At 46.4% G+C, this 71,698-nt stretch overlaps 1 protein-coding gene across 1 annotated transcript; it reads right to left on the minus strand.

Annotated features, from left to right (window-relative positions):
- Positions 1-6,666: 6,666 nt before the first annotated feature.
- On the minus strand, positions 6,667-31,835 carry TNFSF8 (TNF superfamily member 8). Its single transcript, XM_081151018.1, has 4 exons — positions 31,375-31,835; positions 21,486-21,528; positions 9,865-9,936; positions 6,667-8,434 (listed from the first exon to the last, which is right to left on the minus strand). Exons 1-4 carry the CDS (start codon positions 31,567-31,569, stop codon positions 8,040-8,042), a joined length of 705 nt encoding a protein of 234 aa, XP_081007144.1. The 5' UTR covers positions 31,570-31,835; the 3' UTR covers positions 6,667-8,039.
- Positions 31,836-71,698: the final 39,863 nt, after the last annotated feature.

A 71,698-nucleotide genomic window follows, 5' to 3' on the forward strand; every position in this document is an offset into this window, starting at 1 on the left:
CTACAGATTTCCTGAGTGTTGACTGAGTGCCCGACTCTGATCGGGGTGCTGGGGTGCAGAGGCACAGCCTCGCCTCCTGGGTGCTCCAATCTAAGTGGGGAAAAGACACGAAGACACCAAGGAGACAGGAAGGGACCCCCAGCACTCCATCTCCCGATATCAATCGGCTTCACCAGGCCGGTTTTCCCCAAGCATGAGTGCATCCCCTGCGGGCTGGCCTCACATACACCTTCGTTGGCCCAGTGGCTGGTTTTTCTGGAAGCAGGTGCAAGTCGGATTCTGTGAGACTGCAGGAGCTTCATTCCTCTCAGATCTGCCGTCGACTGCTTTCCTGCTCTTTCCTCCACAGTCAGACTCCTTTGAGGATACTGACTATCATGAAAACACCACAAGTTCATACACTTTTCCTATGTTTGTTTTCCCCACAGCTTTGTGACAGGTTATTCTTCTCGTTTTATAGCTGTGGAAATGTAAGTTTAGAAGATGTCTGTGGCTCATCAAGATCCCAATGTTAGTGACTGCCTGAGCTGGGATTCAAACTCAAGTTTCTAAGCTGTCCTTTCCCACCTGCCACCCCCAGACTTGTCTCCTCTATTTCCGTGGCCATAGGGAAAGTACATGACCCACTGGATTGCATCCCAAGCTTTCAACATATTGGCCAGAACCTTGTTCCAGATCTTGCCCAAGATTCTTGAGGGAGAGAGCTACACCAAAAGCAATTAAAAAACCCCTCAGTGATGATGACTACATGATGACTTAAGGATGCTCTCGGTAGTGTCTGGACCCTCTCAACTCCATAAGCAGCCGGAGAGGAGGGGAACCTGTCTCTGAAGTCTAGGGAAACACGATGGATTCAGTGCAGTCTTCTCTGCTTTGCAAGGAAAGTCATCTAAACCAGTATCCCTCAAAATGAAATGGTGTAGAATTGCCAGGAGGGCTGAGGAAACCACCAGGTTGAGCTTTCACAGGGTGTAGGTGTCTGTGAGTCTCTTGCGGATCTTATTAAAACGGAGGTTCTGTTTTAATAGGTCTATGTGGGTGTGAGATTCTGGGCTGCTGGTCCAGGACACGATTTGGATAGCAAGGATTTAAACCACTGACTCTCATACTTAGCCAAAAGTTTGGGAGTTTTCAGTAATCCCAATGCCTGGCTTCTAGCCCCAGAAATTCTAGCTTAATTGGCCCAAGGATTGAAAGACGCCTTCAGTTGATTGTGAGTCACTAAAGTTCGATTTAAGCTCTCTCAGGTAAATATTCCCACTTACAAAATGAATAGAATAGTATTGAGCTGTCTCACAGAGGTAGGAATGAAGATGAATTATATAGAGGACATACTACACCTGGCTCAGAAGGGGTTCGGTAAACTAAGTGGGCGTTTGTCTTTTTTCCTTCCAAATTTTCAGCTAGCAGCAGTGGGTTTTGCTTTCTGAAAATTTTGCCTTTTTAAAATCAGTATTCTTACTCTCCTGAGTGCTAAAACAAACCTTTTGAAGGAAAAAGATGGCTTTCAATGTCCATTTCCATATTTTTGTAAAGAGTTTTTACTTCTTTTCTGGGGGGGACTTATTTGCCTTTGAGGAGTTTGGGTGCTGGAGAGAAGCCACCGCGAGAACCGGGGGTGAGCAGCACAGTGATGCACTTACGGATGGAGGGAGGCAGAGGGGATTAGGTGAGGCCAGGGAGTCGGGGGGGCTGCTCTGAGATCAGAACGATGACAGGAGTTACCCAGGCAAAAATGAGTAAAATGTTTATTCCAGCCAGAAGGAAGAGCATCTGCAGACAGCTGGGGGCCAGGCTGAGCACAGAGAGTTTGAGGAATTGGGAGAAGTTCCATGTGATCTGAGCACAGAGCACCGGAGATGAGAGGTGGCGTGAAGCTAGAGCGAAAGGCAGGGTGTAGACGGAGAGGGAGCCGGCGTAGAGACCGAGGCTTCAGGGGGGCTCATTGCAGTGACTGGAGCATGGATGCTGGAAGGCGGATTTCACAAACCAGGGTTGAATCCCAGCGCTGCCAGCCACCCACTGGCTGTGTGGTGTTGGCCGAGCTACTCAGTGTCTCGGCCTTAAGGTCATTGTCTGCTGAGTGCAGATAACGTCTGCCTCACTGGGTTGTTTTGAGGAGTGAGTACATGAAAAGCTGGATAAATGATCATTACTCTCAAGCCCAAGAGCAAGGGCGAGTTGTTATTGCTGTTTGGAGATGGGATTTGTGAGGAGAAAGCCAGGGCGGGAAAGGATGTGAGTTGGGAGGTGATGAGAGTAAGTTCCAGGGAGATGATGGTGGCTGGGACTGGAGAACTGGATGAACTGGGCGGATGTGGCTTGGATGGGAAATAGGAAAGAAGGGTTGTGGGAAACAACGTAGGCTCTGAGATTTAGAACATAGGAATGGTGAAGAGTTTGGGGTGTCATGAGGTCACTTTTGTATATGCTGAGATTGGGTCTATCAGGGATCAGTTGCAGAAAACAGGAAGTCTAGCAGGAAAGCATTTATCACAGGGTATTAAACGGCTTACGGAATTTTTGAGAGGGCTTAGGAAACGGAATCCAGCTTGAGCTTTCAGGAGCAACCCCTAACCCCTCTCCTAGGGACAGGACTGCTCAGGTAGCTGCTCTCTCTCCAGTAATCTTGCAGCCAGGAAGCTGCCCCGTCAGGAGCCACAACACTGCTGTTTTGAACAGGAAACCACAACAATCAGGAAGCTGCCACTGGGGCCAGTTCTAGAACCAATGGAAATCTGCAGCAGACCATGTCTGCAGAATGGATGCTCCTCTCCTTATGCCCAGACTCACTACACCTACCAAGCTAGTATCTGAACACAGGGACCTCTGCAAAAGCAGCTGCAGGGAAACCAAAGGCCTCCAGAGCTGGGCTTGCGGCAGAAGGGACATGCATTGCAAAATTGTGTCCATCTCAGACGAGGCTGTTCTAGAGCCCAAGCTGTAAGAGAATTAAGGAAAGTATATCTTTAGTTTTCCAACTTCTGGAGCAGGGAAGGTCACACTCGAAAGGTATTTTGCAAATTGTGAGTTGTGACTCCTGAAAGCATTGTAAAATCATTTCAGAAGGTCAAAATAAAATGTTTTTTTCTTAGTCACTAATAGTAGAGGCAACTATTACTTAATGTAAAGAAACTCTTGTCTTAGGTGTGTGTGTGTGTGTGTGTGTGTGTATACACGTATCCTTGTTTACAAAGTAGAACATTTCTCCCTCTGGGTCATGGTAAACAAAACCCTCAGAAGTCTCTGTCCTGGACGTTGGGTGCTGATCTTCCATAGCCAGGGCTCAGAGACAACAAATGGGTAGAGCCCGGAGTCTGCTGAATATGTAGGGTTGGGTTTTAGGAGAAAATCAAAGCTGGATATCTAGATTATGCAGTCCCTGGCAGGAAGATGCCATTTGAAGCCATGGGAGGTGAGCCACCCAAGGGTAGAGTGTGGGGTGTCAAGAGAAAGAGGTCTGGAACAGACCCCAGGGAGTGCAGACATTTCATCTGGGGCAGGAATTTTCTCCTGGGTTGTGCTTGCTCTTGCATGCTGGCATTTTTCACATACCCCCCAGAAAGAGAGCTGGATCCAGGGAAGCCCCTGAGCGCGTTGGGAAGTGTGCCCCAAACACACACTAACGAGGGCTGACTGTGCAGCAGCCTGGCAGAGCCATGGCACACAGCCTGCTGGATCAGAAACCAGCCCCCGGCATGGGGCTGGCGCCACCCTGGCACTCATGATGCGTGTGGAAGGGGTGCGCAGAGCAGACGAGTTCTTGGGAAAGGTGGAAAGAGCTCTGCAGCTTCCAAAGTTCCAACTCGTGGCTGTGACCACAGAGGGGGCTAATCTACTAGCCAAGGTTGACTCAGTAGCTCTGGGCTACTACAGCAGCCCTCTTAGCCACCGTTCCACTTTTCGTGCTTTCACTTACCACAGTTAGCTGTGGTCTGAAAATATTAAATGGAAAGTTCCAGACATAAACAATTTGTAAGGGTTAAATTGTAGGCTGTTTCGAGGAGCGTGATAAAATCTCGAGCCGTCCAGCTGTCCCACTGGGATGTGACTCATCCCTATGCCCTTGATGGCCACACTCCACTCACCCCGGGCCTATAGCTATAGTGATTATCAGATCTATTGTGGCTGTATTGCCGTGCTTGTGGTCAAGTCACCCTAAGTTTACTTCACAGTGGCCCCAAGTCAGTTATACCAAAGAGAAGCTATGAAGTGCTTTTTTTTTTTTTTTTTTAAGTGAAAAGGTATGTACATATAGGAAAAACAATATATACAGGGTTTGGTACTCCGCAGTTTCAGGCATTTACAGGAGGTCTTGGAACGTACTCCTTCTGAATAAAGGAGGAACTACTGTATTTATAATTGCTAAAGAGTGTTTTTGTTGCATAGAAAAATGTCAAAAGGGGGTGGGAGATGCCCTACCAGGCGTGGCTCAGTGATTGAGCTTTGACCCAGGAACCAAGAGGTCACGGTTCAATTCCAGGTCTGGGCACAGGCCCTGGTTGCCGGCTCCATCCCCAGTAGGGGGCGTGCAGGAGGCAGCCGATTGACGATATTTCTCTCTCATTGATGTTTTTATTTTTCTATCCCTCTCCCTTCCTCTCTCTCTAAAAATTAATTAAAAATATATTTTTTTAAAAAGGGGGGTTTGTGGGAGCTGTACAGGAAGATGTTCTTATTGCGGCAAAATCAGGAGGTAAACTAAATGTGCAGCCATAGAACAATGGGCAGACTGTGGCAGGGTTAGCCAATGAGTACTAGTAGATAGCAGTTAAGTGAATGTGCCAGGTCTACATGGATCAGTCTGCATAGATCTCAAAACCTTAATGTTACATGAAAAATTCAAGTCAAAATGTTCTATAAAGTATGATACTGTTTATTGAAATTTTAAAACCCACACCAAAGTCTACTGTCTATCCTGATGGGCGAACAGGCATAAATTTATGTAAGTGAAGGAGACACGTGAACTTCGGGGAACGATTATTCTCTGGGGAGGGTGTAAGGACATGAATGGAGGAGTGAGACTTCAGCTCTATATGGATTATTTTATTTTTTAAAAGAAGCAGAGACATATATCAACATATTAATAGTTCTTAAATAAGCTGGTGAGACATGGGAGAAATATTATTTTCTGTTCTTTTTATAATTAAAAATAAATACAAGTGAATATAAATTTTGTAATGTCCAGAGCAAGAATCAGGCTCCTTCCCTTAACCCGATTAAGCAGATGACCTTTAAACAATTACTAGGGAAAGCACACATGCATACATACTCTATGTATATATAACACACATGTGTGTATAGTGCACACACATGCACACATGTATATATACACATGTATCTACACATGTATATACACATATACATACACACATATATATAACTTCAAATTAAAACAAGCTTTTCATTTTTTTTATTGGAAAAAATACTGGCCTTGCATATTTCTTCAGTTTCCAAGAGATAGAACTTTTATACTGTGGGACGCTAACCTTTTTCTGAGATTGACCACATATTGAACCTATAGACCATCTGTGTCTCATGTTAGAATGGTCGTCCCGCCCTGGGGTGGGGTCAAGGCAGAGCAGAGGGCAGCCCCGAGCCCTGAATCCTGGGGGCTGCTCCCACGCAGGCCTCGAGCTGTGACCTGGTGGGAGGCTGCGGAACGGGACCGGTGGAGCCCGCGGGAGTAATGGAGCCAGAAGTCAGGAGGCGGGACTCGCACCCGGCTCCGCTGCTAATCCTGTGTAAGGGCTTCACAAGTCCCTGCCTAGCACTGGGCTTCCATTCAAACGCTGGCTCTGCTGATCTCTCAGGATCTTTCCTGAGATGACACAGGCCACTTACCCTCCCAGCTCAGGGGCTTTTCCGTGGGTCAGAATAACCAGTGGTATGAATTTTCCCAAGGGCGGGAGTACAGTTAGTCTACATTGACTGGTTCCTTTGCATCAACTCACCCTCCTCTACACGTTCTACAAGTACACTGTGTGTGTGTGTGCGTGTGTGTGTGTGTGTGCCTGTGTGTGTTAGGGGGCAGAAGGAAGAGCAGTTGAGATTTTACCAGAGGCATATGTGTTAGGTAGCCTGAGTTCCCCGTTACAAAAGTAATTTATTTTCCTTGCAAAGATGGTGTCATCTGCTCGTTATATTCCCAGGGGCTGGTGACCCCTCAGGGAGTAACACAATTTAGTTTTGCACTTCCTAAGTCGTCCACTCCCTACACATCTATCGGGTGAGTTACTAAAGATGATTCTTCTACGCTTTCGTCTTGCTACAACGTTCCCTAGGTCTTCAGCTGTTGGCTTTCCAAGTATTGCTTGAGGGAGACTGACCTTGGGAACCACTCACAATGTCAAAGTCAGGCACCTCTGCTCAGAGGATGGTTGGCGAAAAGTGAAAATGGAATCTTTTTGGAGCTGGAATAGGAAAGGGTAAAAAATGTGCTTCATTTACAGGTACCTTTTCAAGAATGCATGGATGAGTTGGTTTAAGGCAAGGTTCATTTGTCCTGCAGAATTAGTACAACTCAAATGCCAGAGGCTTCCCTGATTCTCTAGCTCTGGTCATCAGAACCGGCCTATGTTTTTACCACATACCAGCTTGTCTTGCCGAGTTCAACACCTCTTCCCACGCCCCCTGGTCCAAAAGAATCTACTCACAGAAAGCGTTTAAGAGAAATGTAGACTTTACTGAATATTTTGTTGACCTAGGAGGCATCAACAGAGCATGCTGCTCAGCAAATGACTTAAAATTTTCCTTTAGTCATTTCTGTTCTCCCAAGTCCATCTCACCCATACCACCAGAGCTGATTTTTTTCTTCTTTTACATTTTTTCTAATCTTTCTCTGACAAACTTTCCTGAATTACTACTCCTTTCTTTTCTCTCCTTTTCTTGAGAAAAATACAAATTTTGCTCCATTTTTTTTGCACAGCAGTTAAGGGTCCCTTTTCTTTCTGAAGCATAACCTCAGGGATTACACTTCAAGTCTGATGGTCCTTTCAAACACTAAGATGCTCCTTCAAAGATGATGGACGTATGTAAGGGGAGATGTAGCTGGAGCAATCTCCTGGCTACTCAAATCAGGAGATTTGGTTGCCATTGTTCAGAAGGCCTTTTCACCATCTTCAGGATCATCACTGTCCATCAACAACTTTGTGGGGCCTTAAAAACCTCCATAGAAATTGTCTTCTGAGAGGTGCTTGAAGTAGGGAGCAGGATGAGATCACATGGGGGATGGCAGCAGCTGTGTCCTGACCAAATGATCGCATCCCCTTGACCACTGCGCAATGACGTGAGAGTCCCCTGAACATACTGTTCTCTCCTGATAGGAAACAGAAACCATCTGTCCTTGAGTCACTGTCCATCTTAACTGGATTGCAGTCAAGCCTGGTCAGATGGTTGTCCAAGTATCCACAAAGCCTCTTAGATTCGGGGTGGTCAGTTTGGCAATCCTTTCTTTTACCCATTTTAGGTCCTACAAGTCACATCATTTGGCAACGTGCCCTGGACCTTGTCTCCTAATTCTGACTCTGCTGTGGTGATATGGAGCCAGATGCTGCTAGTACCATTGGTTTTATACTGGCGGGGAGGGGGCTTCCCTCTGGTTGGGGGCTTCCAGAACACTGTCTGGAATCTTAGTTCACAGGTCTGTGATGAGAGAGGCTGGTCTTCTGCGATGGAGGACGCTTTGGAGAGATTCAGACCCAGCCCCTTCATTTTTCAGATGTGGATCCTGAGTTCCAAGGAGGGGGAAGGAATAGCTCCAGGTCATACAGTGAGTTAGAGGATGGGGCATAAATCCATCCTTTCTGATTCCCATGCAGGGCTCTGTCCACCGCACCACATTGCTTTCTTACCTTCTATCTGAAAGATACTTCATTCAAAACTCTCTTTTGAACCCTGGAGCTGTATCTTTCCAAGAGACAGAAGGAGAATCATACTATTTAATACCTTTTGCAGTTTCAGTCTTGGTCTAAAGTTTCCTTTTGGCCCAAGTGTTTGGATGGATGAAGTGCTGTATGGTAGAAGCCAGGAGAAAGGGTTCAGTCTGAACTACTGTATAAGAAGACAGACAACACGTTCTCAAGGGGAAAGGTGTTTGTATCCACATACTGGAATTTCTCCACCTCGACCGAGATGGTGGTGTTGACCTGGAGGTGCTCCAGCAGGAACTGAGAGAGATTCTGGTATATGTTTTTGGTTTGCACTCCAGACTCACACACTGTCACCAGTGTCTGCTTTTTGACATCTTTGTTGATGAGAAGTTTCAACTTTAGGTCGACAGAATGTTCCGGGCATTTCACGAGAAATTGCAGTTGGCAGATAATGACGTACCAACCTGGGAACTGGATCACCAGATTCCCATCCTGATATCTGAGTCCTTGGACAATGCCGTCTTTGTTCCAAGACAACTTGGTCTTGTTTATGTGCTTTGACACTGGAAAGAGAAGGAGAAATAAAACACAATTATTGGGCAGATTGCAGGTGCAGACTGGAAAATTGCAAGTCTTTGTTCAAGGTTCCCCACTGAAGACCCATATCTTCTACACTATTGTGTGCTGTTCTAACCATCCAGAACGTCTTCTGTGCTACTCTTCCAGGTGCTGCTTAATATTCTAGGTACAAACTGCCTCTCTTCTGTTTCCCTAATGTTCAAAGCTGAGGAGAGACCACACAAGGTGTTGGACCTTTACCTCCTATAGAATTGTTTCCCACTTAATTATGATACTATTTTATCATTATAATTATTATCTTTGCCTTTTCAGACTATAAGCTCCTGGACTGTATTCCCCATAAATTCTGGATTATTGTCATTTTTTCAATCCATCAATGAATGTTTGATCAATAGGAGAGCTACTCTGGTAGGCATTGCACAAAATATCAGAATCAGGACATTCATTTTTGTTCACTTAGTAGCCAATTTAGGCATCAAGATGTCCAGGAGAATCTCAGTCTGTTCACATTCACATTAAGATACATCATTCAACCATTCATTGTCTAAATTTTTAAATGTCTTCCTCACTTTGGAAGGGCAGCCAAAGAACTGTGAGGACCCTTCACGTGCACATTAAAGGGCTCTTCCCAGCTGGGATGTATAGGAAAGCAGAGCATTAGCAGATCCTCAGAAGCCAGATCTCTCTGAGCCCTAACAAGTAAACATCAGCCCTGATTGGTCAGGATGCCTTTCAGAGCTGGGCACCTGGTGTGTTAGTTTTAATTGCTCCTGTGCCTTTCCTTTAAAGCTCATTGCAATTCAGTTGAAGAGTGCCAACTAATCTAACTGCAAAACTGAACTAAAATGAGCAGAAGGGCTATTCAGAGAATCGTGGCCATGTCTCATCCTTCCTGGTGTAAGGATGCTCTCATGACTTCATTTACAAGAGGCCTCTTACTTTGCTGCAATATGTAAATAGGCCCTGTGCCTATCTGCTCATTAAGTTGTCAATCTGAGGACAGAGCAGTTTTGTGGTCCCCTTGGAAATAACTTGATAGAGACAGAGCTTAAGAGCCTGCTTGCCTTGTATGAGGAAACGCACTATGCACTGAGTCTGCAGCTTGTAGGTGGCAGAATCAAGAGAGGTGGTGGGGATGGGACACAGATGCCTTCAGGGGCCAGGTAGGCATGGGAAAGAGTGAATGGGGCTGACAGAAAGAGGAGCCTTGTATTTTAGGGTAACTCTCTTTTCTTTTTCCCCTAAGGCATTTTAATTGAATATTTAAAAAATAGCTTGCAGGCTAAACAGAACACATCTGCAGGTCATATTTGCCATTGGCCGCTACTGGTGACCTCTGGCTTAGAAGTTTCAGAAAGGCCTCAGGAAGTGGCTGGCCCTCAGGTGGTCGGGGTCCCTGGGTTTGTTTACTGACCTTGGAGGTAGGCCCATGACTTCTTGAACGGAGCCCTTTGCAGGATACATAAGATGTCCTCTGAGCAGTTCCCTAAAAATGAGAGCACAGGTTAACTGTCTTTCTCTGCTCGGGGAACTGGAGACACCAGACCTCCTTTTGTGACCCTTTGCTGGAGACAGTTACCATTCTGTTTCCATTTGGTGCAAAAGGAAATCCGTGTAGTTCTCATTTTACCATCAGGTACCTTAGTATTTTAAAGAATTGATTGCTTCCACCTGGGCTTTTACAAAAGCCTGTGGAAGTTGGGGGATGAAAACATATATGCCCTTGGCTCCCGTATGTACCAGCTGCCATTCCTGTCCTATTACCTGTTTCACCTCACTTACTGTTTGAAGCAGCTCCATGAGAGAGGTATTATTAAGTCCCTTTGATAGATAGAAGAAGCCTGGGGACCAGACAGATGATGTACATTGTCCCATGTCCCTCAGCCAGGCAGGGGTAGGACAAGAATATTGACTGTAACTGTTGCTGCCCTTCCTTTGAGAGTGCACCAGACAGTGGACTATGTACTTGTGCGTATTTCAGCTAATTTAACTCTCAGAATGACTCTGCAAAGTTAACTCTGCGCCTAGACGTGGTCAGTGGGACAAGGTCAAGCAGGTTGGCGGGAATGCTGGTATATGATGCCAGAGGCCAGGTTTCCTCCTCGAGGCTGTTTTGCTAGATGGGAGATAAGCAGGTCCTTGTGCTTGATTTTAAGAGGATCAAAGAGATCTAAGCAGGGAGCCTGCTCTTGGGAGCGCCCTTGGTGGGGGAAAAAGACAATGTTTATGTCATTATGGCATCTAAGATATAAAATATTTTAAATATTTTCACTGGTGATGGTGGTTTAGCTCCTTCTTATTATAACTATTTTGTGTGCAAAGGACCAAGTTATACATTTCCCACAGTGCCTCATGAATTCAGCTTATTCTGGGCAAATTCCTTTTTCCTTTGGGCCTTGGTTTCCCTGGCTGTAAAACTGGCAGATCTATGACCTGATACCGACATCAACACCTTTTGGATGATGTCACCATAAGTGACTATTCATTTCATCCGTCAGACACTGGGCAGCCATAGGTGGATCCAGCTGAAGCCGCTTCACCTGTGACTTTGCTTGCCAGGTCTCGGAGCAGTACCTGGGCTCACGATCTTCCCACGGCCCTCTCCTCCCAGGCCTGAGAAAACCCCTCCCGGTCTTCACAGCACTAGGAAAGGCTGACTGTTGAGTGGAGAGTTCCCGCTGCTGCCTGAATGAGCTCGCTGCTAGGGGCACCTTCAGCAGGAGCAGCGGGCAACCCCCATCCTTGCCTGCCCGCGCCCCTTAAAGAGGCTCTGCTGCAAAGGTCTCTGGTGACGAGGGCTGGCAGGCCAGCTGCCATGCTTCTGATCCCACCTCTCACTCAGGCTCCCACGAGCGTTCTTGCCCTGCCTGTTTCGGCCCACAGCCCACACTTTTGGGGTGCGCAGAATCAGAACTAAAACACTGAGGGCTGCCTCCTGCCGAATGCGCTGTGACGGCTGCTGAGGCCTCCCTGGCCCTGCCTCCTGTTTGTGGGGTGTGGAGCATGAAGCCAGGAGGAGTCATGGAGAGGCACGTTTGGCTGCATCTCTTCCCTGCTTGACCCCCTTTCCGACTCTAGTGTGCCTGCGGGCTCAGGGCCAAGCTCCTGCCCACGGCCTGCGTGCTCCCTGGGGTGGCATCCCGCGCCTCCTGTCCTAATGAATAACAATAGCTAATACATATTGAGTGACGGCTATTTTCCAGATACTTTACTAAGCACGTTACGTGCATTATGTTACTTAGTCTTCACAATCACCCCCCAAAAATGTATTACAATGCTTTCTATTTTGTGCACAGGACATCGAGGTTTTGTAGGGCTGGCTGACTTGTCTGCACTCACACAGCCAGCCCGTGGCGAGCGGAGCGTCCAAGCCAGGCCGGCCCACTCTAATGCCTGAGCGGGCTGCTCACTGCTCTACTGGGTTTTGGGGCTTCTTGGGTCCCCAAACACACCATGTTGATTTGCCATTCTGCTGGGAACCCCCCTTCCCTGGGCAAGCGAGGACCCATCAAAAGCACAGCCTGGAGTCATCTCCTCCCCAGACCTTCTCTGGCCCTTCCCTCCTCTTGCCCAGTTTCCCCCTTTAGCCGGAGAGAGGCTCTGTTTGTGCACCTCACTGCCCGGCCCGGAGGATGCCCCGCAAGTGTTTGTCGAACTGAACCATCCGGCCCATCTCTCCTCGCCCTGTGAATGCCAGGCGGGCTCCTGAGGCCTGGGCAAGGCCCTGGGGGCTCGGCTTGCCCTTGCCTCTGGCTGAGATCACGCCAGGCTCCTTGCCCGCTGGCCTGCAGGTCGCTTAGGTGGAACGGGCGGGCGGGGCTCGTGGCCAGCTTATGGCACCAAGGGCCAGCTTATGGCACCAAGGACGGGCTCCGGGCTCCGCTCGCAGGCCAGGGGGCCCTCGCCGCGCCGCCTCAGGTGAGACCTGTAAGCAGATGACTAAGAGGATAAGCCTGGGCTTGCCTCGCGCACACACACACACACACACACACACGCGCGCTTCTGTTCTTTCCACTTTGGTCTTGCGTGTTTGATGGGTAGACCTCAGCCGTAATTCTGAGAAACCGAAGGATGGAAAACAAAACTTATTTTGAAGCATTTGCATTTCCTGATGTCAAATGGCATGGCGTATTTTAATTGTTCATATAGAATCTTTTAGATGGTTTCAAGTGAAGGGAAACACACGGGCAACCCCCTTTAAGGATGACATTGCTAAGGAAAGGGAGCAGGGACCTGGATACTGGAGGCGTTGAATGAATGGGGTGGTTGAACCCGGAGGGCAGCCCATAGGAGGCCTCTGCCACCTGACGAGCTGTCAGCAGGAAGATGGCACCGCCTGCTCTGGGGGCCCAAACGCTAAGGCTCCAAGTGCATGTTTAAGGAGATAACACAGTCAGCTGAGGGCTAACGCCGCTCTCATCCCATTTCTCAGGTGAGGCAACGGGAAGGCCTGCACTAAGGACACACAAGCCACACTGGTAGTCACAGAACTGGTGCCCCAAATATCTGACCTGTCAGTGCTGTTCAGAGAGGCGTTGGGCGGCTTTGAGGGTCACGGGGCTCTTGCAAAGAGCTAGGTGAACGTTTTATGCGGCTCATGTCTCTTCACCCTGGGAACCCATGATCTGACTTTCTTTTTTGGGTATGAAGACAGGAAGGCGTGACTTATAAAGAGCTAGTGCTACGTGCAGCTGGAATCCTGTAATGTCCCTGGAATTCGAATGCTGGGAATATTGGGAAGCAAAACACTCCCTGTTTCATTAACTTCCTAGATGAACATAGTGTCTCGGGTGGGGATTGGTTGAAGAGCTGAAGACTTGCATGGGGAAAACGAAAACGTTCCGTAAGTCATGGCTGAGTTGATGGTCTGGGAGTTACAGTCTAGGACTTTCCCCTCTCTGGACTCTTGTGTCCCTTGGTAGATGAAGAGCAGTGTGGACTTGAGGATTTAGAAAGGCTCTTCTAGCCTGTTCTAGCAGGCTGTCGGCTCAGCTGTACACTGCCAGGCCTGCTACAGGGGGAAAGCTAGTCCCAGCTCCAGCTGTCTGCCTTTGTGGGCTTGTTGCTCTACCCCAGCTAGGAGACTGTCCTCATATATTCAGTTTCCCGGACACCTGCCATGGCAGAACAGGACATTTGAGCTCTGGGGGTAATCAAAGTTATAGAGAGCCTGGTTCCATAAGGATTTGCATGGTTCATAGGAATAGAAGTTCCCTAAGAAGTCACCTGGTCAGGCTTGGTAACCATATAATACATGTGCTCCCCAATGTTACCCCTATGGCATACTTGTCCTAAGTCATTTAGTGAATTAGAGACAGGGGCAGGACCAGGGTCCAGGGCTCCCTACTCCTTCTGTGGGGCATTCCATCTCTCAGACAACTCACATACTCTGTGAATTCTTCTGAGGACCAAGGCTTTCTAAGGGGGAGGATTTGTAAGCTGTTTTCCCAAGCTTTGGACTCCTCTGGAAGGGTCATGAACCTTTCTTAGGCTTTTTTTTGGAAGCCCTAAGAGAAATATGTGCCAATGAAACCCTCTTGGCCAATTGCACAGAAGAGAGATGTTGCTTAAGGTGGTTGAAAGGATCATGTTCTAGAAGGCAGATGAGTGACAACCTGAAGACTGGACCCCACCTTGAGATCTCATAATGTTAGGCCTAAAAGGGCCATTACATGCCAAGTTAACCACGATCCTAGTTCTATGAGTGGGGAAACTGAACCCCAAGGGGCTGAAGGTATGGCCCAAGACCCCACAGTAACTTAGTAGCAGAGCTGGGTTCAGAGCACTCCTACTCCAAAGCTCTGCACCTGTTTTGGGGTCTTCCCTTGGAGATGATAGGGTTAAATGTAGGAAGATGTGGGTTTGCAGCCACCATAAACACTGGTCTGAAAACAAGACAGCTGGAAGTGCTAGGAAAACAACCCTCTGGGCTCCCTTTTATGGGAGAATGCCAGAAGGTAACCAGGCCCCTGTGCTGAACCCTGCCAAGTCATCAGCCAGGGCAATCAGGCTTACAGTCAGATGCAACCATGCCCAAGGCGGCAAAACAAACCACACCAACCACTGCAGCCAGATGGTATGTGGTCTGAGTGCCAGGCACCTTCCAGGTTGATATCAGGACAAGACAGACACAACGCATCTCAAAACCAGCACCGGGGCTCTCGTCAAGGCTTTTAGCTTCAGACCTGTCACTTCCTCTTACTGACCCTCAGTTACTGCATCTGTAAAGTGGATATAACACCCGACCCAAATGTATGGATGGAGTCACGATGCAATGAGATTACAGAGGCCAAGTGGAGCACGGGACTCAGAGGAGACAGCCAGCAAATGGGGTTCCCTCCTCCCTGACTCCTCCTTTCCTGGTTATTACAGTGGCACAGCCTAAAGATACCGCTAAGCAGAGCCATCTGGCTGATGAAATGCTCATTGAAACAAAGCTCCTGGCATTACCTGATGGATCAGTTTCTCAGTTACAGATATAAGTGTCCAAGGCCATCTGACACTTCTGGGAAAGTGTGCAGAATCCTCCTTCCATCTGTCGAAAGTGTCTTAATCCTCTTGGAAGGAGAGGAATTATTCTAATGACTGCATCTACCTGGTCCCGGCTTCTTCTTTCATCCACCTGGCAGGCTATCCAGGAAAGTCCCAACAGTGACATCTAGGGGGGACTCTCCAAGATCGGTAGAATTTGGAATCAAAGTGAATCCTTAACCTAAGGGTCATCTGAACTGGCTTTAACTTAGCCGTTTTCTTGATGTCCCCAGGCCAACTAGTGACGGAGAAACTCCAGGGTGGGTGACCCTGGATTTACAAACAGCAGCCTGGGGGAACACCCACCCTGGCGCGCTCAGAGTTAAGCACGTAGAAAGTGACCAGTAGTACAAATTGGGATGAAGTTGGAACACATTCAGTCCCTTGAAGGTGCCTGAGAATATTGGGGTCTTTTCAATCCTGACCTGCTGCAGTATGTAAGATAAACCTACTTGTCCTATAGGTATTTCCTTGGAATTCGCTTATACTAAATGCAGGTTGAATGAATATTATTGGGGGGCATTTAAGAAGCACCTTTAGAGTCTGTAATGTAAAAGGTGAAACAAATCTGGAGTCCTGTGTGAAATCTGCTATCGCTGTAAATACCTTTTTGAAAACCCTTTGCCGGCTTACTCTAGACCCAGAAGTGTGCCCTCTCGCTTAGGATGCTAGGCGTGGCGTCAAGCTGCTTGGGTTCCAGTTCCTCCTCTGCCACTTACTAGTCACTCAGCCTCTTTGAATTCTCCTAAAAGTGAGAATCACAATAATCTTTATTGAAGGGTTGCTGGGAGGGTTAAATGAGATAATGCATAACAGTGAGCCTTTATCCGTCACCCAGAATACACTAAATAACGGTAGGCTCCCAGGGCTTGCACCGCTGGGCTTGTAGAAATTTGAGCCACCATGTGGCGTCGGGGGTCTTGGGTGAAAGGAGCAATGAAGCCAGTTGGAGCAAGAGCCTGTCTTCCCTCTCTCTGCCCTCTCCCTTCCTCACCACTCCTTTCTTTCCTTTTTTCTTCCCCAAAGTGGTTGAAAGGTGAAGATTTCCTCTGTACTTAGAGATTTATGATTTGTATGTGCTAAATTCCAGTATACGCCTTAATGTTTCTCAGCCATCAGAATATTTTTTTCCATTTTCCCCGCCTCTTCTCTTCTCTTGCCCTCCTCCCATCTCCTCCCCTCTCTCCTCTTGGGGGCCGGGGGTGGGGATTTGGTACAGATTCTTTAGCACTCTGGATGGCTTCCCCAGGACCCTAATTCCTTATTTTGAATGGCCCACTTTCTGTTTTCTTTCTTCTGGAGAGATTCCTGATTCCTGTTAGCGCTGCCTTAAGAAAAAGGCAGTGAGTATAAGAGAGGGTTGGGAGTGAGTGTGCTTAAAGTAAATGGGGAAGCAAATAGGTTCTCGGAGGCCTGTGACTATCTGAAAAGAAATTTACCCCCTAAGCAGAGGTACCCCCTCTTGCTATGGAAAAAGAAAAAGAATAAGAAAAAGGCAACGATATCTGGTGGGCTGGGCTAGATCCAGCTCAAGCTAGCTGATGGGAGCGAGCTCTCTGCCTGCTATTTGCAGTCTTTCTAGGGAAGGGGGCTGTCGCTTCTCTACCTGCCTCTTCTGCTGCCAGGGCAGGTCCTGGTGGGGCTGTGACCACGTGGATCGCAGCCATGTGACACCAGGGATAGCTGGAGATTGGTGAGTAGCCAGCCCCAGTGGTTTAGTTTCATTGCAATGGGCCGCTGTTAGTGTGTTTTTTTTGGGGGGTGGTGGTGAGTTCACTAGGTACCATTAGAGAGCCAACTTTACTTGATCTCTCGAATGCCCACAGTTTCTTTTTAGCAAGGGGAGTGGAGAGGATGGTAGCCTGCCAAGCCATGCAACATTTATAAATTGTTAGAACAGTCAAAGGGTCAAAGATCTTAAGATATTTGCTTGATTCTTGGAAGTTATACTCCAAGCAGAGCCCATGCCAGGGTCAGGCTGTCTGGCTTGCCCCCATCACTCCTGCTCTTTTAGAAAACAGGAAATTCCAGTCCCTGCGAGGGAAAGTGAGTTGCTTCAAGTCCCAGGACTGGAATGTAGGTACATGTTCCAAAGTCCAGCCCAGTTCTCTGCCTTTCGTACCTTGTCCTCAGCTGGAGATGGAATTCAGGTGAGTATGGGGATGCAAGGAAGGGGTTGTCTGGACCCACACGTGGTGCATCTACTCTCCTCATTGCCTCCAGGAACCTCCAGATATTAGGGGCACATGGCACTCACAGAAAAGACAAACCTCTTCTAACTGGCAGGCGGTGGGAGGGAAGAGATCACCCCAGGTTCCATGACAACTCAGCTGCAAAGCTAGGGCTTAAATTCGGCCTCTAGGTCTCCCATTTATGCTCCCTACCGCTCCACCTCTCATGCAAACCCACATGTGTGGTCACCCTAACAGCCCTGTTGGAGCTCAGTAACAGAGAACATGCTCCAGCGACTAGAACACAGACAGCTGCCGAGCAGGTGCTGGGGAAGTAGGGAGTGGTGGGGGGAATCCCAGCCTCAGGGAGCTGGGGGGCACTGGAAGGAAGCACAGTCGTGTGTTACTAAGCACTTGGTGGCCCAGCCCTGGTTAAGCAAAAGGGTTCCAGGGTTTTGAGGTCAGCCTGGGTTTTGAGGTCTTGCCCCAGTCCTTGCTGGCTGTGCAATCTTAGGCAAGACAGTAAACCTCTCTGTGCATCAGTCTCCATGCCTATATAGAGATAACAATGATCCCCGGGGCTTGTTGTGAAGAGTGTGGGTGAGTCAGGGAGCCTCCTGCCCAGTGCATAGTATACCGATGTCTGTTCTTTTCACTCTGACAGACGCTTATTTATATGAAGTGAGGCAATGAAAAAACCAAACATGATTGAAAACTTGTCTACCAAATTTCTCAAGTGCCTGGAAGAACTGTCATTTGGTGGGTGGGATATTGGGAAGGCCTGGGAGTGAGACCAAGGTGACAAAAATCTCCCTGCAAAATAAAGTCGGTAGAATTTAGATTCCTGCAGAATTCATGAAGAGAAGTCGTGTGCATGTGTGTGAGGGGTGGACATGTGGAGTAGAAGGACATAAGAACAGGTAGGAAGGAGGGTGGGTCAGTATGCTCTCCCTGGCCCACAGTCCCGGCTGAGCCCCAGGAGTGGTTCACTGAGTCTTAAGCACAGCGGAACCACTGCGAGGTGGCTGCTGGTGACCAGTGTCCTGGCCGGGAATAGGAAGCTTTAGTCTTGGGACTGAGAAATCCTTTCCCTGCAGAAGGGCTTGGTTTTCCTTGGTTTCCCTGTAGCTAGTTGTCATGCTGTGCTTAGTTGCTTTAGTGTTCATACATGACTATGCATCCCGGGCTCTGGGCTGCTGAGGCTTCCTGCTGATGGGGGACAGTTGCCATCAGCTGGCGGCACAGGGCTCCCTGGAAAGTGTCTGGCTTCTGCCCTTGTCCACTCCAGTGACCAGCCACATGCTGCCTCTGGAGCACCCTCCTAGGAGTTCCTGGGAGTGGGTTCCTCTCTGCTCCGAATATCTTCCAATGGCTTTTCAGAAGGGACAATTGACTGCTTGTGCCTATTTAAGGTGGGCTGCAGATTGCCTCAAGGTCACTGTTAGACTTTTTCTTATATATTTACATATTAAACAATAGAATTATCATAAAGAGTCGAAGCTCAAAGGACTTTCCAGTTCATTGAGTACATTGCCTTTCCGTTACCGACGAGGCCTGGAGAGGGAAGACTCGCCCAGAGAAACAGCCTGGAGAGAAGGTCAGTTCTGGGGACCGAGTCTTCCTCAGAGGTAACATGCTTCCACCTCACCCTCCTACCACGCCTGCAGCTCGCCAAGTGAAGGGACCAGTAGGCTTGCTCTGAAAGCAGGAGAATGCCAGGGACCACACGCAGCGGGTCACGGAAATTTACAGCTGACACACAGCATGCAGGGAAACAGAGGGGAGCCTTGGGTTTTGCTCCCTGCTCTGCCGGGGACCGGTTTCAAGAAAGACCTTATGACCTGTCAAGCCTAAAATATTTACTATCTGGCCCTTTATGCGAAAAAATCTGCTGGCAGCTCCTTGGATGCCCTTAGGCAAGTCACCTTGATTGCATGGGCCTCAGCTCCTCATCTGCAAAATGGTACCATTAATTCCCAGGTTGGTTGCTCACTCACTAGAGAAGGCTAAGATCTTCCCAAGGGAGGTACTGGACACTCTTTACCCAAAGTTTCATGGGCTTCGTGGGGATTATCATTAGCATTTTTATCCGGTCTCAGAAACATTACATTGTAAACTGAGGTTGGCTTTGGATTAGTTTGTGTTCTGATAATTCAAAGTGATGGCTAAGATACGAAGAGAGCTAGCTGGGAAGGGATCTAGTCCATGGCACCCACAATGTTGGATTTCATGGATCGATGAAATTTACCCCCAAATGAAAATTCAGTGACCCACACAGAGTGGGCAGCTTTTGATTTAGCCTATTGGGACCATTAAAACAAAATGAAAAAGCTTGGCCCAAAAGTAAACCAACTTAGTGTCCATCCATATCAGCTTCATGATGTAAAAGGAAGAGCATTTTAACATTTTAGGGGAAGACATTCTTTCAGACCACAGGAGCGCCTCTTGATGAAAAATAGTTGGCTGCGGGAAAAGACGTGATCTTATCTTTGTCACCGGGCTCTCATTCCTGTTAAAGATCTCCACCCCTCTCAAAAACGAAAAGTTCTGGTCTTCCTTGGAAAATCTGAGTGGATGTGGTGGTGGAATGGCGAGCGTGGGAAAGCGGAAAGGGCTTTTGCTCTGAGCCGCTGGCTTTTTGCAAAAAAGGCTCATGAGAACGTGTTACATGTTCTGATTTCAAAACCTATACCGTTCCAATCATAGGGGCTGGCGGACTGTGGGTCAAAGCCAGTCACCACCCATTCGGTAAATCAAGATTTATCACCCCACAGCTCTGCCTGCTCATCCTCAGAGTCCATGGCTGCATCTGCACCACAACAGCAGAGCTGACTAGTTGCAAGAGAGACCTTGCAACTTATGAAGCCTCAAATATTTACCATCTGGTCCTTTATGGGAAAATTCACTCACTTCATTACACCATGATTCTTTTTGCTTTTTAATGTGCCTGTCTACAGAGGCATTATGGGAATCGAGGCCACATGCCAAGTAATTAGAGCCAAGGTTAAGATATTGTTAACGTTCCTGGTCGGTGTGGCTCAGTTGGTTGGAGCATAGTCCTGTGCGCTGAAGGGTCACAGGTGCGATTTTCAGTCAGGGCACATGCACAAGTTGTGGGTTCGATCCCGGTCGGGGTGTATATGGGAGGCAACTGATCGATGTTTCTATCTCATATCGATGTTTCTCACTCTCTTTCTCCCTCTCCCTTCCTCTTTCTCTCTAAAGTCAATAAAAATATATCCTCAGGTGAGGGTTAAAAAAAGATATTGCTGACGAAGTTATATTAATCTACCCTGAAAGGCCGAGAATGCTTGCCTGTTTGGGGCCTTCTGCCCCTACTTTCTAAGTCTCTGAGTGACAGAGAGCAGCAGAGACAGGGTTAAGGGAACTCCAAGTATGATGCTGTTGGTGTGAGAAATTGTGTTCAGACACTTATGGCCTCCTCTGGCCCCAAGGATGCTCTGGTGCCTCTTCCTGGTGCCTATGATGGCCCATCTTCCTCTTTCTTTCTGCACTGAGCTGTCTGGTTATCCAGCTATGCTTGTTACGTAGGTTCCAAAGGTTACAGAACTGGGATGGGTTAATGTTCTTGGGTGACAAGAACCCTGGATTAGAGATGAGGACATCTGGGTCCTAGGTTTGGCCCCATATGACCCCTTGGACACAGCACTTCACTGGGTTGTATTTCTCCTTGGTGCAACAAAAAGATTAATCAGATGATCTCAAAGGTTTTCACCTTCAGTGTGAACCTCACTGCTTACCAGCCCTCTGGAGCTAGTAGAGATGATGCATTAATTAGTGACTTTGACGAGAGGAAATATGGGGGGGAGGGGGAGGAAGTCTGTTTTCAGAAGTCCTCAACTGCATTATGCATTTTGGCTACTATTAGTTATTTCATGATTACTACGTATTGGTCACCATGCCAAGCAATTTATGGATGAGATCTGATTGGCTTCTTGAATCCCTTTGTGAGGTAGTATTATTATTCCCATTTCGCAGATAAGGAACTGAGGGTCCCAGGTGGGACGCAGAGCCAAGATTCACACCTGCATTTGTCTCACTTTAGATTTCAAGCCCTTAATGCAACACTGCTTCGCGTTCCTGTCCATGTCCATGGGACAGCCTATGCCAGAGGTAGAATTTTCATTAGCAGGAGTGGAGGGATGGATGGTGGCAGACTTGTGGGGATGGGTGAGCAGATCAGAGCCCCGAGCAGCCCCCCCACCCCCCCCACTTTTCTGTTGGGCGCTGCCCTGATGTTCCTGGTTGTTGATTGACTATAACGCCATGTGGATGATTCACTGCACGTTTGCTCCTAACCCCAAGGTCTTACCTCCTTTGAGGGGGAATTTTCCTGGGGGGGTTGGAATGGAGTCCTAGAAGAGAAGAAAGAAAAAAACAGTGTGAAGGTGATATTCCATGGCGATAACTCACCTTTTTATTTTTGCTTTAGATTGTCTTCAAAGTACTGTGCAATTTAGAATTCACATTCCACCTGACTCTTAAATGTTAAAAGACATATCCACTGACTTAGTTATAATGAACCTGCTCATGCATTTTTGTTCAACAACATGCCTATCAGAAAAGCAATTCAATTACTCTCCACATTTCACAGGTGAGGAACTGGGGGCTGAGAGAGATAAAATTAAAAGTTTATGGCAGCTCAGGGACCAGGATCTATAACTCAACTCCCAGTCCAGTGCTTTTCTTTTTTTCCATCTCCACAGGTGTTATTCCCCCCCCACCCCCCCTTCGATCAACACAAGAACAATCGAGTAGAGTACATAAATACATGTGGGGTTTTTTCCATCTTTGATTCATCAAACAGTAAAAGTAGGTTGTAAACATACCTGGGAAGGTACATTTATTTATATCCCTCCTGTGGTTGGAAATTCTGAATTAATTGAATGTTTACATGTCAAGCATCGTGAGGACACCATAGATAATTAAACTGAGTCCCTGCCCTCTGGATTTATTCTAAGTTTAAAATTGAATCTAATATCCTAATATTTATAAACATATAACATAAATAAATGCAAATATATTATATATGTATATATTCACTGTATATTTTATATTATTTATTCTATACTAAACATAAATATATACGTCAATATTGATACAGATAAGTAAGAGGTTGATAGAAACAGACTGTCCTCTGGAGGGGGGGCCCCCTGGCTGGGGGAAGGCAGGGGCTGAAAGGGAGGGCATGTCGAGGAGCACTGAGCAAGGAGGCAAAGGGGCGGATGGGCACATCTCAGAACTTCTTCAGAGACTGATTTCCCCACACCTCATCTCCCTCTCCTTCTCCCCACCTCAGCCATGGAGACACCCTTCAGGTGTCCTGCTGAGAGGAATGAAATGTCTTACTCATCTTTTGACCTGTCCAGGTTGGGATCTCTGTGGTTCATTGGATTGAAATATTAATAAAGACCTAGAGAGGTGTGAGCACTTACATAGATGAAAACACCTTCATCTAAACAAGAAGTTGACAGCTGCCCATATCTTATTTTCTTAGTGTTTGGCACAAAAACCCAGGGCCATCTGGAGTTCCCCTTTTATTCTACCATTCCCCCAGGGACTCTGTCTTTTGCCTTCCCCTGAGCATTCTTTTCATGCTAAATGGGTCTCTTCTCCAACCCAAGTCGGTGGGAATGAGTCTGGGAAGTCTCCCGAAGGCAAAGCCCTAGCCCAGCACGGATCTGGAGATGGCAGAAGTCAGTATGAACTTTTGGGCTTCAGCTTTTCAGGGGAAAGAAAGTGAACTTGGCTTGGAGGGTCCTTCTCTCTTTGCCCTAATAGTCTATGATTTTATTGCTTTTGCAGAAAGCTCTTAACCTCAGTAACAATGCTGTTCACTTGTGGTCTCTCAATTATTCTTGCAGTTCATAGGAAACCCAGACATCACAAAATTCCCCTGCGTTGCCTTCTGTGAGACAGTAAATGGCATCTGAAAATTTAATTGGCGCCTCATTTACTGCCGAGCACGACCATCGATTAATGTGGTGTTCAAATGTACAAAGAAAATCGTAGATGTTCAGGTGTGGTACCAAGATCACTGAACTGGCAGGCCCTGAGAGAGGGTGCCATGGCGGCCAGGCCAGGGGAGCCGCCCCAGGGCCCTGGCCGCTGGGAGCTCCCAGGGATCGTTGGTGCAGCACCTATTGAATCACCTCCTGGTGCATTCCAGGCCCCAAGGTAGTCATTGGAGAAATCCTGCGGATTCGACGGCTTAGCTATTAAAGCAGATATTGAAACTATACAAATAAATATGTCATTAGAATTTTAAGTTGTGGCAAGAACTAAAAAGGAAAAGAGTCTGACTGTTTCAGGATTGTACAGAAGTCCCCTCTTATCCAAGGGGGATACATCCCAAGCCTCCCGGTGGATGCCCGAAACCATGGATAATACTGAATCCTAAATGTACTATGTTTCTCCTGTACTTGAACAGCTTTTCACTTAAACCATAGCCACATTGCCAGCATCACTCCCTGTGGCTTTGGAGCCATTGTGAAGTGAAATAGGGGGACTTGAACACAAGCACTGCACCGAGATGCGATAACGTGGTCGTTGACCTGATCGCTCGGATGGTGACTAAATGACTAATAGGTGGGGAGTGATAGATCGTGGAGATGCTGGACAAGGGATGATTCACATCCTGGGCATGATGGAGGGGAATGAGTAGGATGTATTGAGATTTTTTATCGTTCCGCTGAGAATTGTTTATCTCTGGAATTTTCCATTAAATATTTTCGGATCACAGTTGACCATGGATCACTAAAACCACAGATAAGGAGGGAGACGGCTGTACCTCCCAGGCAGTGGTTAAAATGCAAATCCTGACTCGGCAGGTTTGGGTGGGGCCTGGGATCTGTATTTCCGACGAGCTCCCAAGTGATGCGGATGCTGCTGGCCCACGGAACACATTTTGGGCAGCAAGGTGGTAAGAAGCAATGCCTGGGAAGAGGATCTCATTTATGTGGTCAGGGGAGGCCTCAGTCTGCAATTCAAGAGCTTTCTAGTTTCCTATCTTTAGACAGGAGATGTCAAAAAAAAGCATATTTGTACAGAAGAGTCTCATGGCTTAAACCTTTACCCGGGCCTCAGGGCATCCCACACAGGAGTATAACTATTCCTGTTTTGAAGAGCTCTTGGACAAAGTCTCCTAGTTCTCCTAGCTGCCCATGGTAGGCAAGGTCAGAGAATCAGAACCAGAGGGGGACGTAGGCATCTTTCAGTCCATCAAGCTAATTTTACACAAGAGGAAACTGAGACACTCATGAGTCAGTGGCAGATCTGAACTGAAGTTCTCTGGTGCTCTTTCCCCTTCCCAGGAGTAGTGGGTAGCTTTAGAAGCCAATGATAGGAAAGCTCATTCTTCCCTCATCTCCCCTCCCATTTGGAGATAAAAAACAAGGCATAAAGGAATGATCACTTATAAAATTTGCTGATGACTGCAGGTATCCTGGGCACTGTGCTAAGTGCTCTCCCTCAGTTTCTCTTTGGTAGGTGCCTCCCAGTCCTAGAATTCTCTCCCCCATCTTGCCTGGGGATCTGGGTCTTGGCCAGGAAAATGTGAACCATCCTGCTCAGTGACTTGGCTTTGAGGTGAAAAGTACATAGGCTCGACAGACAGAAGTCAGTGACCCTCCCAGACTGTCATCCTCAGCTCCTTTGGGTAGCTCAGGAAACATCATCTCCATGGTTACCAAACAGCTACACTTCCCTCAGGGTGCCTCTTTTGGTTCAGACTCTGGGTGTCTGATGGGTGTCTCCAACAATGTTTCTGTGCATGGAGGGGAGGAACTGTGACATTTAACCTGCTTGTCCAAGCAAAAATCACCCAATCCCAATCATCTTCTCTGCCTAGGACTCTGTTTTCTCATTTCCTTTAATCATTGTGATTCCAGGGCGAATCATCCTTCCCTCCACTGGGTTGCTGAAGACATAGCAAGCTGTTATATATATAAGTGTTAGTGCGTGCTTGAAAATGGTACCTATTTTGGCTAGTCTCTTGATCCTAGTGATGTGCTTAATTTGCCACAATACCTTGAAAGGCTCTTTCCTCTCACAGGGCCATGCTGTGCAGGCGTAATCAGTTCTCAAATTTGCTTTGACCGAAGGTGATTGAAATGGCCAAAGGGGATTCCATGTGCTCCTCCTTGCTGGCCCCGTGCTGTCTTGTAAGGTGGGCCACAGAGCTCTTTGCCGGGAATGCCTCTCTTATTTTCAAGTTAACATGATTAAGCACTTAATCCTCTGGGGCTAAATGCTTTACGTGCATTATTTTATTTGGTCTTTACCCCAAGAGTTAGTGACTAACCAAGACTTAGAGAAGGGACTTAATGATTACAAAAGGTCCCACAGATAGTGAATAGCTGGGAAAGGATTCAAACTCAGGCGTGTTGGCTTGGACGGCACGCCACGTTACCTTTCTAGGATAGGAGCATTCAGCTGAGGCAGAAAATTCTCCTGACAGTCTATGAGAAAGTGGATGGAGGTCGTAGAAAATCCCCAGGAGAAAGATGATTTTTTGGGGCAGCCTTCATCTTGATATGGTTAGTGAAAGCAGGAATTGGACTAGAGCGGCTCAAAGCAGGGGTCTTGTTGAAATGCCAGTTCTGATTCAGCAGGTCTGAGGTGGGTTCTCAGGTTTTGCATTTCTAATGAGCTTCCAGTGAGGTCAGTGCTGCCGAGCCTCTGACCACACTTTGAAGAGCAAAGGCTTAAAGACATCACTCAACAGGCAGTTAGGACACCTGAGGTCTTCTTTCCCCAAGGAATGGGGAATGGCTATAGGAGGCTGAGTGCAGAGCTAGGCTCAAATATGGGTTTAGGAGAACTTCTTCCTGGTCTGCTGATGAGGGTGGCATCCTATCCTCTCCCCTTCCTCCATCAATGCTGCTTGTCACCTAGGTCTGCTTCCCGCTGCTCCCCTGTGCAGCCTGGACTGACCGCCGTTCTGGCTCTGCCATTACTCTCCTCGCGCCTGGTCTTGCCTTCCTCTGGAACATACCTCTGCTCACTCTTTCCTCACCTGGAGTGCCCTGTCTCAATTCTATCTGCCACCATCCTTCCCATGGAGAGCTCTTCTCCAGTGAAGAATGCCAGCTGTTAAATGTGGAAGAAATGATAGAATTAGGCAACCATTTTTCTTCTATGCTCAGTGTCATAGCTGATTCAGGGGAGGGTCATCAAGGAGTGCCAAAACCTGAGTAAAGGATATTCACATGTCTTCTATTATCTCATAGATTACTTATTAATAAGAAAGAAAAAAAGTGTTTTGCAAAAGAAATAGCCAGTGGTTACTACCTTAATCAAGTGACTGAACGTCATCACCAGTCATTGGACAACCTGACATATGTTTCTATCCATGCTCCCATAAGAAGTATTTATAAGATTACCTATGCACTATAATTGCCAAAAATGTTTCATCGCATATAATGAGTAAACACTAAGTCAAATCCAAAAGGTGAGCTATTCTGCAACTAAACTAGCTTAGACCCATCAAAAAGGTCAATGTCATGAAAACAAACAACCTAGGGCAGAGAACATGGTTAGATCGTTGCTTCCCAGACGTCACTGTGCATAGATCACCCGGGGACCTTGTTAAAATGCAGACTTTGATTCAGTAGGTCTAGAATGGGGCCTGAGATTCTGCATTTCTAATAAGCTTCCAGGGCCACCCTTTAAACAGCAACGTTCTAGGTTAACAGACATAACCAAATTGGGTGTGTGACCTGTGAATGGATTCTGGATCCCCAAACCAAACCAGGCCTGTAGAAGATATCTTTGGACAAGTGGGAAAGTTAAAATATGGACTCCATGTTATTATTAGATGATATTGCTGAACTAACAGTAGTTCTCTTGGCTATGATAATGTCCTTGCATTATGATAAATCACTTTTAGGAGATGGGGTGGAAATACATGTAGGTGAAAGGTCACACTGTCTGCAACTTACTTTCCTATACATAGAGAGAGCACAAATACGGCAAAATATTAACACAACAAATTTAAGTTATATGAGTAGCTACCATTCTAGTTCACCATAGGTTTGGACATTTTCAAAATAAAACTTTGGGCCTAAGATACGTGATCCTTCTAACCCTTGGAGGAGGCTCAGCTTGCATTCCAGCTCTTCTGTAAACCCTTCCCTCGCTCTAAGCAGAAATTGTCTTCCTCTCCCGTGGCCTATGGCATTCTGTGCCATTCTGCCCGAAACTCAAGCCCTTGAATATTTGGGCTTCATCTCCCCAAACTGTTTTCTGAATTCCCAGAAAACAGAAGTCCTGCCCTGTTCACTTGGTCCTTGTGTCATGGCCCAGCACAGGGTTTGACCCTGAGATTGTCAGAGGATTTTTTTGACTGATAAATTGAGTGCACTGAAGAAAGTAACTTGGGTAGAGGGAAGCCTTACAGGGCATCTCAACTCACCTCTTTATGTTATTTGAACTTAAAAGTAAACCAGAAAAACGAGATCACCACCCCACTCACTGCCCTTAAACAGGCACTCAGCTCCACTCTTGCTAATGATACACTATTTTAAAAGGGAATTTTTTTTTTGCTTACAAAGAAAGGAGGCAGCTGCTTTCTCCGTTTTCTATAAAGGGTCTTCTTGCAAACCTAGTGATCCTGAGCTTTTTGCTTTGCTCTAACCTTTTTGAAGGTAAATGGACCTCTCCAGGGACTGGATCAGCCCAGCCTCCAGGTTTATGACAGATATGTCCCTGAGGCTGAAGAACTCAGAGTCCCTCGACAGGCCAACACTTCTAGGGTCAACCTCTCAGCCCACCTCCTTGTCTAACTAACTCAGTCTCTAGAGGAGATAGGAGAACTTTTATTAATTTTGCTTTTGTTTTGCTGTCTAAATTGTGTGCAATTTCATCCTGACAGACCTGTGTGCACTATGTTGTGCTAACGCAATAATAAATCACTTTTCTTTGCTCCCATGTTGAGGTGAAGAGGTGTCTCTTTGTTGGTGGTACTTTTACTTCCTCAAGAGCGTGTTGGTACAATCTCTTTGGAAGCTGATTGACAACATACACTGAAGTGAAAAATACACAGTCTATTCCCACCACTAGGAATTGATCCCCCAGATATACTCGCAGTTGTGAACACCGAGCACCATTCTAGGCACAGATAAAATAAGTTATGAAGCAGTCAGACAACAGAATACTATGCGACTCCTCGAAAGAATAGGTGGGTTTCCATGAATTGGCATGGAAGGATCTCCAAGCCATGCGGTCAAGTCAATCAAGTAAGGGGTAAAATTATGAATTTACTATAATCGCATGTATATACTATATATTTGTAGCTATGCAGATTTTTGGAAGGACAGGGAAGAATCTATTAATGGTCTATTAATGGTGTTTATCTCAGGAAAGAGAGATTGGTGGTTGGGTGGGGAGGGTGCAAGAGATTTTTACTTTTTTTTCTTTTCCCTTGTTTCTTGCTTACTTCTCTTAAATAATTTGAATATAATATTTTATAATAAGTATACTGGTTTAAATATAAACAAAACAAAGTACAACCACGCAGACTTAGAGGCATTACTAGACTACTGTTCCACAAGCAACACGAAAGCAGGATTTCTGTTGGCTTTTTCAAGACTGTATATTTCCCCATTGCTCCAAACAGTGTCCTGTACACAGTAGGTGCTCAGTAAAAATGTGTAATTAGAACCTAAGTGCCTGCTTTTTCTTGCCCAAGGAGTTTGACCTTGGAGTTATTTGATCTTCAGAGCAAATCTCAAGGCAATCTGCGGGTTTTCCTACATGCCTCGCATCTTCTCTTCTCCATCCCTTCGCTCGTGTGGTTCTGTTGGCCAGGAGTGCCCTCTCCTTTGCTCCCCCTTCTCCACCTGTTTGAAATTATACGCATCTCTCAAGCCAACCTGAAACTTCAATCTCCAGTGAAGTTTTTTTAAACCTGCCCAGGAAAATGTTCTGTCTCCTTAACTTGGGGTCTCATGGTAGCCCTAGGTACCTACTTTCTGTCACTTAATATATATTATGACTTATCTTATTTTAATTTTGTTTGTACATGTGCCTTTTTATCTACAACTGAGACTTCTTATGCCGGTAAAACCATTCTCATGATTCTCCACTCCTGCCCCCTTCTAGCCTCACAGAGTGCTATGTGGCCATCAACCCATCTCATTTTTAATAATTGGGATGTGAGTTTAAGTTCCTCGGGTATCTTCCATTGACTTTTTTTTCTTTCTTTTAACCAGAAATCCTGTTAGAATCTATTTGTCTAAGTTATACCTGTCCTAAAGCCAGCCTGCATCTCCTCTTCCTGCAGCAAGCCTTCCCCGATAGCTTGAGCTCAAGGGGATTACCCTTCTTATGTCTTATAACAGCTAATATCTGAACAATTTATTGGAAATGACATGTGGGCATAACACTTAATATCACAATGCTTTTAAGTGAGTAACTGATATTTCCCAGACTAAGAAATCACAGCATACCAAACCATACAATCACATCGTGAAATGAATCTTTTCATAGCCAAACATGAGGGCTCTATCAAAGAAAGGGTGCTCGAGAAGATAAAGCTCCCAGAGGAGACTGAGAACAATGCTCCTCAGCGCTCCTGTTCTCGTATTGGGAAAGGGAATGTTTTCTCATGAAACAATCAGCCGCTGACTCTACCGCTTTCTCAGGATGACTTGTTGAAGCCTTGACCTTTCCTGTTCCTCATTTCCCGTGTTGACAAAGACGAGGCAGATCCACGCCAGGTCCTTTATGAACGGAATCAATTCGACTAAAACTGGGGTTTGGATAAGAACTGTTCTCCATTCTGGAGCTCACTCTAGCTTTCTATGTCACCATCAGCACCCCCACCACACCATCATCATCACCTTCATCATCATCTCTCTCTCTCTCTCTCAATTTATTTTCTTTGGCAATGGCTATAAAATGATACACCTCTGGTTTACAGCAAATTAAAATGACAGAAATTATAGAGCCTCTACCAAAAAAAGTGCCCTCGAATGCTTTCAAGAGTATTATTTTTAGTAGCTGTAGATAAGGCCATTCAATGACGAGTTTCATAAATTCTGCTACCGAAATCAAATACTAGCAATTCAGTTTCCTTTCACTTTTATGGAGGTATGAGACCCAAAGCTTCATTTAAATTTCAAAGCTTGAGGACGCTTGAGAAAAGATACCAAAGCCTTTTCAAGCCTGGTTCCTTTTAGCAACCGGCAAGTTATGGAGCATCCAGCCTAAGAGGACTGAAGGGAAACCAAGGCAGGTTCCGCCGGGTTGAAATACCAGGACAAATGGGAACCGTGAAGGAATCAACAGACACGCTCGCCCTTGGGCAGGGCGGGGAGAGGGGACAGTTGTTAAACTATCGAAATTAACAAAAACTTTGCTTACAAAATCATCAACAATATCTACTTTCAGTACACTGCTTTTTAAAATACACCCTGGTGGATTCTCTGTAAACATCAATTTCTTAAAATAGGACAAAGCTTCCTCCTTGGGCTCTTCTGTTTTTGCAACCGAACTCACCTTTGCTTCAAACTGTCACTCTCCCGCGGCTGACTGTGCCGTGTCCCCATCGCTGTGCGTGGTGCTGGCATCCTGAGCCGTCCCAGAGGGAACAGGCCATCTGCCTCTGTGCTCTGTTTCTTGTGACCCCCTTGGGAGGAAGCTTTCCTTGTGTCTCGTGGGCTTTAATGCCGAAACTCTCTTCTCCTTTGCCTGCTTCCCTTACAGCCCTTGGCCTCGGAAACTTGGTTCCCTGTTTACACAGAGCCCTTGCAATGCGCAAGGACTCGGCAATCTCAGGAGCGTTTGGCCTGAGGCTGTAGACCCCGGGCATCTGGCCTGGAGACCTTGAAGATGTGCTAGTAAGTCGTGCAAATAACACCACCGGTCTCCTTAGGTTTCCTTGTCGCTCCCCTCCTCGACCGGAGCCTCTGGCTCCGCGGGTTTAAATCTTACTTTCTCAAAGCTGACAGCTCTCCTGCCCTCTTTTGGCTCATGGGGGTCTGGAAAGTTTTGAGACCATGGCTCAACACACTTTTCTCTCTAAAAGCCAAAATATTTCAGAGGGTTAAGTTCCTGTTTCTTTCCTCCCTTCCTCTGCATGACATACGGACTTTCTTTTTTTAACCTCTCTGCTAATTTATTAGTCTGCTCCCAAGGCTCTCTCCTTGGGGAAAACGGACCGTAAATCAGAAAGGAAAGGCGCGGAGAAGTCCACTTACCGTCTTCTGCACCACCAGCACCATAATGGTCGCCACAGCAAAGACGAGACACAGAGCCAGCGTGGCCGTGGTGAAGTAGAAGTGACTGCGGCTGGTGGTTCCCAAGTGGCTGGCGACGGAGCCCGCTGGCTCGTGCATGGCTGTGTCGCGAGAAGGGGCCACTCGGCTGAGTGCCTGCCGCAGCCCGGGGCCCATTCTTATATAGCCTTCCCCGCATCACACCTTATCGCTCCTCATCTGATTCGGTTCTGGGCCCATCTCGGTTCCAAGAAGGATTCTCCCCTGCATCCTGGATCATGTGACTTGGAAAAAAACCTTCACCGGCTGCCTCTCGAAGAAACTCTTCTCTGGGGGCGTGAGGCGAAAGGCGGCGGCACGGGTGGGGGAGAGGCTCATTTTTCGTCGCCAGGGATTGATTTGAGTGCAGAGAAACTGTAGCGACTCAGAAGGTGGCTGATGTCAGAGGGCGAGTAGGAAAATGATGGTTTCCCTGTTCTGGGGGGGGCGGTGTGTGTGAGCCCAGAGTTACTTCTGTTTCGTTTAGACTCAGCCACAAGACGCCTTCCTGCTCGAGAGGCGGCACAGTCTCTTCAGGGAGGCCTGCTGATAAGACCTGCTCAGAAAATGCCTCTTTGCAGGGCCTCGGGCCGGGTTCAGCCTCACAGTATCGGCCCTGCTGAAAACTGGATACGCTGCCGGATATCCAGGAAGGAAGAGCCCACGAATGTGGCGATTGAGCCAAAGGACAAGCTCATGGCCGCATAGCATTTGGGGACAGGTGCAAAGAGATTGTTTGTGAGCAGAAAGATCTGGAAACACTGATCTTTGGACAGAAATTTGGGCAGTGTATTGGGATCTGTCGAAGTGGCAGATAAGCCTGGGCTCGTCATGAAACTCAGAAAAAGGGGAAGGAATGGGCCCTGAGGGTGGGGGTGGGGAAGTGGTCTGGTGCCCAGCGTGGGGGGGTGTGCACGTGTTGCATGGGGGTGGTTGCCTGCGTGGTGTGCATTTGTGATGTGCAGTGTATGTTGTGTGCACGTGGATGTGTTGTGTATTGTGTGTGGGGGGTGTGTGTGTGACTATTACACTTGAACCTCTGCTGTCTCAGGCACAGTGCGAGGAGCTTTATTTATGGCCTCACTCTGCCCTCAGCTCCGCCTTCCGAGGCAGGTAATATCTCTTTTGTCCAGATGGGAAAACTGAGAATCAGAATGAAAACTGTCTCAAGCAAAGTTGCAAATGTTGATCAATGAGGTAACCTGGGTGGTAGCTATGCCTGGCTAGTCCCCAAGCCCGTGCTAAGTCATCCAACTGTCACTGCACCTGAAGGCTGGGAGCCTGAGGTTGGCTCTCAGCCCTGCCCCTTACTTAGCTTGAGTCCTTGGGCAAGTCCTCGTGGCCCTGCCTCTCCTCAGCTGCACTGAGAGCCACCGTGAAGATGCAACGGGATGGCAATGAAGAGTGCTCGAGAGTGGGAATAGACTTGGCCGTGGTGTTGGGCCGTTCCGGTTAAGCATCCGACGTGGTCCCCTGGGCCCAGTCTGGAATGTAGATAGATGAATTCAGTAGACAAATTCTCTGGGGGACAGATCTGGCCACATCTGAGCTTACTATTGCTCTCCATGTCAAAACACATTTAAGCTGCGAATCACTGCAGAGCTGGTGACTCTGGCTGTAGCTCTGAAAACTTCCTCTGGAAGCACCCAGTTCTTTGTTGCACCCCTCCCTTTTCTGCTCCCTTTTTGGCTGTAGCGTATCTCTGAGTGCGAGCAGGAACCCCAGATCTGCCTAAGGAAATGTCCTGTGTCCCAAGCCAAGCTTGGATTATTACCACTACCGCTTCTGCTGGGATCCCAAACCGCTGAGCGTCACCCGAGTTAGGTCAGACTCTGGGAACTGGTCTGGATATTTCTTCCTGGCGAATCTATAAAATCACAGATTCTGGATAGGGAAGAGCCGTCAAGAAGCAAGGTGTTTTCTTGGGCTAAACAGAGCGGTAGGTTTCATACCTATTTTATACTCAAGAAAGCTGAGGCCACTTAATCCTAACTTAGGGTTTTATCCCCCCAGTTTTTTTATAAAAAATATGTTTTTAGTGATTTCAGAGAAAAGAAGGGAGAGAGAGAGAGAGAGAGAGAGAGAGAGAAACATCAATGAGGAGAGAGTCATGGGCTGCCTCCTGCACACCCCCTGCTGGGGGTCGAGCCCCCAACTCGGGCATGTGCCCTGACCAGGAATCGAACCTCGATCTCCTGGATTCTAGGTTGATGCTCGACCACTGAGCCAAGCCGGCCGGGCTATGCCCCCAGTTTTATTGAGAAATAATTGATATACACCACTGAATAAGTTTAAGGTGTAGAGCACAATGGTTTTTTGTTTTATTTTTTTATGGTGAATTAATTCCCACAACAGGTTCAGCTACCCCCTGGGCTCGGTTTAGGGAGAAGTCGGCACACGCTCACTCCGCCTGGTAGCTGGGGTGCGGATGAAGCGAGCCAGTGTTTTTCTCTTTCTCTTTTGCGTGTGTACCTGGCTGATTTGGGGAGAAGGCTGTGTCCTGTGCTGGGCAGTGAGTGGGTAGCAGGGGGCTCAGTAATCTGCCCAGAGCTGCTGAGAAAAGCCTGCTCCCTCGGCCTCTCTCTTCTGTCTCTTTGATGAAAGTGGAAAACTTCTGGTTGTTGAATGGAAGCTGTGGGTGTTGAAAAATAAAAGAACTTTGCTTGAAGTGCAGGTCTTCCTGAAGGCCGTGGGGCTGAGAAGGGCAGTGGAAAAAAATGTTTGTCTTACAGTTACCCGTTTTGCATACAGTACAGTGTCCTGGGAGGGAAGGCTGACAAGGGGGAAAATCAACCTTTGTGTTTACTCAGAACCTCTGAGCAGTTGAGATTTTCAGATCAGTGGCTTCTCCGGCAGCTGGCGGGGCTGATTTCACTTGTCTCCCTGTGCTATCCCTCCACTCACGCACCTTCACCTTTGTGGGTTCCCTGACTCCTGCCCCAGGGGCCTAAACTCTCTGCTGCCAAGCTGTTCCGGCAGCCAGCCCAGTCCACCTGGGGGCCCCATCCGTTGTGCGAACCTGCTTCTCTCTGCTTTCTATTCGGCCACCCGACGTACCAATGGAAAGAGCCTTTACAAAATTTCCTGTCGAGCGATTCTCAAATCCCTCCTGGAAGTGAACGTGTGCAGGGAGTGACAATTGTAGCAAAGCAGGGCTTCTCTGGCAGAGGCGGACGGGGCAAGGGGAAGGGCCGAGCCCAGCCTGCTCATTTTACCCTTTAATGGCCTGGGGGTCTGTCCACGAAGGAACGACACTTGGAAACTTGTGATTTAGCTCAAACCCTTCATTGCTCAAATTGGGAAACTGAGACCAAAAAAATGGAAATGCCTTGTGGGAGTTCACATGGGGGAAGATACAAGCTTAGAAGTCCCCTGTGCTCAGTCTCATCCCTTCTCTGCTAACATTCCAGGAACACCCATGTTTCTTTCCAGGTTCTCCTCGCGCTTCCACTGTGTCAGGTCCCTCCCGTCCCTCCAGGCCCCACCAGCCTGCCTCACCTCCTCCAGGAGGTGTCCAGGTCTCTCAGGTCCACCAACACCTGGTCTCCAGAACCCGGTCTCAATGCCACCTAACATTGCATCTGATGATCTACTAATTGCCTGGACGTATGACTGTCAAATGTGTGAACACATATGGACTTTGCCTTCCCCATGAGACTGAGAGTCCCTGAGGGCAGCCCGCACTCTCCCAGCCTCCTGATTCCTTGCATCATACCCTGCACTGCTTGGTGCTAGGCCTCGGGTTGTGACCAACCCTCAGTCGATACTTGTGTTGACTTTGTGTTTATGGAAAGAGAAAGTTCTGGAAGGTAATGGCCTATTTGCCTCTTACTTCTGAGCTGTCCCCCACTTCCCTGCTCTCCAGATGGCTCACCTGCCCCATGAGAGTGACCACCAGCCTCTTTTTAGCCTATAATTAGTAGTGAGGGGCAGCTGCAGCACCTGAGACTCAGTGGGCAATGCTCTCACCGCTGAGCCACTCTGGCCAGGCAAAAAGAACTAATTTCTTATCCCTCCAAGAAGGAACCCCATTTTCAAAGAGAGGACCCAGCTCGGGAACTGCCCCTCCCCCTCCTCCACCGGCGCTTCTCCATAGAGGGGACTGTGACATCTCTAGCATGTAGACTAGTGGCTCCCAAAGGGTGTTTCCTGGACCAGAAGTAGCAGAACTTGGTGGCACTGCAAATTCTTGGGTTCCACCCTAGACTTACTGAATCAAAACTTAGGCTGGGGTCCAGCATTCTGTGCTTTAACAAGCACCCCAGGGAGCTGTGATTCCTGAAACTATTCAGAAGTCACTAGTTTAAGGAAATGACCTGTTTATTCCAGAATGAACCTCCGTGGGATTATCTGGTCCAGACCGTGGCCTTTGGACAGGCTGAACGCTTACCCCCATTTTATAGATGAGACGACTGATGCACAGAGAAGTTATTGTCCAGGGTCATGCAGCTGGGGAACGATGGCATGAAGACTCATTTTTCTGCCCCTTGATTGGACCCTCTTTCCAACATCAAATATGGCTATTGCTTATGCAGATAAAGATATATTTGTAACATGTACTGAAAATTCTCTTGCAGTGATCACTGTCTGTGGTAGAAAGATGTATTTAAAAACTATTGGCATATGTGAGAGAACGACAAACTCCCAGGGTATTTTTCAGCAATAAAACACTGCTTACTGAGGAGGGAGGGTCCTGTCCCATTAGCTGGAGGGTCCTCTGTTTTGCTGGGGCTTCCTTGAATAGATTGGACATCGCAGTTGGCCAGAGAGACACTCACCGAGAGGATGCAGCGAGGACAGACACAGCGGGGGAAGATTTAGAGCAGGTCAGCAAACTCCGGTCACAGGCCAGATCCGGCCTTATACTATTTTTACAAATACAAATGTATTGTAACGCAGTCATGTCCCTTCCCTTAGGCATTATCCGTGGCTGAGTTTGCGCTATAAGAGCGGTGTCTCGTGCTTGTGTCAGGGCCCTCGTGGCCCACAAGGTCTAAAATATTACTATTTAGCCCTTTACTGAAAAAGCTTGCCGACCCCTGGTTTAAGGTATTAAAATAAACTCAAGGCAGGATAACCAAAGAAGGGATGTGGAGACTAGAAGAGAAATGTGTTTCCCCAGAGTCCCCTACAAAATCTTCACTGATGTTTACATGGCTAACACATGCCCTCCTGGGAGAAGGTTCTCTTTTGGGATTCGCCAGCTGTAGAGGAGCTAGATGTCCTGACTGGTGCACAACAAACTAGACTACTAGAGGGGACACAGGAGCTGGGAGAGAGGCATGACATATGCACATATATACGTGAATTATATACATATACATACATACACACACACTTACATATGTATGTTATTACTGCCAACTTAAAAAAATGTTTTGAGGCGACTTAAACACACAGATTTTTACGAACTAAATCCCTAAGACAAAGCCAAAAGTAGGAGCCAGTATGTAAAGACAGAGAGAAAGTGAAGGTTTAAGAAACCCTGGCTGATGACAGTTTCAGCAGCTGAGCACAACACGTATACCGCCGAGCTTCCTGGTAACCAAGGCGAGGAAGAAAACACACCGGGTCGCATGACTCTCTTTGATGGTGAAAAGCAGATGAGTTCAAAAGGAGAAAAGGACCCTTTGCTTGTTGTGCAGGTGCTTTGCAATATACCTATTCTGAAATGGCAGGTGACGGCAATCTACGAATTTAAAGCATGCCCCTGAAATGAATGAGGCTGAGAGCTAATCTTAAGGATTGGAAATACTGAAGTTATTTAAAAAAAAAAAAGTAGTTTTAGGATTTTCAATGATCCAGAACTAATGATAAACAAATACTAGGGGAGTGGGAGATTCAAGAACAGAAATAGCCCGTCACTTTCCTGACTTCTATGGGCTTCGGGCAGAACGGAAGAACCAGAGAACTCATAAGTTAGATGGTCTCTAAGAACCCCGCTGCCTTTCAAAGAAGAGAGACGAGTCTGTACTTTCTGCAAAGCTAAGGTGAGGTCTTTCTGTATCAATAATTGATAAGGGAAGAGACAGGATGATGTGTTTTATGGTACACTGTCCATCGGGCAGTTGAGAGCTTACTGTGAACACAACAGATATCATTCCTGCCTTTACGAAGCTTATAATTAGGTAAGTGAGATGGACAATTAAATAAGTAATGATAACAGGGCACGACTGACACTAACAAACAGAAGATCCAGGGCGTTGCGTGTGCACAGTGGGGAAACTCAAGCTGATCTATCATTGTCCAGGGGGATTCCTTGAGGCAAATCCTTTGACCGGCTTAATGAGTAAAAATCCCCCTGAACACTACGAGGTAGTTTCACTCCTTTCCTTCTCCACTTTAAAATCTTTCAGGATCTCCCCTTGCCTGTGGAACCCGGTCATGTGTCCTTGCAGGTCCTGGCCTTCCTCAGCTGCTTTTTCAGCCTCTGATCCCACCCAAGCCCACCTCCCCTCCAGGCTCACTGTTTATTCCGACCCCCTTCCTTCCCTGCTCTTCCCCTCCCTGGCTGTTCTGTTTTGTGCAGACAGCATGTTCGCCACATCAAATGCCCTTCCTCACGGCGCTTGCTCTGATCACTCAAAGCTTTTTAAAACAAAGTTGCTGTTCAAATATTGTCTCCTCTCTGAGCTTCTACCCTAACTTTCAGTAATAAGCGTTCTCTCTCTTTTCTCTGTAGGGTACCATAGCATACTTCTATCTCCAGTCAATCATGATGACAGTGATGATAATTATTTTATGATCACAGCCATCGTCGACCTTTAGTGAGCTCATATTGTGGGCCAAGCACCTTACATTTGTAATTTCACTTACTTTTTGCAATGATCCCCCGAGTGCTATTAATCCCATTTGGTAGGGATGGAGACTGAGGCTTGGAGCTGCCACATAGCTTTTCCAAGGCCTTACCATTATGCGTCGATGGAGCTGGCATTCTGACACAGGGCTGCCCGACCTACAGAGCCAATTGCTGTATTCTAGGTGGCTACCTAGGATTCTGTCTCCCCAGCTACACTGCAGGCACCTTGAGAACACAGCATGTCCCTTGAGTAAGTCCCTAGCAGGTATCCACACCTAGCACGCTCCCAGTAAATGTTTAAACTGCATGTCTACCTAATAATTTTATTTAAGTACATATATTGGGGAAACAGCATTTATTTAAAGACCTTTAATTTTTTTTTTCCCCCATAAATGAGGTCTAAGCATGAGCCTGTCCCAGAAAAGAGATCCCAGGTCTGCCCTCCCCTCCCCCGCCTCTTTCCTTTTGCAGCCTTTCAACCTCCAAATTCCCGTCTCTCTCCCTACTCCAGCCCTTGCCTCTAAGTATATGGGCACACATGCCTTGAAACAGAGGCAGACAGAAGCTGTGACACATAGATGTCTAAGGAAATAGGTGTCTTCTGAGAATGGTGCCTGAAACATAATAGATGGGCAAAGCATTAGATACGCAAATGTTATATGAGAGGGAGAGGGAGAACATCTAGTGGCTCATTTCTCCGGTTCCCCTGGTTTTTGGGCTGTGCTGAGAGCAGAGGTTGACACTAAGCGATGTCCTAAAGTGTTGTTTCCTGATTTTAGCAAAACCAGGAAGTGACCTTTTCTTTTCTCTTTAAAGTGGGCTAACTTTTTTTTTCCAGTTTCTGTGAAATTTGAAGCTCGATGGGTCTTGGTTTTGAAGTAAAACTCAAGCTGCCCCTTGAATGAATGATTTCAAATGAAACCAGTGCTTTTGCTGTGCGATGCTCCAGGTCGTCAGCCGTGAAGGGGCAAGGACGGGAGGAAACATGTGAACCACGGGACGCACCCCTTCATTTTGCGTGGTTGTGATTTTTACTGGGAAAGAGAGCAAAAAAAAGTCCCAGCCTGACTTGGCTTTTTTAACATCGAACTTTCAGCTGTGCAAAGAAAGGGGTGATTAACAGGCCGAGACGGGAGTGTGGGTCTGCAGAGGGGATAATCCAGGAGGGGAAGCACAGAAGGTGCTGAGAAATGGGGAAAATGTACAGAAGAGCATCTCTCTGGGAAATTTGTCCTCAGCGAAGCTGCAGCGGCCCCCCTTATTCACAGGGATACAGTCCAAGATCCCCAGCTGATGCTTGGAACTGTAGATAGTGCCAAACCCCACAGATTGTTTTTCCCCTGTGCATTCATACCTGCGATAAAGTTTAGCACAGGAAGAGATAAACAAGCACAACTCATAATAAACTAGAACAATTATAATAATATAGTGTAATAAAAGGTATGCAACTGTGGTCTCTCCCTGTCTCTCAAAATATCTGTTGTACTGTTACTCACCCTTCTTGGGATGACGTGAGATGATACGGTGCCTACGTGATGAGATGAAGTGAGGTGAATGACATAGGCACTGTGACGGGCACTAGGCTACTACTGGCTTCTGAGCGTATGTCAGGTCAGAAGGAAGGTCATCTGCTTTGGGTGACCCTGGGACACCAAGCCGTGGCGATGTCGAGGGTGAGATGTCAGGAATCGGTGATGCTGATGGGTGGAGAAATTTGATTTAATTTTCAGACCATGTTTGGCCACAGGTCATTGAAAGCGCGGAAAGCGAAACCGTGGATGAGGCAGGGGAAACTGCTGTATAGAAGAGCGTGGATGTTTGGAGAAGTGTTCCGAGAAGTGACCTGGAAATACAGACCCGAGTTCACGCCCTCTCCCCCTTCCTTCTGCTCAGAACGGACACTATTGAGCACTCGCAGTGAGATGGGCGTTTCTAGCCTTTGCGGGGGGGTCTGCTTATTCGCCTCCATCTCAGTTGTTTTCGGTGGTAATATGACAAATGTCGTTTTCACTTTTAAGGTGGTTAGAAGATCGGTATTGTGTTTAAAACTCCATATCTCCTCGTCCACAGTGGGCACTTGGTTTACATTTGCTGAAAGGATCTGGGCCTTTTGTTGACTTGAAGTGTGAGACACTAATTTGCTAACTAAACCACTGGGTATATATCCAGGCAATGAAATTCTTCCGTCACTGCTGATCAAGTCGCCAAAGGCGTTCATCCCTCCTTCCCTCCCTCCCTCCTCCCCTTTTAAGCTCTTTCCTTCCTTTTCTCACTTGTCCATGTTCCCTTCGTGGTCCTACTAATCTCTTCTGCTCACCCAGCTGCAATTTTACAAGTATATTTTTCTTGGTTTTGTTATAAATTTTTGTCCCAGACAGTTTGTAATGAGCATGTATTGCTTTTAGTAAAGAAGATACTAGAAACAACCCATAATCCTTACTGCAACTAAAATCTTTAGTGAACATAAATTATACTCTATTTTCATATTATTATTCATATATATTTTCATAATTTATTATACATATATTATACTCTATTTTCTTTTTTTAAAAAAATATATGTAGTTTCCTACAGGAAAATTTATTATTTCCTTGCTTGACACCATGTACTATCTTTCACTACCTCTTTCCAGGGAATGTGGGATGTATAAGAAATAAAATTCAATTTCTGCCTCTGAAACCAGCCCACGGAGTGGTTGACCTAGCCCTGTGTGCCCTTTTCTGTTTGCTCTGAATGTCGCTCTCTGGGGCAGTCCCTTCTGTCCTTCACATCAGAAAATGTTAACGGAGACGGCGAGTGGCTGGACACTTTGAAAACCCCGCATGGGAACTGAGAGAGAATAGGCGTCAGTCCAGGGGCTCATCTGCAGTCTGGCTGAACCTCAGGAGCTGACCCCCTGCCCTGAGCTGGGAGCCAGGCCCGCTGGGCGCGGTGCTCCTGGCGGTGAGCTCCCCCCGGGGTCCTGACGCTGGTTTCTGGGTGCGTGGCCCTTGGAGGCCCCGGGCTGCACAGCACTGACCTGGCTCTCCTGGACGTTTGGGGCAAGGGAACCCCAGCTTTGAGGCCACCGGGCTTTGCCTTTCTTTCTTCTTTCTCTTACTTTGATGTGATGGAGCTTGATGAGAGTTTTGGGGGAGATGAAATAAAGTCTAAAAGTTAATGCATTTAAAACATTGCAGAAGCTGATGGCCCAGCTGCATGGGATTGAGGGCTAACTGATTAATTGTAGGTTATAATAACACTACCTAGTTCTCAGGAGGACATCAGTGAAGCTTCGATGAAAGAATTACAAGTAAAAACTAGAAACAAAAAGAAAAAAGTACACCTGAAGATGGATTTGACCTGGGAATGAGTCCGATCATCCTAAGAGTGGCAGAAATCGGCCAGTGTCCACTGTTCTGCCCGTTGGATGTGACCACCAGTTCTGGTCCCGGGTTCATCTGTAGCACTGCCTTAGAAACTTTAGTTATGCAGAGCAGTTGCCTGGGGAGCTTGCTAAAATGTTCATTCTCATTTAGTAGGTCTGGGGTGGGCTGACCAAATTCTAGCAAGTTCCATTAATGCTGTCCCTCCAATGGTCCCACGTGGGAACTGAGAGAGAATAGGCGTCAGTCCAAGGGGCTCATCTTGATCGGTGGCCAAGCCGACATGACCACAGTGGTCCACTTCACTTAGAGGAAGCACCACAGGCCAAGAGGGCAGCATCGGGTGTGTCTCTTCATAGGGGTCTTCACGGCAGTCCAAGGGCTATTGTCCTCCCCCAAGAAACCCAGGTGTGTTGACCTTGTAATGAGACTTCACTCTTTGGTATGGGGGCCAGTCCAGTTTACAAGCCCTAAGCTCATTGGAACCAATATCTGTTTCCCAGCTTCCAGGTCTCATGCCGTGAGGAGCCTAAGTCTATGCCTTTCCACCAGGTAGTCACAGCTCATTCCCAGTCTGCTTGGTCTAGAGGCAGTTTATCAATCAGAGATCATTTTCCCATGAGCAGCGTTGGCCCATCTTTACAGGGTGGACCCGCAGTCATTTTCCCATAGAGAAGGCGAAGGCGTGTTACTAAGCCTTACTCATACTACCAATTTGGTTTTTGTTTCTGAGCACACAAGATCACCATGAAGTCTGCAATAATCTGTCTCCCTTGCAGTTATGGTGGAGCCATGTGGCTAGTCTGAAGCACTGAAATATGATGAGGAGCTATGAGTTGGCATATTTCTCTGATCACCTTCTCAACTAATGAGCTGGGTACAGAGGATCCAGTGAAGGGCTCCAGGGAAGACCTGTGGGGGATGGTGGAGTCTCAAGGTGGAGGGAGGACAACAGTTTGGACAGGGAGATGTCTGGTGAGAGCTGCTATATGTTGTGTGTATCCAGCTTACCTTATAATTTATTGCTTAAACCAGGATGCCTAAGAGGCAAAGGGAGCTCTAATATTAATAATTACAGAGAATTATAGTAGGGGCAATAGGTCTAAATGGGCACATCCTAGCCAAAGCATAACACCAAAGGTCACTCTAGGTATAATCCATTTTGTTACCACCCAACAAATTCTTCAGTAAAACAACGGGACTCACCATTGCTTTTAAAGCTGTATACGTGTGTGGGAGGAAAGGATATTGAAGCACTGAATCCAGTTTCCAAGTAGATATGGGGCAAAATCAAGGACCATCCATAGTGATGAGTAATGTGGATGAGAAAATTCAGAGCCAGAGAGATGACTTTCCAATGTCACATCATAAGCTGATGGCAAAGTCGGGACTCAGACTCTTGGTTCTTCATTTCTTTTTCCAGTGCTCCACTCTGCTTCTTTACATTAGTCAGGCTAATACTAGGATATGCAGTAATAACAAGTTAGGCCTGCAATATCAGGAACATAATAAAATAAAATTTTGTTCTTCATTTACGTAAAGTCTAGTGGTTGATAGGTAGCCCTTGTGGCCTCCCAAGTGGCTGCGGAGAAGGAAGACAAAATGGAAGGTTACACATGGAATATTCTATGGGCCAGGCCTGGGAGTGGCTCTTGTCACTGCTGCCTGTATTCTATTGGCAAGAACTCAGTCATCTGACCCCAATCTAAGTATGGAAGAGGCTGGAAAATGTAGTCTTTGTGTGTGTCCAGAAAGAAGCTATAGTGTGGTGAACATAAAGCATTTTCTCCACACACCCTGTCAGAACTATGCCTTAACAATTGGCTTTCACAATTATAAAGAAAACTATATAAATAAGGCCGAGGGCCCCATCCTCATGCCTATCCTTCACAGGAGACTGTATTAGTCTGCTCAGGCTGCTATAGCAAAAGACCACAGACAAGGTGGCTTAAATAGCAGATATTTATTTCTTCCAGCTCTGGAGGCTGGTGCCACCATGCTAGGATTCTGGTGAGAGCTCTCTCTCTCTGAGTTGCAGATGGCTGCCTTCTTGCTATGCTTCACATGGCAGCGAGAAAAAGAGCAAACTCTCTGGTCTCGTGTAAGAGCACTAATCACAAGGACTACACTCTTGTCACCTCCTCTAAATCTAATTACCTCCAAAGGCCCATCTCCATTTATCACCACATCGGGGGCTAGGGCTCCAACATAGGGATTTGGGAAGGATGCAAGCATTTAATCCAGAACAAAGATCTTCTGCCATGTTCTGCCTACACCCAGGATACTATATGATTAGAAATATGGATACTTGGATTCTGGCCCATCTGTGACTCTGGAAACTGGAGTGTCTAGTCATGGGACTTCTTGATGCAATAGCTTCCTAAAATACCTTCCTTTGAGCTGCAGTAGTGAACATGAAGGACATTTATAGAAAGTGTGGTGGTTATTGTGCCATGGCCAAGGGGGAGAGATTGTGTATCCATCTTTTCATCTGCGTGTATTTTGAGCACTAAGTGTGAAACACCTTCCTAGAAATTAGAGATACAATGGCGACCACTAACACACTGGCTAGCTGCACAAATCCTCTCAATTTTTTAATTTTTTTTTTGCCTAGTCAGGAACATCGACATTACTTTTATGATTATTTGAATTATACATAATTATGGATTGTAATTAGTGCTGAAGGAAAGGCACTCCATCACATGAATGGGCAAGATGAAGGTGCCTGGTCTAATTTGAGGGATATTAGATCTTCCTGGAGCAAGTAATATATGATTAGAGGTCTGAAGGATAATTTGGAAGTGGAATAATCATTAATGATGGTGGTGATGACAGCCCTTACTGAGAGCTTATGAGTGCCTGGTGCTCTTTCACCCGCCTTACACGTGCCATCCCAATGGTCTTATTACCTCCCTTGTTCCTCACAGTCACTCTATGACCTAGGTATTACTACTAGCCCAGTTTTACAGAACTAGTTGGGTGAATCTCAGTAAAAGAGAGAAGCCAGTGGGCAAGTCCTGCTGTGGGAGAGAACATGGCACTGGGCGCATTTGAGGAACTACGAGAATGATGAACTATCTGGAATTATTTCTTTAACAATGCTAAGGGGAAAGACTTCCCCTTCTCATCCAAGTGTGGATGTGTTGAGAGAGACAGAGGGGTGCAAATGTAGAAGTTTGTGGTTGGGTATCAAGTGGAGCTGTCTGTAAAATACACAGACTTAGGAGCTATGGAGAATTTGATTTAAAAGCTTTGTGTCTGGATTCCCCATTATGTTACCACAAGAGCTCAGAGAAGTCTAGTCTTTTGGAAGCTGCATAAAATCTCAAGACCAGGAGGAGGGAATTCAGAGTTTGCTGGCTCTCTCCTTCCTTCAAAGCTGCAAAGTGGAGTCTGGCAGCTTCCGAGGTTGGTGGGGAGCAGAGAGCGCGGAGAAGGCCTCCGCTTGGCCTTATTTGACTCTGCAGCGAGGACCTGAGACGTTAACAGTTTTGTATGATACAGTGAGAGCTCCTCTAGTCTGGCTCAGAGTGTTTTCAGAGCGGCTACTAGGAAGGACTTCTTCTCTTCTTAGAAAATGATCAGCTCTTTTTGAAGTTACAGCGTGACTTTCTACTCTAGGCAGCATTTTGTTTTCATTGAATTGACTTTGATGTGAAATTTCCTGGCATTTCTTAATTCTGTAGAGGAGGTCGCTCCCTCTGAAGCTGAGATAAGCGGTGTTAATTATTCGCGTGGCTGTGTCCCTGAGTGGTGCCTGAGCTCACACGTTCGCTGACGGTATTTACTTATTCAGCACCTACTATGGGCTAGATGCTGGGGATGCTGCCGTGAGTGCGCCCACGAAGCACGGCCCATCTCTTCGTGGCCATGGCATTCACAGCCTGAAGGAGCTTATAGACATTCAGCTACAGAAGATACAGCAATAACAATGTCATCGAGTGCTCAGATGGAAAAGCACAGCTGGCTGTGAGGCCCAAGAACAAGGGGGCTTACCTGAGCGAGGGAGATGTGCTGGGAGCCTCTGTTCGCCCCGTCAGCCCGCCTCCCACCTTCTCCCCCCACCCCAGGAGGCTGGCCAGAACCAGGCTGGCGAATTTACTTCCCTAGGCCGTCTTCTACGAGGCCCCCTGCTTAGCTGCCACCCTCTCCTGAAGGCCACCGGCTCTGAAAGGCAGCTCCTTCCCACCCCTACTCTGCCCGGGTCCCTGTGCACCTCCCCTCCCCTCCCCTCCCGCTTCAGGCCCGCGCGGGGCGATGTTGCTCCCTGGTGCCGGCCACGGGACACGCCTGCTTCTGGCTGGTGTTTCTAAACTGTCCATACCTTCCTACATAGCCCTTTATAACACTCACCCCACTTGGTATGTGACACCTGTTTCCTGCCAGGGCCTTCACTGATATATATCCAAGAGGGTATTTTTGTTTCGTTTTGTTTAAAATATTACAGATGTCCCTTTTTCTCCCCAAGGACCCATTCCACCCCGCCCACCCCCCTCCCCAGTCCCTCTCCCCACCATTGTCCGTGTCCTTGGGTTGTGCATATATGCGTATACATTCTTTGGTTACTCTCTCCCCCTCCATCCACCCGCCCTCCTCCATCCCCAAGAGGGTATTTTTTTGAGGATGTGGCTTTTAAGGCGAGACCTGAAATGTCAGAAATTGTGGACCAGGAAATTAATGGGAGGAAGTGGGTTTTAGAAAGAGAAGAGCCTGTGTGAAGGCCCCAAGGCCAGAAAGAATTTTCTATGTTCAAGGGTCACCCAGGGGAGAGGCATATATGCAGGACTAAGGGGAAGTGGTGCCAGATGACCCTGGAGAAGTGAACAGTCACACCTGGCTTTGTAGTTGCTATGAGAAAGTTTGGGTTTAATCTGAGTGTAATGAAAGCCATTGAAAGAGCTTTGGAAGGAGAGTGTCATAATCAAATTTCATTCATTTATTTATTAATTTCCCTAATGTCATTAATTGACACTTGCTGTATGCCAGGACCTGTACAGAGGAAGGGGAGAGGGAGGCACATATAGAGACATGTAAGACATAGTCCTTTCATCAAGTAGCCTACTGGAGGGGTTAGGATATGGGTATAGGGAATGCTAATGAATACAAGACATGATGTAAGTGGTAGGAGAGGGAGCACCAACTACACATTTTCAGTGGTGGTGAATAGGGAAGACTTCCTGGAGGTGGCAGCATTTGAGGGGGGATAGGCAGATCTTAGAAATTGATGATAGAAAAGCATTCCAGGGAAAGAGCAATGTTTTAGGCAGTGCTATTCAAAGTAGCTGGTCTGAGTACCAGTGAAATAAGAAGCTTGTGTCCGAATGGAAGTGCATTGCTTCCTTCAGCAAGAGAGTCTTGCAATGGGCCACCTGAGGAGGCAGAGGGTAGAGAGAAGGAGAAGTCTGCGAGAGTGGGGTGCAGCCAGACCACAGAGGGACGCAAATGGCTGGGTAAGGAGTTGGGATTTTAGGCTGTGGGCAGTGGGGACACTGGACATTTTTGAAAAGAATGGCAAGTTTAGAGCTATGTTTAGAAATATAACCTAGCAGGACAGGGCTGGATCCAAGCGGGCAAGTGTGAGGCAGTGGTCAGAAAACCGCCATGGCAGCCGTTGTGGCCACTCAGTTCTCTTTCTTGTGGCTTCATTAACTTAACAGGAGCTGCTTTATCTTTGAAATAACACCTATGGTCTAAAACCTGCTGCTATTTACCTACTCCTTTCTATGCTAGTTTTTGAGATGCTGGAACAAAGCCTCAGGTCTTCAAAGAAATAAAGCAGAAATCTTGAGAATGAGAGTGAACTGTCGTCTGCGACTTCTTAGCCCGTTGATTTAGGGGAGGGGGCAGAGGGTGTACCAATCTAATCTGTAACCTGTATGAACTTGGGCAAATGGCAGAATTTTTGGGGGTGGGGGGAGGAGGCTATACATGTCTATTCTTAACCTGTGTAAACTTGGGTAAATTACAGACTATTAGTAGGGCGGACCCTATCACTTTTAGAGCAATGTCAAAGAATTATGCAGAGAAATTTGGCGAATTATCAGCACGCTGTTCATTTGTAGAAAAAAGAGATCAATCATTTTAATTAACAAAAGTCCCCAGTAGGATTTATAAAAGAGAAAAGGGAGTGGGGGAGGAAAACAAAACCCAAACAAATGGAGGCAGCCTAGGAAGAGGGGGGCCCCCAGGCACGTTTTCTGGGTAACCTGGTTAGCCGGCATCAAGCAAATTGTTCTGCGTGGACAGCATCCTTGCGAAGACGGGCTCCGGGGGTCCAGGGAAACCGTCCCAGCTTGTGGACTCTCTGCAAAGACTGGAAAGTTTAGCTGTGGAACGTACGTGACAGCCTGTGAGGGTGGACGGGTTCAGAGTGTTCCCAGGCAGAAGGAAGGGCCCCCAGGAAAACCCCAGGCCGGAGGAACCTGGCACAATTGAGGACCTGAAAGATCGCTCCTGTGGCTAGAGCACAGAGAGGGGAGGGAGGCCGGAGCTTCTGCACAGGAGCCCTTCTGTGGCACCTTGAATCAAGGGGCTGTGCGAACGTCAAGGGTGTTGCTGCACCCTCATTACTGTGACCCCCATCACCACAGCTACCACTTTGGAGGGCTCAGCATGGGTCAGGCACAGTGTAGGCCCTGCCCATGCATTATTCTACAGGAACTCCCCAGTAACCCTGGGAGGCCAGCTTTGCCATCCCATTTTACCAATGAAGGTCCTGAGTTTCACAGAGTCCCTCAACTTGCCCAAGCCATACAGTTCGTAAGTGGCAGAAAGGGGTTGGAAACCAGGCCCAGCTTCCTGCATGACCTCAGTGCTTCTAATGTACACAGTGCTTCTTGCTGTGGCTCTCTTCCTCCTCAGTTATAGCTCTTGGCACAGTGCAAGTTGGTATTTGCTCAGCTGATTATTGCCATGATTACCATTCTGCTCAGGAGATGCCAGGTTTAGGGCATTGCCTCCACCCCCATCCCAAGTGGTATAAATAAGAATGAAGGAGGCATGAAAATAAGACGCCTGCTTCCTGAAACAGGAGTCTATGTTCTAACAGATGCAATAGAATCGAGATGAACTATCGAATGAATCATGGATCCAAATGAGTTGCCCACAATGACTGGTTAAGGGCAGGGTGAACCCCTTACTAAGGTAAGTCCATCACCTTTGAGTGACATCACTTTCACTTTGGACTCTGTGTGTCCACCCAAGGAGTCCCACAGACCCTGAGGCATAGCTCATGCATGCAAATGTTTAAAAAACCCCCACCAATGTCCTTACTAACAAATGCTTTCTTATATGTAATGAAATATAAACATATCTCTTCCCTGCTTGGTCGGCAAGATTAAGTGAAACCCCAAGTCAGAGGTTCTCAATGTGTGGTCCAGGGACCCCTGAGAACTCTGTGTCCCCCTGAGAACTCCGGTGCCCACCGGATCAAAGCTATTTTTATGACAATACAAGATGTTTTTGGCCTTTTTTATTCTCTCATCTGTATAAGTAGAATTTTCCAAAGGTTACATGAAGTGTGATCTCTGCAAAAGTCTATGAAGGGGCAGATGTGAGAACCCATCTGTCTCCTATTAAGCCAGACATGAAAGAGATTCCCAAAATTGTAAAACCAATGCCACTCCTCTTAGTAGTTTTTGAAAATATAGTTTTTCTTTAAAAAACTAAAAAATGTCATTTATGTTAACATATAATGGCTTTACTATTAGTATTTTTAAGTGAATTAATAAATTAAGATTCTTAAAGTTTCCCAGTTTTTATTTCTAACAATATTTGTAGATAAACCCGCATTTTGTAGTCTTGATTTTTAAAAGACTAAGGAGTCTGAGATAAAAATGACTGAGAACCACTGATTAAATTAATGTTTAGGGCACATGATTAACTCAGTGTTGCCTCGTCCCAGTACAATAAAAATAATTTCTAATTAATCCTTAGTAATTTTTACAAGAAAATGCCAGCAGCAATAATGCGGAGGCTTCCTGCTGCCTGAAAGGAAGCAAGAGTTGATAAGCAGAGACACAGTGCTATTTCACAAAAATAATTACATCTGGTTATTACTCTAACCCAAGAGCATGCACTGTAATATGTAACCAGAACACATTCTCTTTGCTATTAGCTGCTATTTCTTTAAAAGGGAAAAGATTCTTTATTAATGGAAGGGAGAAAGGAGGAAATTCACCTCTTGGAATTTCACAGTCTCAGGCTCCTGTCCACAGGTGTGTAGAGATTTGTTTTTTCTGAAGAGTCTTAAAGGGAGGAACTCACAAATCCAAGCGTTGTGGCCCTGAGCCTGCCATCAGCTTGCAGTCTGATGTTGGGGAAACCTTTCCCTGGGGTCCAATCCTCATGGAGGTGGAGAGAGTGCATCTATTGAGTCCTTCCTTGAAGGACCCATGTCTGTTTTGAGGCACCTGGAGCAGAATGATGAAAGGGAGAAGAACAGGGACTTAGAAAGTCAGCCGAGTGATGGAGAAGATGAAGACTTTGGATTTGGGTAAAGAGAGGCGAGAGGAGATGGCAGGGAATCGTCCATCCAAAATTCCAGGGTGTGGGGCTACGGAGATGGAGTAGGCAGGGTTGGAGCAGGACTTTCCTTGAGAAAGGCAGGTCACTTTTCCCCCCAGTTACAGTTGACATTCAATATTATATTACTTTGAGGTGTACAGCATAGTAGTTAGACTTTTATATAACTTATGAAGTGTTCCCCCTGATAAGCTTAGTACCCCCTGACACCACACATAGTTATTACAATATTATTGACTATAATAAGGGAGGTCACTTTCAAAGAGCAGGCAAGGACATTGGGAGGTCCCCTTGCTGCGTAGAGATGAGTTTGACAGGTCATGTTGAAGGAGACAGATAAAGTCTGGCTCAACTCTTTTTTTTTTTTTTTGTTTTGTTTTGTTAATACTCACTGGAGGATTTTTGTCCGTTGATTTTTCAGAGAGAGTGGAAGGGAGGGGGAGAGAGAGAGAGAACCATCGGTGTGAGAGAGACACGTCCATTGGTTGCCTCCCGCACGGCCCTGACCGGGGCTGGGGAGGGAGCCTACAACCGAGTCACGTGCCCTTGGCCGTGAACCAAACCCGAGACCCTTCAGTTCTCGGGCCCTTCAGTTCACGGGCCAGCGCTCTAACCACTGAGCCAAACCGGCCAGGGCTGGCTCAACTTTTTGACTGTACAATAACTTTTTTTTGTTAGGTTGTGGACTTGAATCTGTTTTTATGCAAAAATCATGAAAGGACAAAATGTATCCCAGATGGTGGCCACAGTCTTGTGACAGGTTTGTGTAATTCTGCTGATTCAGGCAGCCAGTGCTCAGCAGTGCCTTTGGGATGCTTCCCAGTGACGTCATGGCCTCTTCCTTGCAGCCTTTGCTGGTTTGGTCCCGAGCACTTCTATGCCCACGCTTTCTCATTCAGCCAGCCCCATCCAGCTCAAGTCCTTCAAGTCATCGCGCCTGATCTCACCCCTGGCCTTTCCACGGACCAGTCCTATCTGGGAGGTTCCTTCCCCCGAAGTGGCTGGCTGGCTGGCTGGCTTTCAGGTTCTCAGTTTAAATGTCATCGCCATAGAACCAACTTCTCTAAGATAAAGTGAATTTATGGTTTATCTACCTCCAATATTCTGTTTCATGGCATCCTCTTTTGGGGCTTCATAACACCTACTGTCTTTTGTGATTTTTGAGATTTAATTGCCATTTTGAAAGTTAATTGCCATTTTATCAAACATTATGTGTACACATATGTTAAAAAAAAAAAAAAAAAGCTTTAAAAGGTTTATAATGAAAACAGTGCCCTGAGTACTAATCCTTACCTCATTTGGTCCTGCTCACCAGACAAATCACTTTTTAACTCTTTTCATTACTTCTTATGGCATATGCCTCTATATTTCTAGCAAATATGCTTATATTGTTATCTACTGATTGATCAATGTCAGGCATCCACTGACTTTCTGCTACAGTAGATGAACATTTAGAGCTTTTATGCATCTCATGTCTCCTCTTTTAATATTTATATTTTAATTTTTGGGTGTGGCTGTGTTCCAATAAAACTTTATTTACAAAACTAAGTAACAGGCAAGATTGGAACATGGGCTGGAGTCTGCCAACCCCTGTTCTAAATGACAAAGCGTATCAGATGCGAACTTGCATCAGTTTTTATTTTCTTGCAGCCCTCGTCCTGGAGGCCCCACCCGGAGCCCTCCGCCCTGCTGCGGCTGCATGCGCCTCCCCGTGGCGCCCCGCCCTGCCAGCATCCTGGAATTTCCCTCCCCGGCTTTCCTATTTTGGACTCCTGGGTCTCGGCACCTTCCTCTTTCTTGCTTTATTTCTTTGCTCAGCTGGAGGGCATTGTAGAATAACTTCCTAAAAAAAAGGGTGTGCATGAGAGGTACATTTTCTGTCTTCCTGTGGCTGAAATGTCTCCTTATTTTTGTCGATAGTGGAGCTCTGTCATGGATTCGATATTAAAAATTTCCTCAGAAGTTTGAAGGCTTTCTCCAGTTTTTTTCCAGCTCGTAGCATGTCTAGTAGAAGTCTGACTGCAACTCTGATTCCCATTTGTTTGTGTGATCATTTCCTCCTCCCGCCCCCATCGAGGAGCTTTCAGGGTCACCTCTTCAGCCGTGGTTCTGAGCTGCCACGGGGCTGCGTCTTGGCCTGGTCACTTCTAGGCCAGTGCCTCAGCTCCGTCCTGCTCCATGCCTGATGTACGTGAGTCTGGAACTTTTCACACAATTTCTCCTGACACTAGCTCTCTTGTCTTTTGCTTGTAAGGTGGCTGTCAGGCTCTGTGGGCCAAAGCGGGACATCTAAGGGTCTAACTCTTCCGTATCCAGCTGTGCAGCCTCACATCTGGCCCCTTGCTTCTGTAGAACTTCAGGTGTCCGAGCGCCTCGCCTTGCAGGCGTCCTGCCGAGCACATACTTACGTTCAGCATTCGCCTCCCAGTCTCTTTAAGTTGATGTTTTCTCCCCTCTGCTAAGTCTATCATTGCTCACCTATCTACCCTGTCTTCCAACATTTGATTATGTAGTTTGGTGCCCACCTATACCTTAAACCTTTCTGTGGCCATTTCACTGGGAAAAGGAAAAGACATAAACACCGTGGTCAGTTTGCCACGCTTCCCCAGGAGCTCACAGTTTGTCATTACACAGGTGAGTTCTTGCCTAAAGCCCGTCTGCTCCGTGTGCAGAGGCCGTGTCTGTTTATGCACCTACTGGTTCCCTAATGCCTGGCTCAAAGTGGGCCTTCTCTAAATATTTAGTGAATAGAATGACTTATGCTGGGGGAAATGGTGTAAGGAGCAGAGGCCTCAGGTGGGGGCCTCTGGGAGATGATGCTGGAGAAGCTGAGCCCAGATTTCCGAGAGCCTTGAACACCGGGCCAAAGAAGGGCCTCTTGTCCAGTTGGAAGGCTGTTGATGGTTTTCAGTCATGGTGGAGGGTGGTGGTTGGAGGGTGTTTTTCTGGCTCTGGTATAAAAGCTGGGTTGAAAGGAGTACACACGTAGTGGGGTAAAACACCCTGAACTAACAAGAACTGTGAGAAAGGAGGAGCTGGACTGCAGAGAGCCGTGGAGAGAGAATCAGCCCCATTTCTGTTCTGATTCGATATGGGGAAGGGCTGAAAATGCATCTCGGTGACTGGTGGTTCCACTAGCCGAGAGAAAGGCCCACAAAAAGGTCCATAGGGGGATGGAGACGAGTAGATAATGTTTTTTGTTTGTCATATTTGAGGCAATAAAGGAACATCCGAGTGGAAACATGTAGCAGGCAGTTGACTATATTAGAGGTAAGGAATGAAAACACGTATTAGGAAGTTACTCCCCCAGAGAAGTCAAAGGACAGAAGGACATAAAGAAAGATTCTTGTTTGCTTAAGTGACAGAGATGACAACAGACTGACCCAGAATTTGAAGTCGGATCTGTCTAAGTCCATTCTCATGTTCAACCCAAGAGTGTCCTAAACTCTTAAACCTTCCTCCAAGATGCAGCCGGGAAGAGGAGGGGCTGGGGCTCGGCCTTGGGAAAACTCACATTCAGCGGGACATGCGACTCTGGGACGGAGGTGGGAGGCGCAGGGGGAGCTGAGGAGGTCTGCGAGAATGCTGAGCCCCAGGGCGCGCAGAAGTCTGGACAGGGCGGCGGGCCCTGGGCCTTTGGTGGGCCTGGCGGCGGCAGCGGGCCTCCTTGGCTTGGGTGCCCGCGGAGGCCTGCGCAGACCCCACCTGCTTTCACTCGGGCGCCCCGGAGCCCAGCTGTGCTCCCTTGACTCGCACTCTCCCATCCTGCCTGCTGCCCTGGAGCCGGAGAAAACCACGGCCAGGCAGCAGCTAATTCTCAGAGCCTGAGCAGGACAGAAGGGCTGCCTGGTTTCCCCCGGGGCAGCAGCCCCAGGGGCCCGGGGAGGCGGTGCCCAGGGGGCCCCAGGGAAGGGCCCCCTCCCCTGGCCGGCTTGGGGTTCAGGGCTCGGACTGAGCAAGGAAGAGGGAGCCGCCGCCTGAGAGCAGGGCCCTGGGGCGCGGAGGTTGTGAAACAAGGTGAGAAACCTCCGGCCCCGCGAAGAAAAGTTGTGTTCCTGGAATGTGGAATTCAGAGTTTTTCACACTCAACATTTCTGTGACTAGAAGGTGAGATAAAGATTGATGTCATCCCACTGGTTTTCACATTTGTTTTAAATGATCAGATTTTAAACAGAAATTATCAGTGTCATTTTGTTTCCTTTTCTAAACTGTGGTTGACTTTCGTAAAGGGCCGAGGAAGACGGCAGAGCTGAATCATAGGAAGTGTCGGCAGGCGAGCTGGGTGCCCGAGGTTACAAAACCCTGGCGGCCGACCTTGCTCTGTGCTGTCCCTGACCAAGGCTTCCTCACCCCGAGGGCTGCGCTTTCCGCCAGGGGCAGCTTCTCTTCCTTTTTCCTACCCATACAGCCTCTTGGAGTTCATGCTTAATCTAGCGAGAGAGCAGGGGTCTTGAGTTCGAATCCCACCTCCTCCTCTTTCTTACTGGGTACTAGTGGGACATTCACCTAACTTCTCTGAGTCTCAGTTGTCTCCCTAAAGTGCAAATAGGAAGATAGAGTATATCCACATCTATATGTATACATAATGATTAATATATAGTAAATGATCAAGTAAATGATCAATATGTCTCACATATATGATTAATTATTGCATTTCTATGATTAATCTATTGCTGGCACTTTGTAGGTGCTGAGATCATGTTCATGCCTCCCATTGAACAGGGTTGGATAATTTTTTTCCTATTGCTAGTCACTTACTCACCAAAAAAAACCCATAAAAAATGAATTTACTGTATGCTGTTAATTCAAGGGAGAGAGTTGTGGGTGTTTGTGTTTTGGATCCTATTTTTAGACATTACAAAAATGTTCCATCCACTGGATTTTGAAATTAAAAATGGGGAACATTATTTATATCTGAGTCAGATTTTACAACAGATAAAAATATTACAGGTATGAGTTCAGTTCTAGGTTATAGGCATTTCAAGGAGAGAGAGAGAGAAGGGAAAGGAGGGAAGGGGAAAGGGAGACAAGAGACATGAAATTGGCAGAGATACAAAGGACACAGCAAGGGCAAGCTCACTGGGTGCAAGCACTAGAGTTTGCAGATTTGGGGTGGTGGGAAGGGCTTCATAGAGGGGGGGATGCTATACTGGGTGTCAAAGGAAATGCAGTGACTTGGTAGGCAGACAAGATTGTTAGGTGTGGGGGAGATTAGGTGTGTGCTCTGGGCAGAAGAAAGCTCCGAATAGCTTTTGGAATGACCCAGTCCTGTGTGAACTGGGAGCTGGTTTATCTGAAACACAGCTCTGTGTGCTCAGGGAGCCACTGTGGCAGGTAATCAGGGTCAAGGATGTTGCAGTGGACAGGTAAGGATTTAATCTTGATTTACCAGCTCTGCGGCTTTGGTCAAACTCTTCACCTTTCTGAGCCCCAGCTTCTTCATGGTTGAAAGGAGGGTGAGACTCTGGAACGTGGTAAACTTGAAGTGAATTGACATAGCACATGTAAAAGGTTTGTGCATTGCTGAGCACACAGTAGACACTCAAACTGAAACCAGTATTCTCATTTTAACGTTGGATCTTAGTGGCCCTCTGAGCAGGTTGGGTCAGAGGTGAGAGGTGATCCCCTGTAAACAAGTAGATGCTATGTTATTTCTGGCTTGAATTCTCCTCTTGAAAGGTCTTAGACACGTTTCTGAATCACAGTAACTCTGGCATCGCTATGGACATTTTCTGTGGAGTGCATGCCTTTGCATTTTCTAAGGCTGGAATGAAATCAAACCAAGGGTGAGAGGTTCACCATCTTCGCTGTAGATTACGCCTTGGTGATAAAAACCTTAAAGCATTAGCTCCTGAGGGCAGAGCTCTTCAGAAAGCGACCATCTCCTGCTCGGGGTAAAGCTGTTTCCAGGCTGTGGTTATGAGTGGTACCAAGGATACCCACCGGAGAGGATGCTGCAGATCTGGGTCAGTTCTCTTAGAACAGACACTCATGTACAGGATGTAGAGAGAGCAAGTGAAACCACGAGGAGAGAGCATGAGAAGAAGGGAGTCGTTTTCAACCCCGAGCCGCTTGACGTTGGCTTTCTGTCCCCTGGGAGGACAGTTCATCCCTGGGAGGTTGGCATGGGATTGATACCAACTGAGTGGGTCTCCAGCACATAATCCTTCCTTCGCAGGTAACACAGTGTGTCCAGATCGGTTCTTTACTTTTTGAAAACAGAACTAATGCAATTTACATACATTTGCAGAATTCAAGGACACATTTGATTTTGTTAAGAAATACCATGAATAAAAATAGGTGAGATGAGATCTAAATATGCACACAAGTAATGCCATTAATAAATTTAAGAGACACACAGGTATTCATACTAGAGAACACTTTTTCTCCAATTATTATATAAATCCTGAACCCTGGCATGCATAAATTATATGAGCAGAGGTGTAAAGACATTATTAGCCTGAAAGAAGGTAGGTAGATGATCACTGCATGGGGAATGATCATTACATAGTGAAGGCCTATATTTATTCCGATTGAGGAGCATGTGCTACTGTTGACATTCTCTGAAAAAAGGACACAAGACGAATAAAGACAGAGATGTAAAAAGAGAAAGCAGCTGACAGTCATCAACTTTTTCCTTTGTAGTTGAAGTTTTTCAGCTAGAAATATTAAGGGGGGAAAGTCATTCTTCTATGTTTTTTTACTAAAATGGGGCAATAAGTGACATCTATGTTTTTACAGAAGACAAATTTCTGAATTTTAGCTAAGCTTGACATAATAACCACTACCCCCATCAATACTTCCAATTACTATGTGCTGGGCAGTGTTTTAAATACCTTGAATATATTAACTTGTTTAATTATCAGAATAGCCAAATGTGATGGGTTTAATTATGCTCAGTGAAAAAGCTGAATAACAGGAGGTTAAAGCAACTTGCTAAAGGTCACTTGCTAGTAAGTGATGGTGCCAGGATTTGAATCTGGGCCCCAGAGTCTACGTTTCCAATCACTACACTATACTACATCTTTCAAACAAAACAAAACAAATTAAAATTTAAAAAGCAGTGCATGCATTTTAAATTGTAAGTCAAGTACATTTTTAAAATTTGTATATAGTTGTACTTCTGGAAACAGATTCAGTAAATTTCCTTCCATTCAGTCTTTTCTTTTCCCCTTAGATGTTAACAAGAATATAATATATCAGTTACTTATTGGTACACGGACATCTTCACATTAAATATTAAAAAAATTAATCATGTATTTTTAAAAAATAAGTACAATGTATAATAGTACCTTGCACAAGACACATGACTTTCATTTTTAAATAACTACTATACAAAAGTGTATTACAATAAAATTTATGCACCCCTACAAAGTGATCCTAATTATGTTTTTTAAAAAGAAACTGCAGAGGCTTTCTTTTCTCCACTGTATGTTTTTGACTCCTTTGACAAAAATGATTTGATTATAGACGTGTGGGTTTCTTTCTGGGCTCTCCGTTCTGTTCCATTGGTCTGTGTGTCTGTTTTTCTGCCAGCACCATGCTCTTTTGATTACTGTTGCTTTATAGTATAATTTAAAGTAAGGGAGTGTGATTCCACCAGCTTTGTGGGGGTGTTTTTCCCTCAAGATTGCTTTGGCTACTCTTCCCCAGTCTTGTTAAATACCCATCACTCTGCAATACTGTTGGTAGCAATTTTAAGGTAGAAGTTTCTGATTTACTGTAATTATTCTTCATTCAAAACAGCCATAGAACCATCATTTTAATAGCCTGAACTTTGACCCATGTTTCATGAGAAACTTCATCTGGAACCCAAAGCTTAGCTGTCTTTTTTCCTGAAACCACCAGTTGATCAAAACTCCAGCTTCATTCCTTTGTAACTGTCTGGGTTCTACTCTGTCCCCCAACTACAGTTCTCCACTAACAATCCATGGCCTCCCAGGGCCAGGCTGAGGGGCAGAGCCCGCAGGATAGCAGCCCCGAGGGCAAGGCTGGGTGAGGAGCTGGCAGCCAGTGGGGGCCAAGCTGGCGAGAGGGCCGGACTCATTCTTTATTTCCCTGCGCCTTTGGCCAGAGTTGATCTTAGGGCCATGTTCTCAAACTTGAGTGTGCATCAGAATCTCCTTGTTACAACACAGATGGCTGGGCCCCAAGCCCACAGTTTGTGATCCAGCAGGTCTAGGGTGGGTGTTGAGAGTGCATTTCAGAAAGGTCCAGGTGATGCTGGTGCTGGTGGTCCAGGAGCACACACCAAGAACCATCGATCGAGGAGCCAGCAACTGAGCTACCTCAGTATTATTCCTTCTGGAGGGGGCTTGTGTTTATCCTGGAAAAGAGAGGAATAATAGTGTAAGAGGGGAAATTAAGGTGTTCTCTAATATCTGAAGATCTGTTGTGTCAAAGCAAGAATGGGAGGTAGCTCTTACCAAGTTGCCCATTTTGCCCCAAACTATACAAGACATTTTTAACCATTTAAATGATTTGAAAATGAGCAGCTTTTGGTTAAAGATGATAGATGGAACACACATTTATCCATGTTCTCTCCTATGGCACCAATCAAGCGACAGTGACTGACCTTTTAGCACCGTGAACTCTCAAGGACAAACGGAGAGACGCTATAATGAGAAGACTGAAAGCTGGCCAGCAGTTGGGCAGCTGGTTTTCGTGGACCCCAGAAGTCTGATTCATTAGCTGGCAGAAGCAGGAGAGCAGAGAGATTTACACCCTAGAGCTTCAGAAAGGTTCTGGATTCTGATACTTCTGAACAGGGTGAAGTTGGACCAAAAAGAGGGCGACTGGTTGAAAAAAATCTGTAAAAGCAAAGGGACCTCTAGACCACCCCAGCCAACCACATCCGGTGACATCTTCTCCTACTCCCTGGGATATAGCTGGAGGTTTACTCTTGAGGGAGAGAATCAGAAGGTCCCTGGACTCGTGGACACCAGGTGCAGCTGGAAGAAGAGGTTCCTTACAGAAAATGGGTGGGAAGATTAAAGGAAAGACAACACTTGGAACTTTCATACCCCTGGCCCTCCACCCATACTAAGCTCCCAGCATCTTGCCCTTCAAGAGCGTGCCTTCCAGATAGTAGTATAGGGTTGGGATTTAGAAGGTACTCAACCACCTGTAGCTATGACACAAAAAGTTTGGGAAAGGGTGGAGGGGGCTAGTGGTGCAGGGGAGGCCTGCCGAGGGTGTCCAAAATTAATTTAAGTCAACACTGTTGTGGGGCAGTCACTTGGCACCAGAGAGCAAGCCATAAGCTCTGATGATTCAATAGTGAGTGAGATTCAGGGTGCCCACCCCTCAGAACTAGACGAGAAGGTTGGGGGAAGGAACAGCCCGTAGAAAGACAGACAGTAGTGAGCGAGCATGCTGAGTTTGTGGAACCACACGCGGCTCAGTGTTTCTGGCATGGAAAGTGTAGACGCGCAGGGAGCGTGGGAGGCGGGGAGGCCAAAGAGGCGCTCCTGTGTTTACTCGCCCGTGTTCTCTCAAAATGTATTATTATTTCATATGTATTTTGGATCTAGAGAAATGTATCCATTCTGTTTTTTCCTTTCTTTTCCCCCATCAAAGGCAATGTTTTTAAAGATCTATGTTGCTATGACAATAATTAAGCCATTCCTTTGAACTGCCTAATATTTCGTGGTATCCTATGGTGTGTATCCACCTATTTTTACCTACCCATTTTCTCAGGGATGGACACCAAAATTATTTTCCATCCCCTCCTCCCACTTGCTCCAAAAAAGGCACACAGCAATAAACATCCTCAGGCGTGTCTCTGATGCACCTGCGTGAGGACATCGTGTGCTTCATACCCTGGAGAGAAATTGCTGTCTGTGTACAAGGAATGGGGCTAAGTATTGACAGTTTGCCCTTTAGGATGGCCCACCACTGGGGCATGTTGACTACTGTATTCTACATCCCTGAATCCAGTTCTGGTGTTTTTGTTTAACCCCCAAAAGTTTCCTTGTGCCTCTTTGGGTTACTATTATTAATTTGTAAGAACACTTAACATGAGATCTATCCTGTCAACAAAATTAACTATAGGCACTATGTTGTACAGCAGATTCTAGAACTTATTCATCTTGTATAACTGAAATTTTATCCATAATTGAACAACTCCCCATTTCCCCCTCCCCAACCGCTGGCAATCATCATACAATTCTCTGTTTCTATAAGTCGACTACTTAGATACTTCATATAACTAGAATCGTGCAGTATTTGTCCTTCTGTGACTGGCTTATTTCGCTTAACGTAATGTCCTTCAGGTTTATCCATGTTGTCACACGTGGCAGGGTTTCCTGCCTTTTTAAGGCTAAATATTTCATTGTATGCATATATCCCATTTTCCTTACCCAGTCATCCATTGAACGTTTAAGTCGTTTCCTTATGAATAATGTTGCATTGAACATGGAAGTACAGATATTTCTTCGAGATCCTGATTTCAGTTATTTTAGATAAATACCCAGAAGTGGGATTGCTGGCTCATTCGGTCTTTCTATTTTCAGTTTTTTGAGGGATTACCATACTGTTTTCCAAAGTGGTTGCACAGTTTTACGCACCAACAGTATACGAGGGTCCTAATGTCATAACATCCTTGCCAACCAAGTTCTTTGACACAGCTTTATAGTTTTGCTCGTGTGAAATGTTTATAATTTTTTCTGAGCCCAAAATGTCATTTGCATTTCTTTAATTGCTGATGAATTTAACCGTCTCTTCATAAGCTTGTTAGCTTCTGAGGCTTCGTCTTCTGCTTATATCCTGTTGCAATGTTTCCAGTGGGGCAGCTGTTTCTTGTTGGTTTGCATGATGCTGTAATATATTTTACCTATTAATCTCTTTTTGCATGCTTATCTTAGCAATGAGGAATGCCCTTCTGTCGCAAGGCCTGCCTCAAGATGTAGCTATACAGTGTTAGAAACAGAAAAATGACCTTGAAACTTGAGACAGAATAAACTGATGGTGATGCTGTGTGTGACATATTTATGACTCCAAGGACCCCTGGGATTACATTGTCATTAAGTCTTTCCCCTTTCATCACTTCAGTTACTTCAGCTATAGGCACGGCATATTACTACCATTATCATTTTTCTTTTATTACACAAATGAAAAATGCTCTGCTATTGAAACATTGGACAATACTTAAACTGATAACAAAATTATTAAAATCCACCCACAACTCTGCCACCTAGACATGAACTGCAGCTAATCTCTTAGGATTATTCCAATCCTTGGAAGTGAATGGCTGAGGAGATATAAGCATCAACGTAATATATGCTTCCACCTCCATGCTCTATATTAATCTCTCTTGTAGAACCTTCTACATTTTACTATAGTTATTTGTTCAATAACTATTTGTAAATAACTCTTTACTATAGTTGTTTAAGAATTGTTAGAACAGGAGTCAGGTGACTTAAGTTTTAGTTTCATCTTTGATTTGTCAAAGCTTTCTTTTTTTTAAAAAAAGAGGAGACCTTGAAAATCTTGCAAAAGCATTTTGATTCCCTTCCTTAAATGACTGGGAGCTGTTGAAAGACGTCAAGTGGTTGAATCACCCAACATAAGTTTGGTAGAGGAAGTTCTCACTGGAAGCAATGATACAAGAATGTAAGCTAATAAAAATAACATTTATTGCACTAAAGGTGTTATCTACAGTGTTTCACTGGATATTTTTAGTACTATAATATAAGGATCATCACCCTCAAGTTAGAGATAAGAAATTTAAAACTCACTGGGGTTAAGTGATGTGATCAAAGATGCACACAGCTAATTTGTATTGGAGCAGGGAGTCAAATCCAGCACCCTCAACTACCTGGTTTCTTTTCAGGCACAGAGGCTGGTTCAAAAGGCATCTCAACAGCCTAGGTGGGATCACTTTCTATGTAATGGTGAGAAGTGCAAGTGCCTACCAAGCTACATGCTTACAGCAGCTGCATTCATTGCTGGCTGTCCCCAGGGGTTTTTCCCTATGAGTCATACACAGCAGGGGAATCCTGAGGGAAGCTCAGTGTTTATTTCTTGAATTTTAGAGTCCCAACAGACACCGTAGTGATTGCAGATAGAGATCTACATCCTTGCCAACAAAGAGATTGACAAAGGAGAGACCTTGGGTAAGTCCCTTTCTCTCTGGACCTCAGTTTTCTTAACCACAAAGGATTAAATGATCTCTGAAGTTTTCTTTCATTCTCACACTCAAGGATCCCTCATCTTGCCTAATGTGATGCCAGGTTCTAGGTGGAGCTTAATAATGGTATTAATGATTTGCAGGAATTGAACCAACTGAATATCATTACATGCGGATATGCTTGAAAATAGGCTGTAGGTGGGCAAAGGACCTGAATAAACTGTTCTCCAAAGAGGAGGACACACAGATGACCAACAGACATATGAGAAGATGCTCAATGTCACTAATCATCAGAGAGATGCTAATTAAAACCACAATGAGGTATCGCTTCACACCCCTCAGAATGGCTCCATCAACAAATCAACAAACAATAAGTGTTGGCGAGGATGTGGAGAAAGGGGAAAGGGAGCCCTGGTGCACTGCTGCTGGGGATGCAGACTGGTGCGGGCACTGTGGGAAACGGTGTGGAGTTTCCTCAAAAGACTAACAATGGAGCTGCCTTATGACCCAGTGTTTCCCCTTCTGAGAATATGCCTGGAGAAACCTGAAACACCCATTCGAAAGAATACATGCAGCCCTATGTTCCTGCAGCATTATTTACAATAGCCGAGACCTGGGAGCAGCCCAAATGCCCATCAGCAGATGAGCGGATAAAAAAGCTGTGGTGCATTTACTCAGTGGAATACTACTCGGTCATTAAAAAGAAGGAAATCTTACTTTTTGCGACAGCATGGCTGGACCTGGAGAGTATTATGCTAAGTGAAATGAGCCAGTGAGAGAAAGACAAATACCACATGATTTCACTCATATGTGGAATCTAATGAACAAAATAAAACAAACAAACAAAAAAATAGAAACAGCCTCATAGTTACAGACCAATAGCTCTCAGAGGGGAGGAAAGTTGCAGGGCTGGGTGAAAAAAGGTAAACGGATTAAGCAAAACAACAACAACAACAACAACAACAAAAAACCAAAACAGTCTCTTAGACACGGACGACAGTTTGGTGACTCCCAGAGGGAAGGGTGCAGGGAGGCAGAAGAGGGTGAAGGGGGATAAATGATGACGGAAGGAGACCTGGCTTGGGTTGGTGAACACACACTAAATATACTACAATATACAGGTGACGTAGTATAGAATTATAAATTTGAAACACAGGCAATTTTATTAACCAATGTCACCCCAGTAAATTCAATAATTGATTAACGAAAGCAAAAATGCTACTAATACATTGTGGATTTTAACTTTCGTAGGAACAAATTTTATGAGAAAATAGCACAAGTACACAGGGAGGTCCCCTGGCAGGACATCAGCCGCAGGTCGGCCCTGCTGTTAGAGATGCATGTCGCGGGCTCCAGGGAGCCAACAGGGGCGTTGAAACAGGATAATGGAAAACAGACAATCCCAAAGAAGACAGGGAAGGAGAAAAGGGGGAACGAGAGCTTTCAGGACAAGTTCAAAAGAAGGAACAAGAAGGTAAATTTAAACCCAATTGTACTATTAATTATACTGAGTGCAAGTGATAAATGTCCCCATTCCAAAGCAGAAGCTCTCGGAGGGTAAAAATGTGAGACCAACTATGTGCTGCCTATAAGGAACCACTTTACACATAAAGGCACAGGTTAAAATGAAAGGTATTGGGAAAAGAGAGAACGTGCACATTCTAACCGTAAGAAAGAAAAACTACATATATATTAATATCAGGCAAAGTAGCACTCAAAGCAAGGAACATTCCCAGGACTGCAGAGAGGCATTTTTTATAAGAAAATGGGTATAATCCATCAAGAGGACTCAACGATCCTACACTGTACCCACTTAATAGAGGTTCAAAATATATGACTCAAAAATGGACAGAACTGAAAGAAGAATTAGACAAATTCACAATTTTATTTGGAGACTTCCAACTTTCATCTTCTTATACCTGACAGATAAACAGGCAGAAAATAACTAAAGACATAGAAGAATCGGACAACATCATTGCAACGGACCTAACTGACATTGTAGAGCGCTCCACCCGTCACAGCAGAATTCAGATTCTCCTCAAGGCCTCATGGAACAGTCATCAAGATACACTGTATGTGGAACCGTAAAACAGTTCTCAGTACATTTAAAAAGACTGAAATCATGGAGAATCTGTTATTTGACAATAGCAGAACTAAATTAAAGATCATTAACAAAATGATAATTCCTAAATATTTGAAAATTAGACAACAGACTTCTAAATAGCTCATGGATCCAAAAATATAATAACACAAAGGGAACTAAAGACAGCTTGAACGGGAACCTAGAGGTGCCTACTACTTGCAAGTCGAGCGCTGTGTAGGAGAAGGCAAGCCCTCTCCATTTTTCTCATGCCCTGCTAACTGGAACACAGATGCGATAGTGGGAGCTGGAGCAGCCACCTTGGCCACAAGATGAAAATTATGTTAAAAGCAACAGGTAGAATCTGGATCTCTGATGATTGTGAAGATATCACCCCAGTCCTGGAAAGAGAAATAACATGTGAGTGTCTTTGAACCATTGCTAATTTGGGCCTATGTTACATCAGTGAAGCCTCTTGTACTATTACCATCTTGGGACAACCAGGACTGTTTATAGGAGGCCAGGCTGTGAGGCTCGAGCTTCGCCACTGAGGGAAGCCCTGTCCAGAGAGTCATAACGTCTCTGTCTCCCCGGGCAGCTGTCTCAACAGATGCGCTCCCGTGGCTTGGGGCTCACCCCTTGGCTTTTGCCTGGTGCCTTGGGAGACACAACTCACAGCGGAGAAAAGAAAGAAAAAGCATGCAGAGATTTTCCCCTAAAGGTCTCAGCTTGAAAACTATTGCTCTTTTTTCTTTTTTGAGAATGTTTGAAATGATCTCTCAACCAGCACATCCAGGATTGAGTAGCAGAGTGGGTGTGTGCCTCACTCAAACCATTTCCCGTCATTAAATGCCTCTTTGGAAATTCGGAGCTTTTCATTACCTCTCTGGCGGAAAGCAGGAAAATGACAGGATAATTCAAAAGCAAATTCCAAATTCAGAGCAAATTCTGTCCTCACCTGTCCCCCTGGGGCCCTGGGTGAAGAGGTCATTTTTTTGATTGAGTTACACTAAGTCAGAGTCGAATTCCTCAGCTGTGAAATGGGACAGCCCTGCGTACCGAAGCCGGGCGCCCTCGGCCCTTTAGGGAGCGTGTTTATGCAGCTCCCTCCAGCAACGAAGCTGCCTGGAGGCTCTATCTATTCTGCTTTCTAACTTAGTGAGCTTTTCATTATCTTAATAGCTAGTCCCGAGATCTGCCTGTAAAGGAATCCGCTTTACTTGGAAAGATCCTATGTCGAGTCATCCTGAGCAGCAGGTAAGTCCCAAAGGGGCTCTGGAGGAGCTTGAGCGAAAGAAAGCGCTGGCAGCTGGCCCTGTGGCCCAGCGGTGTCTCTCTCTCCATCAGTGAGGAAGAGCAGAGTCAGGCAAATGTAATGGGGGGGGGGGACCAGGGGGATGGCCTGTGACTGAGGATACTGTCCCTGGGGACAGGCGGAGCTCTGCTCGTGCCCGGGTGGCCCGGGGGTGACTCTGGGGAAGTCATCCCATGGGAATTCCCTCCAAGCAGGGTGAGCAAAGTTTCACAAGGGAGAGACACCTGCTGTTGGATTTGCGGGTGTTGGTTCGCAGCCCTTTCTTATCTCCTGCGTAGCTCTCCAAGCCCGTGCATTATACTCATAGCTCTTTGGGCGAGACACCGCCTCTGTGTGGCATGTGCACGTGGAGAGGCTGAGGAAGGGCTGGATTTCTCGTCTGGTTTGTCGCAACGTGGAATAGACGGCGGAATCAGTTACCCACCCCCCGAAATCTGCGGAAATCTCACAGGCTTGGCTTTTCCACGGAGCAAGGGGTTGATCTGAGCCGGCTTTACCTGGATTTTACGGGGCACGGAGGAAGCAAGTGCCATCAGGACGCCAGTCCGTCGTTTGGTGCCTCCAGCAATGTGTCGTCGGTAAGTTTATTTTATTGGCTGTCTGTCTCTTGCTCAAGTGAACTGCTGTTGTATCCCGGGTAGTTTACACAAATCACTGAGGTTTTAAGGAAGCAGTTTAAAATGCCAATTATATGAGCAAATGGAGATTCTTATCTCTGGGATACAAAGGAGGGTAGTTCATCTATGCGCCATGCCTTTTGGAATGTATTTTTATACACTCGGTAATTGGATGCGGTGGCCGAGTGCAATGCCTGGCATGGAAGGGTAAATAGTTAGAAGCCCTGGGTTCAAGACCCAGCTCTCAGGCTAAGTTGCTGTGTGAATTCGGGTACTCCCTAGCCCTCTCTGATATGTAATTCTCCTGTGATACAAGAGTGTGAAACACATATTCGTAAATACATTGGATTGCAAAAAAAAAGAGAAAGAAACATACACACAGAGAAGTTGTGGGTTATTGCATTTTTGTACATTTCTATATTTAATTTTTTTCCCTAATGACCATGCCTTCCTACTCATCAAAATATTTACTGCTGTAGTTTTTGATGGAATGGCGTGTTAATATGATTCTCTTTTAGTTTATACAGGGAGATCCAGAATATTGTCTGCAAGGAAGTGCCAACGAAGTCAAAGACTGAGACGTAGGGACTCTCCTGGCCTCAGGAAAGACTGGTACAAACTCCTGGAGCTGGGAGTGGGCCATTTGTGCCAAGTACTGATCTGAAGTATGAATGAGAAGGATTGTATTACTTCTCTCCCCTCCTCCTCATTTCTTTAATAATCTCATGGCTGCTAGTAAATAAGAGAGGGACTGAGATCTGGAGAGTTAAGGCACCCATAGTAGCACCATGTTTGTAAATAGACATGTTCTTTGGAAGAATCAGGTAGAAATATCTCCAGTGGTAGTGACTGAGCCTTTAGCGGAAATGTTGGAAAACCCCTGCTCTCTATCCCTGTTGGCAAAAGTGCATATTAAGGCGTCTTTCTGGAATCCAATTTGGCAACAAATATCAGAAGACATAACACGTGTATACCCTTTAGTGTAACAATTTTATGTTCAAGAATTTAAAGAAACTATCTGATGCTCACAAAGCTCTGTTTATTTAAGATTTCATTGCTCTATTACTGTCAACACCAGAAAATTAGAAATACCCTGGCTGTAAAAAATAAGGAAATTGTCAAAAAGTTATGGTGCGGGCATATGTGTGATACTATTAAACCACTAAAAACCACGCTTTCAAAAAATATGTAATGATGTAGGGAAACCCCTCACTGCAATGCTGAACCGTAAGAGGTCACTAACAATACGTTCCAACCCTCTTTTCACATGGACTTTTCCCCAGAGGGTCCTCTCATGGTTTCTATTCTTGCCGCCTTGTCTTCTGGGCCCTGCTCTCCTCTCCTCCTTCATGTGAAGAGTGAATCTTCACTTTCTTGGAGGTCAGGGTTTCTTAGCTCTTGATATGGGGGCTGGAAGACGCTTTGCTGCAGGCGGGGCAGGGCCGCCCTCTCCTCGGCGAGATGCTCAGCAGCATCCCAGGCCTCTGCTCACTAGATGCCAAGGACAGCCTCCTCCAGGCAAGACAGCCAAACACGTCTCCAGACGTTGACAAATGTCCCCTTGGGGGATAAACCACACATCCCCTTCTGCAGTTTGGTGACTATCCAAGTTTGGTGATTAAGTTATTTTTGCCAGTAAGAGGAGAAATTAAGGATTCTTCCCAGTTCCCCCCCCCACCCACACACACATACACCCCCCTCCCCACTTAAACACATCCTCATACTCTCACATTAACACAAATACTAATTCTCTAAGACGGCTCAGTTCATTGCACAGCAAGCATTTCTGTCCTTGGAACATTCTCGGCACAGATCTCTCCCCACCGGGGGAGCAGGCGCTGTGAGGATGCAGCCCCGTCCCTCCTCTCATCCCGCTCTGGTTTCCCGTGGGATGGAGGCACCTGCACTCCCAGAGCCCTGCGATCAGGAACGGGAGCTGAAGCCCCATCTGACTTTACCCGTTGTTCCAGAAAATTCTTGCCCAGGAAGATAAAACTCTAACCAGTAAATAACTTCGTTGATGACCTCAGGCACCTCATGAAACCCATTTATCCTGCTTGGGGACAATTGGATGCTCATCTGGGCAAAAAACTACCCTTCTCAGGGCAATAGATTGCTCAGCTGAGCAAATCCTCTTGCTTATCCAACAACTGTTCACTCATGAGCACGTCCCTCCAGAGGACTCCAGGCTTTTGGTCCTGCATCCTACGCGATTAGGACAAAGACCTGCCCGAGACACTCAAATCCAGGTCCTCAGACCCTGCACTCGTCAGCCTCGACCTCCCCTTTCTGAGACACACTGACTCTTTCAAGGTGGTCTCTTCCTTACGTGGCCAGCGAAAGCTCAGTGCTGCCTGATAAGTGGAGGCCTCTATGGGAAACAGGCAGCTGCTTCTTCGTGTCTTTGACTTGATACGGTCCCTGGTCATGCGCCCCCACACTGCCCCGTAAAAGAGGAGGGAGGCAGCGGGAGCGTTTACAGTTCTCCTGACCAAGAAATGCAAGTAAAGTGGAACAGAGTCAGGGCCACAAGTTTCATAAGGACAGAGAAAAGAAAAGGGCAGAAACACATATACATTTATTAATATACACATTGGACTGCAAAAAGAGAGAGAGAAACACACACAGTGAAGTTACGGTTATTGCATTTTTGTACATTTCCATATTAAATTTTTTTCCTAATGAAGATGCCTTCCTACTCGCCGAAGTAATTACTGCTGTAATTTTTGATGGAATGATATGTTAATATGATTCTCTTCTAGTTTATACAGGGAGATCCGGGATATTGCCTGCAAGGAAGTGCCAAAGGCATCAAAGACTGAGACGCTGGGACCCTCCTGGCCCCAGGAAAGACTGGCACAAGCTCCTAGAGCTGGGAGCGTGGCACTTGTTCAGGTACTAACCTGAAGCCTGAATGAGAAGGGCTGCATTCCCCTCTTTCCTCCCTCGTGTGTCTTTAACAGTCTCATGGCCACGTACTAAATGCTCTCGGCAGTGAGATGCGGCGGATAAACTGTGGGCATATGACAGGATGTAATGACAAGGCTCTAAAATTAATGTGACCACTGATCCCCAGAGACGTGGGCAGATGTCAAAGCCGAGTTGCTCTTGATCCAATAGGTCACTGTAAAGAACCCTCTGGGTTTGAGACCGTGAGCCAAATGCTTCACTTTCGATTCCAATTTCTTTACCTGCAAAGGCTAGATACTTGTACCTGCCTAATGAACCCCACGGGTTTATTATAAAGACCAAATAATTGGCCCCAGGTCACACAGTTCATCAACAACAGTGCAAAAATTTACAGCCAGCTGCATACATTCCACTGAACCTTACGCTCTCTGAGTAAGGAAAGGCATCTGGGGTTTGTAGATTAGTCACAGAGGAGGGGACAACATCAGTGCTAGATTTCCTGCTATAAATTCTTTTTAAAAGGTTTTTATTTACTGATTTGAGAGAGAGAGAGAGAGAGAGAGAGAGAGAGAGAAATACTGATTTGCTATCCCACTTATTTATGCATTCATTGGTTGATTCTTGCATGTGCCCTGACCCGGGATTGAACCCGCAACCCGGGCATATCAGGACAATGCTCTAACCAACTAAGCTACCCAGCCAGGGCCTATAAATTCTTTGTGTCAGGCTCAGGTGGCAAGAGGGCCGAGGGCAAACAACGCAAGAAGAAATGAGCAGAATTTATGCCCAATTATACAAATCATCATAGAAGTGAGTTACATTTAATAAGGGGCAGTTCCCAGGGCTAAATGCTCTTGATTTATTTCCCTGCCACTCTCCGCATTTCGATTTCAAGAATCAAATAATCCAAGAATGTCATAATCCAATGTTCATAGAATGACACATGCATGAAATTTTGCAAAAATAGCTAAATATCCTTGTATCTATTTTCTCTTTTCAAACTATTTTTGGGTGTTGGGTAGAAATGACCTGAGGCAATGTTGTCCCACTTCTTTGACTCTTAAAATGCAAACTGGGGAAAGTACCTGAAAACGGAGTTTGATAGGGCGAGGCAAAGATTTTTCTAAAATCCCTCTGACCTGCTCAGAGGATGAATAAAGTCACACATTATTGCTTGGGAACCCACATGCCCACTGGCAGGAAATGCCCTATTCCCCTTTTTTTTTTTTTTCAGACTCCCTGCACTTTTCCAGATTGCCCACAAACCTTAGGTGCTTACTCAGTTCCATGGGGATCAACAGTCCTCTAAATTTCAAGCCTGGAGAGAGAACTGGAGTCTGAGCGTCTGCTCGTCCCTGCCACACAGTGGCGCTGTTGTTACTCGGTCCCGCAGAGCCCTGAGGTGGTTTTTCCCAAGTCCAGTAACATACTTGCTGGTCCAGGGCCCTGTCCAGGCTGCAAATCATACTTGGTCTCCAGACTAATTGTTCTCTTCAGTTACACCCACGAGCCGGGACATTTTTGCCTGTATCACTTCATTTGGGTTGAGGTGTGGGGTGAGGTAAAGCAGAGCACTCCAGCACATTCTTTCTCTAAAAATGCCCCGGTTCTTTGATCTCCTTAGCCTCTGGAAGAATTCATTGTAAGCCCTTTCATAAAGCCAGCAGGTGAGTGATGGGGTCATGTTCATCGCTGTTGTTATGTCTTAGCATAGATGAATTTCTGTGCTTCAGACTATGGGGTATTTGATAGGTATTTCTTTGTAGGAGGTCTTTGGCGGGAAGGTTTTCTGCACAAACTCCCAGGGAGTGAGAGAAGGTGTTGGTAACATGTTTTTACGCTTCATTAAGGCCCAAAGGTTTCAGAATCAGGCCCCATTTCCATTCACTGGGTATCTGCTCTCCTGTGCCCAGCCCTGTGCTGGGCACTCAGACGTGAACAAGGCCAGGCTCCCACCTTTGGGACTTTGGGGGTTTCAGAGCTGGTTGGAATTGCTTTCCGAGTAAGTTCTATGCAGTGTCCCCTACAGACAGGTTAAGCCTCAGTGACAGAGTGAGTCACCAGGATTACACCGCGGACTTCCCCACCTCGAGGCCTTCACTGCACAGGTCCCCCCGCTTGTGGTGACCTCCCTCCCTCCAGTGTACCCGTGCTCACCCCAAGCCAGGAAACCTGTGTGAATTCCTATCCCGACCCTCTGAACCCTCCTCTGGGCAGCTCTAGCCCTTCTGCCATCTGCCTGGGGATGGACCGAGCCGCACATGTATCTGTCTCCCCAGCCGGACTGGGAGCCCTGCCAGGGCAGAGCCCAAGGCTCTTTCATTTCTGTGTTTTCTCAGATGCCCGTCATAGAATGGAAGCCATCCAAGTGCACCCTTGTGCCGTGAGTTTGCTTGGCTCTCGGTGCATAGAGCTGCCTCCCCTCCTTCCTGAGGGCCTCCCTGGTCCTGCGGCCTGGGTTCTAGAGAGGTCTCAGCGAGCGGCTGTCCAGCTGGGTGGAAGGGGCCCTGGGCAGAGCGTCAGGATGC

Source organism: Miniopterus schreibersii, assembly GCF_964146895.1.
Source record: "Miniopterus schreibersii genome assembly, chromosome: 11".
Classification (NCBI taxonomy): Eukaryota; Metazoa; Chordata; class Mammalia; order Chiroptera; family Miniopteridae; genus Miniopterus; species Miniopterus schreibersii.

Coding starts and splice junctions, on each gene's coding strand:
- TNFSF8 (XM_081151018.1), bottom strand. CDS start 31,569: ATGGGCCCCGGGCTGCGGCAGGCACTCAGCCGAGTGGCCCCTTCTCGC. Junction 21,529..31,374: donor TGCTGGTGGTGCAGAAGACG/GTAAGTGGACTT, acceptor CTTCTCTTCTAG/GACTCCATTCCAACCCCCCC. Junction 8,435..9,864: donor GTCATGGGCCTACCTCCAAG/GTCAGTAAACAA, acceptor TTCTCTTTCCAG/TGTCAAAGCACATAAACAAG.